Raw genomic sequence first — 72,089 nt, 5'->3', positions numbered from 1 at the left:
ATCAATCAATTTAAGATTTGTCATTTTGTACGCATTTTTTAAATGAGCAAGGAATTCGTATTCCTTTTGTATACATTTGTGTTTTATTAAAGAGATAGTACAGCAGGAAAAGATGGGTAAGATGGAGGCAGGTTTAGTCAAAGAGCAGTGGGACAGATTCCAACCCACACTATCCTTGGGAACATTTGTGCTGGAGTCAGTGTCTGTACCCACTGGACAGGTCGATCACTTTAAAATGTAGGTCTTATGTTGATTGTGTTGTGTAGCTAACAGGATATAAGAGCAATTATATATTTATATACATACAGTTATATATACACATACATATATATACTTCATTTCAAATAATTTCAAAACATAAGTACACTTGAAACATCTCCAACATAAGGTTTAAGGCTCTATAAAGTTATAATATGTTTGTTAACAAATTAATCTCAGCTCTCCAGATCTTTAAAGAAACAACAGTAAGCTTACATATAATACTTTTTCTGTGTATTGAATGTAATATTTATCAATGAATGACTGTACAAATGCATATCATCCATACTTGCTAATACTGTAATTGATGATTTATAGGGACACTTCCAACATATTAGTTATATTTTTTATGCATCATTATCTATAGTGAGGATCACTCTATCTGTCTTATAAAACATTTAATTCACTAATTCCCTGTAATAACTACCCAAAGTCTGGCAATACTGTAAGTAGCTATTATAGTATTTCCTGCAATTACATAAAGGTGCAGTGCCTTGTGATTTAGACAAGCCCATCCTTATGCTTCCAGTAAATTCTCCATTTGTTGCAACTTTATCAGAAGAGGAAGTGGTACACAGACTAACAACTTGCAGTTTGTTTTAATCTCCAATGATTTTGAAAAACAATTGTATGTCCTTGGTTATATTATGTTTAAAAAAGAATGGGTCCATTCAGTAAAGGGACTTATTGATGTCACTGAACCCTCCTTCGTTTCTTTCTCAGTGAACCACTTAAATTGCCAAAAGCCAAAACAATGTTTTCCAGATGGCTTACAGTTTTTAATAATGGGTTCTAGTGCCATGCCTACCTGCACTGCACTGGTGTATTGTGTTTCAAACATGCTTAATGACAGCTGTGACTTTTAGAACGTACCTTGTACTTGAATTGAAAAAGATTGCCTAATGTGGCCTATATCCGGTGTTCATTTCTACTCTTCGATGCATGTTGGCTCTCCCTACACAATAATGGATGTTGCTGGCTGCTTGTGGGCATGTATGTTTCTTCAAAAAAGTTTGTTGTTTTGCTATCACCGAAGGAAGTTAACATTTACTTTTACCTTTTCTTTACACTACACTTTTTTGAGCACAGGGAAGATATGGGATAATTAGCTTCATAAAAAGTAATGAAATTTAAACCCATTTCAAATAGTCTATAGGCAGAAAGAGTAGCACAATAGTTAGTGTGTATTTGATGATTTTATGGTAGTCACATCGAATTTGGAGGAATGGTTTAGGAATTACAGCTCTTTAATATGTAGCCCCTTTCTTTTATAAGGGACCAAAAGTAATTGGACCAATGACTCAAAAGCTGTTTCATGGACTGGTGTGGGCTATTCCTTCATTATTTCTTCATCAATTAAGCAGGTAAAAGGTCTGGAGTTGATTCCAGGTGCGCCTTTGGAAGCTGTCGCTGTGAACCCACAACATGTGGTCTTCAAACAGGCTGCAAAGTTGCAAAGTTAACAGGCAGCAAAAAATAATTCCATCAGAGAGATAGCAGGAACATTAGGAGTGGCTAAATCAACAGTTTGGTACATTCTGAGAAACCAAGAAAAAACTGGTGAGCTCTGCAACACAAAAAGGCCAGGACGTCCACAGAAGACAACAGTGGTGCATGATCATAGGACCCTTTCCATGGTAAAAAATAACCCCTTCCAGCCAAGTGAAGAACACTCTCCAGGAGGTAGGCATATCATTATCTAAGTCTACCATCAAGAGAAGCAAATACAGAGGGTTCACACCCAAGGTTCAAACCATTCATAAGCCTCAAGAATAGAAAGGCCAGATAAGACTTGGCCAAAAACATCTAAAAAAGCCAGCCCAGTTCTGGAACAGCATTCTTTGGACAGATGGAACTAAGATCAACCTGTAGTAGAATGATGGGAAGAAGGCTTGGAACGGCTCATGATACGAAGAATACCACATCATCTGTAAAACACGTTGGAGTGAGTGTGATGGCATGGCCATGCAGGGCATCCAATAGCACAGGGTCACTGATGATGTGATGATGTTATTGATGATGTGACAAAAGGCAGAAGCAGCCAGATGAATTCTGAAGTTTATAGGGATATATTGTCTGCTCAGATTCATACTGTGAAAGTAACCCAGGGTGTTTTTTTGGCAAATAAGTGGAATATTATGCAATTGGCCGAGTCAATCACCAATCATGCATTTCATTTGCTGAAGACAAAAGTTAAGGCAGAAAGATCCACAAACAAACAACAATTGAAGACAGCTGCAATAAAGGCCTGCCAAATCACAAAGGAGGAAACCCAGCATTTGGTAATGTCCATGCGTTCCAGGGCATGGACATCAAACATTTTATTTATGATTGTGTTAATTTGTCCAATTACATTTGAACCCCTGAAATAAGGGGACTGTGTATTAAAATGGTTGCAATTCCTAAAAGTTTCATGAATTTTTTTTTTCTACCCCTTGAAATAAAGCTGAAAGTCTGTACTTCAATTGCATCTCGGTTGTTTCATTTCCAATCCATTGTGGTGGCGTACAGAGCCAAAATTATGAAAATTGTGTCAGTGTCCAAATATTTCCAGACCTTACTGTATGTTTGATTGGTAAAACATTACTACTGTCCCAGCCATTGAACTTTCTTGGAAGTGCTGGGTGGTGTGAACGCTTCCACTTGCTGATTATTGATTCACATATTTTGTTCCTACTCTCACCTATGGTCATGAGCTTTGGGTCATGACCGAAAGGACAAGATCCCGGATACAGGCGGCCGAAATGAGCTTTCTCCGCAGGGTGGCTGGGCGATCCCTTAGAGATAGGGTGAGAAGCTCGGTCACCCGGGAGGAGCTCAGAGTAGAGCCGCTGCTCCTCCACATCGAGAGGGGTCAGCTGAGGTGGCTTGGGCATCTTTTTCGGATGCCTCCGGAACGCCTTCCTGGGATGTCTCCCGGCTGGCCTGGGAACGCCTCGGTGTCCCCCCGGAAGAGCTAGAGGAAGTGTCTGGGGAGAGGGAAGTCTGGGCATCCCTGCTTAGAAGATGGATGGATGGATGGATATTTTGTACCAATTTCCTAAACTATGCATTTGTGTTACAGCTCTTTTGTCTTAATTCTCCTTCAGATTCTTCAGCAGTGTTGGGTATGTTCCTCCTGTCCAACTTAAATTGATTCACAGGTGGTGGCCAATGGTAAATGAATTGTGTAGTTGTTGTGTAAACTGATATTCCACTGCACAGGGGTTGAATATTTATGCAAGCAGCATATTTCCCAACATAAAAGCAATAAAATTGTTATCTTAGCTTTTGATTAGCTTTTGTCCATGCTAATGCTAAAATCAAGACAGATCATGTCAAACCTTTTTTCTCATTTAGTAATATAAGTACCAAATAGATAATGGACATTGCATTAATTGCATAAATGTGCACCCCCCACAACTAATACTTAATGGAAGAACCTTATACTTCGATTACTGCAGCAAGTTTGTTTGGATAGGTCGTAATCAACCTAACACAAATTCAAGAGCTCAAATTCAGTCAAATTCTGAGGGATTTTCTCATATGCCCAACACATTTTATATCAGTTTAGAAGTTTGCTAAATTATTGATGTCTGGCTAGGCCATAGAGTATTACAATTACAGTACAAGTTTAAAAGATAAATGTTCTCCGGAGATTGAAGATGCAGGCAGGTGTAAGGAAAATAGAAAAGACCTTCCCCAAACTCGGCTCTGGTTTATATCCCCAAACTAAAGGAGCTGGGGTCGGTTTACTAACATGAAGATTCCAAGACTAGTCCTGCAGAATAGATCCCTTTATCAACTAAGGACACATTTCAATCTATGCCTCACACCATATTGTAAAACAGAGTGATATACTCATAAGTTCAGCATTGGGGGATTAAGGCATGACCGTAGGTTCTTTAGTCAGACCAGAGTTGTCACATAAACATTCTGATAAAAAGAACATGACCAAACATACAGAGTATAGGCAAGAGAAAACAATTGAGGACAATTATAAATGGTTTATACTAAATGCTGCCGAATCAAGGAATATGTAAATAAAGATAGAGTTGACATTTTTCGGCTCCTTCAGTCTCATCACAACATAACATATTTTCCCACATGATGTTGAGAGATTGAATGTATCTTAAAGAATCTGAATCTTAATGTTCTTTTTACTTAGACTGGAGAATATGTTTAATGGTTTTAGCAGGAAGTGTCCATTTCCTGCCCAACATTCCTGTACAGTGCAGTTGGTCTTGTAGCCTCCCTGATTAACTTTCTCCTTGCCTTGTCATCAATTTTGCAGGGCCATCCTGAGCTTTGCAATGCCCTGGTGGTGTCATCTTACCTCTTTTTTAATTATGGTGTTTACAGTGTTGCATGTTACATGTAATGCCTTCAAAATTATTTCATAACCTCCTCTTGATCCTATAGATCAGAGGTGTCAAACCGGTTCCACGGAGGGCCGAGTGTCTGCAGGTTTTTGCTCTCTCCTTGTACTTGACTGGTTAATTAGGTCACTGATTGGTTAGTTTCTACCCTCACCTGGTTGTGTAGGTATGAACTAGGAACCAATTTATAGGAAAAACCAAAAACCTGCAGACACTCGGCCCTTTGTGGAACCGGTTTGACACCTGTGATAGATACTTGGAATGTGATTACATCTAAACACAGTTACATCCTGCATGTGTACATACATATGCAACAAAGGCATTGACATTTTTATTGACAATTATATACTATTTTTCATATAAATATTGTTTTGCACTTAAAGGAACCGTATGTAGGATTGTGGCCAAAACTGGTACTGCAATCACTTTTAAAATACTGTAGAGCAGTGTATCCCCTCCCCCCTGACTCGTGGTTGCCAGACAAGCTGCAGGATTGGGCAGAAACGTAGGCTGCTTCTACGAGCTTCCAATGGCAAGTGACGACGAGTCGTACACAGTAAGTTTTTTTTCTGTTAATTATGTTTATGCTTAATTAACAGAGAGATATTTTGTGAAGTAATTATGTATTGCAAAAATTTACTAATTGTCATCCATCCATCCATCATCTTCCGCTTATCCGGGGCCGGGTCGCGGGGCAGCAGTCTAAGCAGGGATGCCCAGACTTCCCTCCCCCCAGACACTTCCTCTAGCTCACAGAGGCGTTCCCAGGCCAGCCGGGAGACATAGTCCCTCCAGCGTGTCCTAGATCTTCCCCGGGGTCTCCTCCCGGTGGGACGGGACTGGAACACCTTCCCAGGAAGGCGTTCCAGAGGCATCCGAAAGAGATGCCCAAGCCACCTCAGCTGACCCCTCTCGATGTGGAGGAGCAGCGGCTCTACTCTGAGCTCCTCCCGGGTGACCGAGCTTTTCACCCTATCTCTAAGGGATCGCCCCCGGCCACCCTGCGGAGAAAGCTCATTTCGGCCGCCTGTATCCGGGATCTTGTGTTATGGACATTACAAAAAGTTATTTTACCTTGGAATTGCGCCTAGTGCTTCCAAACCAACACTAACATAGTGCATAGCCCAAAAGGTAGAGAATGTTTATTTTGAGTTAGACTTCTGTCTCAATTACGTTTAAAATTGCCATAATGGGCGTGCTAATGTTGTTTTCCTCAGCGTCTCAGCATAAGGACAGAGAAACGGGCTCTGATAATGCATTGCTAATGTTAGCATACGTCCATATGAGCTAACGTAACGTTACTTTGCACGAACATGCATAACTTTGTTCGACTGTCATGAATATATGAAATGTCCACTGACATCATGTACAAGTTAGTCAAACATAGATGAATCATACCAGTCCAGGAGAAAATTAGCAACGTTGGCGTCTGTCTTCAAATTCTTCTCCGTTTTCAGCCGTCTCCATCTTTCAAAGGCATAAAATATACAAATTCTTGTTTTATTTTGGACTTTGTCACGACGTATTTCAGAATTATAACAAGGTCTTTTAGATTTCGTAACATTAGACATTATTTATCCGACTAGAGTTAGGGTAGGTTAGAGCAGAGCTGGCAACCCGGATCCTGAAACACTACTGACTTTATGATAGGTAGATAGGTGGAGGGTGGCGCATCAGGCCAAAACACAACATGACAACATCAACATCAGTTGAGGGCTGCAACTCTCACTTTTAAATGACAATATCCTGGCCAGAATACTGTTGTCAGTGATATAAGTATTTGAAATGAACATGATTTCTTAATATCTAGTGACACATCAGGGCCATTTTATGATTAATTGAAATATATTTCAAAGGAACATACGGTTCCTTTAAATATTATTGGTTACAAGATTTTATTAGAGGTGAAAAAGGGTCTGACATGATTTATTTACATACAGTGCATTTGAAAAAAATTCAGACCACTTCCCTTTTGCCACATTCTTTTACGTTACATCCTTATTCTGAAATGCATTGAATAGATCTTCTCCTCATCAATCCATACACAATACTGTGTCATTACACATACTGTGTAATGACAAAGGAAAGACAATTTTCTTGAATTCTTTTGAAAAATTATGAAATAAATATTTTTATTAGTGGTCCAAGCAACGAAGTTGCTGGAACCCTCTTATGTTTGTACATCCATCCATCTTCTTCCGCTTATCCGGGGCCGGGTCGCGGGGGCAGCAGTCTAAGCAGGGATGCCCAGACTTCCCTCTCCCCAGACACTTCCTCTAGCTCTTCCGGGGGGACACCGAGGCGTTCCCAGGCCAGCCGGGAGACATAGTCCCTCCAGCGTGTCCTAGGTCTTCCCCGTGGCCTCGGATTTGGAGGTGCTGATTTTCATCCCCACCGCTTCACACTCGGCTGCAAACCGTCCCAGCGAATGCTGAAGGTCCTGGTTAGAAGGGGCCAACACGACAACATCATCTGCAAAGAGCAGAGATGAAATTGTGTGGTCCCCAAACCTGACACCCTCCGGCCCCTGGCTGCGCCTAGAAATTCTGTCCATAAAAATTATGAACAGAACCGGTGACAAAGGGCAGCCCTGCCGGAGTCCAACATGCACTGGGAACAAGTCTGACTTACTGCCGGCAATGCGGACCAAGCTCCTGTTTCGGTTGTACAGGGACCTGACCTGATGTCTGTACATTTCATTAAAAATTCAGCAGTTCATGGTGAAACCCTATTGTGTTTTGAAAAAAAATTATGTATTGGCATTCTTATTTATTCAATATCTTATTAGAAGGGATTTGTACTCTGTTTGTTTGATCAATTACACATTTGCTGAAAAGCTAGTCTCTCTCTCTGTCTCCAACTTAAGGCCAGTGTTCAGAGGCAGTGATGAATGGAATGTCGGCTGAGCAGCTTTAAGCATTAAGAGAAACAGGCCTCTGCCTGTTCTATTAAACCGCCATAAGAAACTGTTCTCTAGGAGGAAGCTCTTGAACAGAAGGGGGTATTTTACTTACATCTTACAGGTGAACAGAGCTCCATTCCTTATTGGGAAGAGCATAGTCAACTTGAGTCCCCATATAGTAACTGTCCAGATTGATATATCTCAGCCTTTGACCAGGCTGTCTGGTCAACCTACATTCTATGATTTTTTGTCTCCTGGAGCCATTTGTGCAACCTCGCATTTTTAGACTACACCGTAGTGGTTACTATGCCTTGTATGTACATTCTGAAAATGCTAATTCAGTCATCTGTACTGTTGGAAGAGAGTATAAGCTTGAAACTTGAAATGCATAATCAGATCAATGTCATGACTTATTCTGTGTTGGTCTCTGTACTTGTACTCTTTTTGTCATGATGGTTGTTCCCGTGGTGCCACGTAATTAAACATGAAATAATCAACTTATACCAGACTCTGAGAAGTTCTTATTTGTATAAATCATTATTATTATTAGGGTTTCAGCAGTTCACTGGCGCCACTATCTGGTCAAAGTTGCGATTTTCTAATACTCATAACTCAGGCACTAATTGCCCTAGAGACATACATCTTGTGTCATATGATGCATGGGCAAGTGCTAAACAACTTTGCCAGAGGCTGTTTTCATTTCCGCCATATTGGATCTTATGCCATTTAGAATTTTCTGAAAATACTTATACATTTTTCACAGGCCACAAATGTTGTGCAGTCTTCCTGAAAAATGGCACAGATGATCTTCAGACCAATCCTAACAAATGTTACGAGATGGATTTTTGATCTGCAAAACCGTTCGTCTGTTATAACCAATCGAATATGGTGATGAGGCAGCCAAACAGGAAGTGAAAGAGTGTCTCAGCAATCGTTTGTCTCATAGTCACAAACCTGGTACACAGGGTCAGAAGGAGTAGCAGAGGAAGCCTGCACTGGTTGGCACTAATCGGCCATGTGGGGGCGCTATACGAGAGTCACTTTAATGGCTCATTACTCCTGAATGCAAACAGATATTTCAACCATACTTGGTCTGTATAGCATGAGTGCATCAGGTTGTTGTACTACAATAAATAGGAAGTTGCAAACCATGTAGTGCAAACCATGTGACCGCCATTGGCAGTCACATGGCAATGAATCAAAGACTTTAAAAATGCTTGATTGCCATTAAACTTGATCAGTATAAGCTCCTATAGGCCCCCAAGAACCACTAAGAATATATAACCACTAAAAAATATAAGCTCGGCCATTGGGGGGCGCTATAGTGAAACATCAAAGTTGAGATTTTCAAATAGCGATATCTCCGTGTTCTTTAGAGCTGTAGTCACGAAACTAATCAGAAATTGTGCTTTATGTTGAGCCAAACAAAATTGTCTCTTGCACCTATGAGCTGCGTCATCTTCATTTCCCAGTATTTTGAATAGATTAAAACAAAACTGAAGTCCTAGGCCGTTCATCCCATTTCCAGGAAACATTACCTATAGCATCTATGGATTCTCCCCATCAATAATTACTAAAAGAAAATTGGAAATTACCAACACAGCAGATGTCATATGTCAACAATGTCCTGTGTCCTACAGTTTCACAGGAATTAAAGTATATCTCCACAAACGTATGTCCGATTCTCACCATATTTGGTACGCATCATTGGTATGACAAGATAACAACACCTGCAGAGTGTGGTGCCAATTGGCCATTGGGGGGCGCTACAGTGTATGGTAAAACTAGAGATTTTCAAATAGCGATTTCTCTGTGCTCCTTATGAACTCACCAAACTCATCTCAAATGGTGCTGATGGTTGAGCCAAACAAAATTGCATCTCGTATCTATGAGTTCGGTCATTTTTTAATTTATCAAATGTTGGACATATCACTTCAATATCACTTCAAGCACAATAACACAAAGAATCAGAAACATATTTATTACCAAGTGGGTTTTCACATACAAGGAACTTGCTTTGGTCTGATGATACATTAGAATAAACCAATAGTGCACAGACAATAACAGGCAAATGTATATGTTCCAAATACAGTACAATTAAGTGATGCATTAATATTAGAAGATATGAAAAAGTGTTTACAGAATAAGAATGAGATTGTTTGGTGTCAGTGGGTTCAGAATTACAGTCAGTGTCAGTGAGGGACACAGGTATTGTTGATGAGGCCAGCTGCAGTCGGGAAGAAAATAGACTTTGTTCCTGATGGACTTCAGCCTCCTGCCGTTGGGCAGTGGTTCAAAGAGTTTATGCCCAGGGTGGGAGGGTTTAGACAGAATCTTCTTTGCCCGCCTCTGGGCCCTGGAGGTGTGTAGGTCTTCAAGGGATGGCAAGTTCCAGCCAATCACTGTCTCAGCAAAGCAAATTATACACTGTAGTATGCCTTTATCCTTGGCAGTGGCAGTAGCAGCATACCAAATTGTGATGGAGGTGTTGAGGATAGATGTGATGTCAGTGTAGAAGTGCACCACCATTAGATTTGGTGGGTTGTAGTTCTTAAGCTGTTGCAGGAAGCTCAAGAACTACAACCTGGTGAGGGAGCTGTTGTTCAACTCACACTTGAGGTCTGGATAGTCAATGCAATGACTTTTATATTTGTCCACTTTTGTGTAAGGTTTTGCAGAAAGAGTTTTGAACATTGAATCATGTGGAAACCGGTGAATAGTGTTTACAGTTATGGGAAAGGTGTGTTTTTTTGGGAATTATGTAATGGTATGTCGTTTTTTGCTACGTGACCCATCTGGATAACAAGTAGTTCGCTATTTATGATAGTTAGCACCGTATTACATTGTTTGCATTATAATAATGATGTAAAAATGTTGTTCTGTTGACATACTTTGGTTTCTTACTGATTTTATAACAAGAAGTGAATACAAACTTCGCTACCAGTCCACTGCTGCCTAGTGGCCGTTCGGTGTGATTACAACCTTGAAATAAGGAAAATATAACAGTATTCATGATAAATTCTTCCATATCAATTTTAATTAAACAACAAGTTTTGAATAAAACATACACATATTTATGAGAAGTCCGGGCCCTATAGGTACATGGGTTTAATTTCCACAAAGTTAGTACCTACAGTCAAAATGACTGGCTTGGTAGTTCTAGTGTACAAACAATGCAGCTATTCCATTATGAAATGGTGTTTCTGCAAGAAAGCAAAGACCCATTATCTTTGGCACCTTGTACTTTACTTCATCTGGGACTAAAACCCTCTAAGGTCTAGAGGTTTTAAGTCCCCCTGTAACTACCTTGGAATTTTTTCATCCTTTATTGTAGAATGAAGTGCTTTTTTGGGGGGGATTTTGCAGACCCTCAGCTACAAGAAGGATGAATAGAAAACACATTTTCTGAGACACTTATATGAGTAATAATGTGAAATAGTGTGAATAAATATAAAAACGCAAGTTCATATGTTGTGTTTTTTATTGAGAAGACAAAGTATAATCCAATAGGTGGGTTGTTTTACAAAATATTTGAATGCCCCCAGGGGTACAGAACAACTACAAGTTGTTCATTGTGTGAAAAAAAAAAAGACATATTTTGAATTTTTTTCTGGCAAGTGTAAAATATCAACCAAAATGTAAATATTGGGTCCCTGTATCAGTGCTGTTGAAAACTATTTACAAAAAGCCACCACTAGATGGCACTCACTCCTTTCTTTTCAACTTTGATAGTGGCTTTGTTATGATTGCCTCTATTTTAGAGGTGCCTTTATTTCCAATGGAAGTCTCTAGGTGTGCCACATCTGAAAGCAGTTCCTTTCCAATTGCTCCAACTGCTCCACAAAGGCCTTGTGGGTGATGACGCTGTTGGTTGGAATGTTCTCTGGAGGTCCTTGTACATTATGTAAGCATTTGTCACAGCAATATCCAAGAAGTGGAAGAATAGGGTCCTGTACCATCTCCTGGTCTTGTGGTGCACAGTGTAGTACTGTATCAGCTGGTCAGATGTTATATTGTTAAATTCAACAATAGTTTTGGGGACTGGTACATTCACTGTCTCCCAGGACCCATCCCTCTTCTTCACTTTCCTTTTCACTGTGTCCCCTTCACAATCAACATGAATGTTGTTACACACTGCCACCTCCCGAATGTCCATCCACCTGGTGAATAAGAGGTTGTCCTCTCTTATCCATCTCACAGGGCCTCTTGGAGATTGTCTGTTGAGTGCATTGATTTTTATTTTAGGGGCCTCCCTCCTTTCCTCACGGTACCACAAGCTCCAAATCGTAAGGAGAGCAGATGCCTGAATATCAATTCAACTACAGAGTCAAAAGAGAGGCCAGAGCCAGAGGCAAACCTGCTCTTACCTGTGTATAGAGTAAACTCACAGGTATAGCCATTGCTGGAATCAGCCAACACAAACAGCTTGAAGCCCCACTTGGTGGGTTTGGCCTTCATATACTGGGTCATTCCAGTTCTGGGCTTGGTAGCAACCATCCTCTCATTGATGGATAAGTTCATTCGAGGATGATCGGCTGATTTACAAGCAGCTTTTATGTTGTCCATAAGCAGCCTCAAGCGGAACAGTGTGTCATAGGCCTCTGGCTTGGTTTGGCTTTTTCTGTCTTTTATGGCATTTTCTGTTGGGTTACTCATGGGAATGTTCCAGGAGATTATACGGTATCTGTCCCGTGTCATTATTGTCCCTGAGAATTTCATAGAAAAAATGCTTTTTACCCTCCAGTAATCGGCCACAGCCGGAAGCTTCAGTATACCCATGTAGAGAACAATTCCCAGGAATTTGAGTAGCTCTGTTACATTTATAGGGGTCCATTTGTATTTTCTCCCTCTGGCAATGCTTCTTTCTGCCAGCAGATGTCCTCAAAACGTCATTGCTAAAAAAATGCTGGAAAAGGTTTAGGGGTGTGTGCTGTACCGTAGTGTCTAACTGCACCCCAGGGTCCCTTCTTGGATGAAACCTCAAAGGAATAGCAGCCACATCCGGATCCTTTTCAGTCTTCCAACTTTGTACGGGCTGGGCAAGTGGTGTTGGACGTCTGGCTGGTGAACGTGATCTTGACTGACCACATCCTTCCATGGAACGGGAAGTAGAGGGCCTCCTTCCCCAACGACGTGACCCCAGAAAATGTGTGTCAGACCATTCTCTTGTGCTGTGTTGAGGAGAAGTTGAGGGGGAGCTGGGTTGGGCAGAGAAGACCGGGATGTGCTGAGTTGGGCGGAGGACCGGGATGTGCTGGGTTGAGGAGAAGACCAGAATGTGCAGGGTTGAGGAGAAGACCGGGATGTGCTGGGTTGAGGAGAAGACCGGGATGTGCTGGGTTGAGGAGAAGACTGGGATGTGCTGTGTTGAGGAGAAGAATGGGTTGTGCTGGGTCAGACAGAATACTAGGATGTGCTGGGTCGAGCAGGAGACCCAGAAGTGCAGGGTCCAGCAGAAGACCTGGATGTTCTTGGACGAGCCAAGGGGGTCTCAGGTTGCAGAAGGGTGATTGGGGAAGCGAAAGAGGTGCTATGTGGAGGAGGGCGTGTGGTGGGGGTGATGGGTGGATCTCCTGCAGCTCTCTGGTGCTCTGGATCATGATGTAAACTGACATATAGATTTAGAAAATAATTTTACATTATAACATTTCAGAAGTTTTACAATCATTCATTACATCATGTACAGTTATTATTGTTGCACAGAGAAATTACTACATGAGTGAAAGAAGTACAAGGGTTGTACATCCCATCTGAATTCTCTCACACCTTTGAAACTAGTCAAGCAATGACCCACAAGTGACTTTATGGAGTTGCAACCCTTCCCCCACTCAACTTCGACTGAAACCTTTCCAAACTTTTGCTGTGAATCTTTGTTTAGCCGTTTATTTTTTCTTCAAAATATATAATTTTACTACTGGAAATAGATGCGTATTCAATGTAATCCTAGTGCAATGTAATTTGGTCCAACTGTACATTGGGACTTACTGCCAGCAATGCAGAGCAAGCTCCTGCTTCGGTCATACAGGGACCTGACAGCCATTAGAAAAGGACCCAGGAACCCATATTCCCGAAGCACCCTCCACAGGATGCCGCGAGGGACACAGTCAAATGCCTTCTCCAAATCCACAAAACACATGTGGACTGGTTGGGCAAACTCCCATGAACCCTCCAGCACCCCGTAGAGGGTATAGAGCTGGTCCAGTGTTCCACGGCCCGGATGAAAACCACATTGTTCCTTCTGAATCCGAGGTTCTACTATCGGCCGTATTCTCCTCTCCAGTACCATGGCATAGACTTTCCCGGGGAGGCTGAGAAGTGTGATCCCCCTGTAGTTGGAACACACCCTCCAGTCCCCCTTCTTAAAAAGAGGGACCACCAACCCAGTCTGCCATCCCAGAGGCACTGTCCCCGACTGCCACGCGATGTTGCACAGGCGTGTCAGCCACAACATCCAGAGACTTGAGGTACTCAGGGCGGATCTCATCCACCCCCGGTGCCTTGCCACCGAGGAGTTTCTTAACCACCTCGGTGACTTCAGCCCGGGTGATGGACGAGTCCACCTCTGAGCCCTCATCCTCTGCTTCCTCAATGGAAGACGTGATCCTCAAAGTACTCCTTCCACCGCCCGACGACATCCCCAGTTGAGGTCAACAGCTGCCCACCTCTACTGTAAACAGCGTTGGTAGGGCACTGTTTCCCTCTCCTGAGGCACCGGATGGTTTGCCAGAATCTCTTCGAGGCCAGGCGATAGTCCTTCTCCATGGCCTCACCGAACTCCTCCCAGGCCCGAGTTTTTGCCTCCACAACCACCCGGGCTGCAGTCTGTAAAGTGCTTTACAGAGACACCCGGCCTTAAACCCCAAGGAGCAAACAACAGTAGTGTTGAATTTCAGTGGCTAGGAAAAACTCCCTAAGAAGGTTGAATTTTAGGAAGAAATCTAGAGAGGACCCAGGCTCAGAGGGGTGACCAGTCCTCTTCTGGCTGTGACGGGTGAGATATTAAGAGTCCAATTGGAATAATAAATACATTTCTCTGGGCTAAATCCAGAGTCTATTTGATTTTAGACTAGGTCAGAAGTATGACCAGGTGGACAAGGACAGGGACAGCAACGTGCCACCCAAACCAGGTAATCCGCAGTTGTGGACCAGGACCTCATCTCCTTCTAAAATTTTAAACTGGAGGAAACTGAGAAAAGTTAGTAGTACATCCCTTATATCCCCCAGCACAATAATATAGCAGCGTAACACCTTGGAACTGAGACGGGAGGGTCCGGTGACACTGTGGCCCTACCCGGGGGAGGCCCCGGACAGGGCCCAACAGGCAGGAAATCAATCCAACCACATTGCCAGGCATCAACCAAAGGGACACCCACCAACCGCATCCCCCCTGAATGAGGGCCGAGTATTTTTTAGCGGCGTACAGCCCAATTGCACAAGTGCGCAACAGAGACTCAACAACAAGCCAGTGACTCTTCCCCCGAAAGGCATTGGAGGGAGGGCATCCCAGTGGCGACGAGAGCCCACCTGACAAGACAGCAAGGGTGGACAGTATCAAGCCAACTGGTCACCTTCACGCCCCCGGGCCAGGCTACACCTAATTATAAACCGTGCTGTAGAGATGAGTTTTTAGTAGACACTTGAAAGTTTGCACTGAATTTGCATTTCTAACCTTAATTGGCAGATCATTCCACAGGAGTGGAGCTCTATGAGAAAAGGCCCTGCCGCCAACTGTTTGTTTAGAAATTTTAGGTACAACTAAAAGGCCTGCATCTTGCGATCTAAGGTTACGTGTAGGTATGTATGGCTGGATCATTTCAGCAAGGTAAGTAGGAGCAAGTCCATGTATTGATTTATAGGTTAAGAGTAAAACCTTAAAATCAGCCCTAACCCTAACAGGCAGCCAATGTAAGGACGCTAGTACAGGAGTAATGTGTTCAAATTTTTTTGTTCTAGTTAGGATTCTAGCAGCCGTGTGCAGCACTAATTGAAGTTTATTTATTAATTTGTCTGGATAACCAGAGAGAAGAGCATTGCAGTAATCTAATCTAGAAGTAACGAAAGCATGGATTAATTTTTCTGCATCAGGTTTTGATAGAACGTTTCTAATTTTTGCGATGTTTTGAAGATGAAAATAAGCAACTCTTCAGACATATTTTATATGTTCTTCAAATGAGAGGTCAGGGTCAAGGGTAACGCCAAGGTTTTTTACAGTTTTTTGGGATACAACCATGCAGCCGTCGAGGTTCACAGTGAGATCTGCTAACAACGCTCTTGGTTTTTTGGGTCCTAAAAGGAGCATTTCTGTTTAATTTGAGTTTAAGAGCAAGAAATTCTCTGTCATCCACTTCCTAATATCTTCCTAAAACACATGCTTGGGTCCCCAGCATGTGTTTTGTCACTTGTTTATGTCATTTCCCGCCAGAAGAAACCTATTGGTCAAATAAAAATTCACAATTACTCAAACTTTGGCATGGGTATGGATACTTTTGGGCTTAACTGTATATGACAAGTTATCGAGTGTCAGAATGTGCTTTGAGCAGGGACTGTTAGCTGCGCTGAAGAAATTGGTTGCTAACTAGCAAGGTATGTATATAAGTTGCACATTTGATGTGTAAAAGCAGCTAGCATCGCTAAAGAAATTTGTTAAGGTACCATACCATTCAAAAGTTTGGGGTCACTTAGAAATATCCTTGTTGAAAGAAAAGCAAACTTTTTATCCATTAAAATCAGAATACAATGTAGACATTGTTAATGTTGTCAGTGACTATTGTAGCTGGAAACAACTGATTTTCAATAAACAATTAACATTTTAAAATGCTAATTTATCATTAGAAAACCCCTTTTTGCACTAATGTTAGTACCACTGAATGCTGTTGTGCAAGAAGCAATAAAAGCAATAAAACTGGCCTAGTTCAGTATCTTCAGCATTTTTGTTTGTGGGTTCAATTACAGGCTCAAAGTGGACAGAACATTTTTTCTTCTGAAAGACATCAGTCTATTCTTGTTCTGAGAAATGAAGGCTATCCATGCAAGAAATTGCCAAGAAACTGAAGATCTCATTCAATGTGTTGTACTCCCTTCACAGAACGGTGCAAACTGGCTCTAACCAGAATAGAAAGAGGAGCGGGAGGCACATATGCTGTAATAAAAGTAACAAGATTCAGGGGACAGGGAGGCCGAACTTTTCTAGGTGTCTATTTACACCATAATACATTTTGCTTGATATTTGGACCCTTTAAACTCAATAGCTCAAACATTAAGCTTTAGACCATGCCTTGTATTCTTCTTGAAGGGAAAAAGTTGTACAATATTCCAGTCCAAGTATTAAAATGGCATGAGACTATGGAGTACAATGCAAGTATTAGTGTGTTATACTTAATCTCATGAATTACAACACAAGTACAACTGTTTTGTAACTGCAACATAAACTTTTTGGTTTATTCTATTGATCTTATTGTTATTTGTGCTTTAAAATTTTACCTAGGGATGAAGAAACATAAAGCGCTTTTGCATCAGAGTAAAACTTGTTTTGGGATAATGGGATCGATTTATAAAATAATTTAAAATAAAAGCATTATAGAAATAGACAGCGATATCACAAGAAGATATTTATTTTCATCATGGTGCCTGAATTCTATGGATCAAATAGATTATAAGAGATTTTGTATGCACCCAAAAACATGAGTCCTAAGTGTGCATGCTGGCAGTTTTATTGAAGTATATGCAATAACATGTGAGTAGTGGTGTGTTTTTCAATATAGCATGGCTAAGGTCTGTTCTTAGGCATGACACAATGAATGGTGCCTGGATACAAAATTTTAGGTGCATACCACAAACAAAGAAGCAGTCTTATTGCGATTTTAAACTTGACAGTAGTATCAGTCAATCAGCATCTACGGCAAAAATGACAGTTTATAGAAAATTATATAACTGTTGTTTTAGAAAGTGTGAAACAATATAAAGGTACCTTCACCAACACCTGTTACATATTTACTGCATTACTAATTCAGATCTTTAATTATTACCACAAATGATTTGTAAATATGCTGTTAATTACTGTATATCAATCTCAAGCAAATCAAAGCTTCCATTCCAGATTTTTGCCTTGGGCTTCTCCCTGCAAATCATCAAAGGACAGATTTTCTTTTTTTTACACAGCAGCTATAGTCAGAAATAACCAGACATCTGACAGAGAAATAGACAATATATTGCAAATACATGTTCCAATGCTTTTAACAAATTTGTCTCACCTTTCATCCACAATATTATTGACCTTTCTCTTCCCAGGGCTTAGTCACCTCAGCCTGTACAGAGATCAATCACATCATGGTTCAATTAAGAAGAATTTCACTTTATTTTAGGAAGATAGGTATATCATTTCTTAGTAAGCCAATTTACCTTCTTGAATGCTGGGCTCTTTGTGTAAAGGTTGAAGAAATGAAACATAAATTGAACAAGACATTAAAATTTGTATTTTCAAAAGGAAATGTTGTTAAAAAGTCAAAGATAAGCATGTTTAATAAACAGCTATTACTTACAAATTTAGTTAACCCATATTCAAGTGAGTTTTTTGCCTAGAGGCAAGACAGACAACATTTAAATTAGTTATGTTAAGCATATATTCTTTAAAAATAATGGAAAAGTAATTTTGTTAACTATAAAGACTGTTAACTATAAATTACCGAGGGATTGTAGGTGACCTTCAGGTAGGGCTGAAATTGATAATAGATTTGACTATTACATTTTTATATGAATTTATTAAAAAAATTCTCTATATTGAATACATCACAACAGTCAAAAAAAAATAAACATAATCCCAATTTCTGTATGTGTCTGTGAATGCAGTCTATGTTAAGATCTGTAACCTGAAATCTGAAATCTGAACAGGGCCATAGATAATATGCCTCTGTTATATAATGCTAATTTGCTTCAGTTAGATCAAGCTGAATTATTGTCTACAAGCAATAAAAGCATTCTACATAACAGAAATTAACACCAGCCTTCATTTTAATTTAAAAAATTTACAGTATACACATTTTAGAGCATGTTGATTTAACATACTAGCAAACCTGTATAATTTGCCGGCCTGTTAAGTTTTGTCAAAATGAGAGAAAATACAGTGGTGCTTTTTCCTTACACTATACTATTATATTCAGTTCAGTAATGTATAATACTGTTATCATTGTGATCTTGCAGACATTGATCTAACATTACAAAACTAGTTCTGTTTCCAGAATAGACAGAGGACTAAGGAAGAAACACTTGTGATCTCCACATCCACAGAAGCCTGAAATGGTGAGAATGTACTAGTCCCTACCATTGGTCGGGGTGGTCCTCTTCCTCCCTGTTTGAAAGTTAAAGAAAGTTATGAGTAGATGTTTGAAACACTTTGACGTCGTTGACTTAGCTAGATGTCTTTTATGATTGGATGTATTTCACACTTAGACGTCGTTTACATCAATTGGTAGCTATAGTTTATATGAGTATATGTTTTACACTTAGTAGCTAGATGTCTTTTACATGAGGAGATGTAATTCAGAGTTAGTAGTTTTATTTGACGAGATGTATTATACATAATGTTTACTAGTAAATTATGTTTTTTGTAAATGAATTACCATGGGCAGCAGAAAAATGTTCTCACCCTAGAAGGGAAAATATTTTAGCAAAATGAACAACAATAAAATACTCTACATAAAGTGTATTAGACTGTAACACTATATTTGTACACAAACCTCCTTCAGGGACAGACCACTGACATTCTGGGAATGACAAAGAAGCACTTTCTTTAAATAGTTATTGGAAACATTTTTGCAACACTCCTTTTTAGTAAAAGTGATGAATGGAAAACCATTTGCTTAAAAATAAAATACAAAATATTACCTTGATGGTCACATTGTCAGCCTGTCAAAAATAACAAGATGAAAACATATATAATCTCTCATTCATCACAAATTCATGAATACAATTTATGATTTATTAGTTTACTGCTATTTTAGCAGTTCAATCATTTGACCTGGGATCAAGTAACTTTGTCCGCAAGCTTTTGTTTACAGCGCAGATGAGCCTGGAACACCATCCAATTTACTAAGTAACAATTTAGTAATCATTTAACTTTCACAAATACCAATACCGCGAGGCAGGATTCCTAATGGAGGCAGGACTCTGGCAGGAATTGGCAGTGATAATTAGCTAAAACTTTCCCAGTGACATTTGAGAGAGAAATAAATATGCCTTACTTTCCAGCTACTTAATTAGCAAGTTACAAATCAGTGATAGCAAGCTAATGGCCTAACCAAGAAGAAAGACCTTCCCCTTAAAAATCTGGTAGATCTCATTATCCAGGAATCTATCCCAATAACATGTGTAAACTCTATATCTTTGTTGGCAAGATGTTGTACAGAAACAATTAAACTAGGGCATTACTATAATGATGTTCCTAAACAAGTCTGCGAAAATGGTAATATGGTTACTTGACTTCAGGAGAAAACTATAGCAAAAATAGGTCAGAAACTGGGCTAAGTCATCACTGTGAATAGCCAAATCACTGCCTTTTGGTTGTTTTACCTAGCTATGTTTTTTTGCTTATAAGTATGATTAAGTCAATACACATTTTGAATAAACTGCTGTAACCTACAGGCTGCATAGAGGGGTATGATTTAGGTAACCCTCCCTAAATCTGTCTCAATCATATTGATGACATTATGATGAAGGCAATGTTGTTTTCTACTTAATATTTAACCATTTCAGCATTGTCGGGGTATTTCCAACCCTAGTGTAATTTAGATTAAACAGTAATTAGCCCTTGTTTAAAGTCATTAGCCAACAAAGTTACAGAGGTGAAATCCATGAATTAGGATAGGAGACAAGCTTTCATAAAAAAAATTGCTGTGTTTCTTTCATTGTTTGGGGATTGGTTGTTTGAATTTGCTGATTGAGTGAATAGCTATTGTGCCACTGATTTCTGATAGTTGTCTTTTAGAATACGCAGGCCCCATCTAAAGCAAGGGCCCACCAGACCTGTCTGGGAACGAGATTAAGGTGCAAGGTTTAAGCGTTTTCCTCTGGAACAGAACAACAGGGGTTTTCACCTTGTTTACTCAGGGATTAGGACCATACTTTGGGTTATTGCCCAATTGAATAATACATATGTCATTATGTATTTCTCTAATAAGAATATTCATGATATACATTCATTTCTAGCGGCCAAAGTAGAAGAAGTAGCTGTACCTGGAAGATGGGGATGAATTCTCTGTTGCCCTGAAACATTATACGTTAAGTATTACAGTGAGTATTGCTGATGGTTACAGTAGATTTATGCCTGGTGATTACTTAAAGAGTATTAATCTACAACTTACCACCATCTCTGGTTGCAATGGTTTTCCTAAAAAGAGTTTGTCATCAAAAGATGTCGCTCCACCACCTGATGATGGGCGAAGGGGATTCCTTTCAGGCTGAGGATTATATTATTTTTGTCATCAATTACACAAATAACCCACCTATCTTTCACTTTAACTTCAAATTGGAGAAGTGGGCATAATCAAGGACGGAATGACAGATTCAGCAACCTTTTTACTGGTCATATGGTCTAACCTTTCGTCTACTTGCAACTACTTTAAAAATAATGACTTATGTTGTCTGCTAGCCTTCCCCAAATGCTTCAGCTGTTTATTGTCATTACTGGCAACAAATCAGGAATATGTTGATTACTTAGCATGCGACCAATACAATATTTGTATTGTATTATTATGTGCAAGATTACAAAACCATGTTCTTACCCATGTTTTAGGGTTTCCCATGTTAGGTCTTCCACGTGGGGGTCCTTCAGGTCTACTCCGCCTGGTCCTTGGCCCGGGAGGGGGCCCCTGGCTGCTTTTTGGCTCTTGAGGGGGCCCCTGGCTGCTCTTTGGCTCTTGAGGGGGCCCTTGGCTGCTCCTTGGCCCTTGAGGTGGCCCGTGGCTGCCCATTGGCCCGGGACGGGGCCCCTGGCCAGGGTACTGTCCAGGTCCATTGGGAAAGAACCCAAAATCAGGTACCTGTGATGTTAGACAAAAACCTTCAATGTAAGTCTAAATTAAACAAACTGGTAAGCATTGTGCTATCCAGGATTGCATACACAGCAGATTGTATGAACTTTGCCTTCATTCTACAATTCATTTATTAAGATAATCATTGAAAGTTGTATAAAATGGAAATAACCGTCCCATTGATCCCCAATTGTTCCCATTGCCTGGTCCTCTTGAGGGTCTGTTTGGAAACCAAGGAGGCATTTGTCCCTGGTTGGGCTGTAAGAATAAAAGAAGTAAAAAGTACTATATCATCAATACCCATTGATAAAGTTAATTAGAAGTTGGTAATATTAATTAATGTCTTAGAAAAAGATGCATACAGTATATCAATAAAATTAGAAGGTCATCTTACCCATCCTGTGTTGCCATTGCCACCCATGTTTGGTCCTGACCACATAGGTCCACCCATCGGCGGAGGGGGTGGACCACCCTGCATGAAGGGTGGTCCTCCAAATGGAGGTGGAGGGGGTGGACCACCCTGCGTGAAGGGATCTCTACTGTTGGGCTTCACAAAGTGAAATACATTTATTAGAGCTTTCCAAAAAGTAAGAAAACATGGGTTATCTCAATGTATCCTACAATGAATTTTTCTTATTTTCTCATTGAATAAATGTAAATGTTGTGTAGGTCAAATTTTCTTTCTCTTACTCCCATAGGCAGTCTGTTTGGTGGTCCGCCAAATGGAGGTGGAGGGGGTGGACCACCCTGCGTGAAGGGATCTCTACTGTTGGGCTTCACAAAGTGAAATACATTTATTAGAGCTTTCCAAAAAGTAAGAAAACATGGGTTATCTCAATGTATCCTACAATGGATTTTTCTTATTTTCTCATTGAATAAATGTAAATGTTGTGTAGGTCAAAATTATTTTCTCTTACTCCCATAGGCGGTCTGTTTGGTGGTCCGCCAAATGGGTTGAATTGATCATTACCCATTTGCCATTGTCTGGGTGGCTGCAGCTTGGGAAGATAAATCACAGTTTATGAAACTGTCATGAACAAACACCAACGCTGGTAATTTTATGCCTTTTACTGATTTGTATTTTCATGATCATTTTCATTCTTTCTTGATCTACAAATTATACTCACCTGTGCAACCGCAGCAGAGAAAAGTAAAGCCACAATACAGAGGTACTCCATTACTTCCTAAATAAGATTGTAAGACAATAATATATTTTGAGCCTGATCATTTATTTAACATAGAAAACAAAGTTGTATAACAGTGATATTGCTTACCACTAAAAAACAAACACAGTTAAACAGGGATATTGTTACAGAAACCACAAAGATGTAACACTGAAAATGTATTTTAATACTAAAAACTGTTTTACATTAAAAAGAAAGTATTGCACGTCCAGTCTAAACCCTTCTGGACCATACATAAATAATTTTGTTTGGACCCAAGGTTTATGACTGTGGTCTGAAATTGCTATCTGCATGTTTTTCACAGGTTTTTTTCACATGCAAGGAACTAACAAAATAATGAATTATTTAATGAATAAAATAATATTGAATACAACCCCAAATTATGGAACATTGCCTATTTGGCACGATTATCCATGATTCTAAGGATCACTTGGGCATATACAGTAACGCATCTGCTAACATCTGTCAGCTAATTAAAATAGTTATAGAAACTGGATATAATACATGTGTATAAACCTACGCAAATGTTTGCAAATTTGGCCCCAATGTGTTTTCCTGGCACTTACCTTCACCTCCGCAGTCATGTTGTGCTCTGAAATTCTACCTGGACTCTTATATCAGAACATAAATGTTATGCAATCTAGATTCAGTTTGGGATGTCAACCCCTGACTCATGCTTTCATGTACGCAATAGTGCAATTATTGCTCAATCGTTATTGCAGTTGTGATGTGTTAATAAACTTGTGTGTCCTTTTGCAATCAGAAAGAGCCCTATGACGGCCATGTTATTCTCTAAAAGCAGTTCACTAAAGTTCATAACGATGAGTATTTATATATATATATGATATTGTTAAGTAATTTACTTACATGATCTGGTATTATTATCTTTCTTGGGGTAAAACTATATATTCATAAAGGCAAAAGTAGGACATTACTTTTGGCAATGTGGGGATTGTGATGTATATTATACTTGATGACTTAATTCATAATCGTATGCTGATTTAATGCTATAAGCCTTTACTCCCCTGTAACATTGAAAAGTGCTGACTGGGCGTTTGTTTGCTTGCAAAACTTTGATCAAATAAAAAAACAAAAAATATGCTGTATGCCACATACTGGATGGGTGAAAATGCCTTGTTGATGCTAGAGGTCAGAGGAGAATGGGCCGACTGATTCAAGCTGATAGAAGAGCAACTTTGACTGAAATAACCACTTGTTACAACCGAGGTATGCAGCAAAGCATTTGTGAAGCCACAACACGCACAACCTTGAGGCGGATGGGCTACAACTTCCCTACAGACTTCCCTCTCCCTAGACACTTCCTCTAGCTCTTCCGGGGGGACACCGAGGCGTTCCCAGGCCAGCCGGAGACATAGTCCCTCCAGCGTGTCCTAGGTCTTCCCCGGGGTCTCCTCCCGGTGGGACGGGCCCGGAACACCTTCCCGGGAAGGCGTTCAGGAGGCATCCGGAACAGATGCCCAAGCCACCTCAGCTGACCCCTCTCGATGTGGAGGAGCAGTGGCTCTACTCTGAGCTCCTCCCAGGTAACCAAGCTTTTCACCCTAAGGGATCGCCCAGCCGGTTGCTTCTTGATCTTAGTGCTGCTTTTGACACTATTGATCACTCCCTTCTCTTAGAGACTGGAAAACCATATTGGGCTATGTGGACATGTTCTAGCCTGGTTTAAATCTTATTTATCTGAAAGATATCAGTTCATATGTGTGGATGGCATATCCTCTGACAAATCAAAAGTACGGCTGCCAGAATCCTAACTAGAACAATTGAACACATTACTCCAGTACTAGCCTCTTTACACTAGCTGCCTGTTAGGGTTAGGGCTGATTTTAAGGTTTTATTTTTAACCAAATATAAATACATGGATTTGCTCCTACTTAGCTTGCTGAAATGATCCAGCCATACATACCTACATGTAACCTTAGATCGCAAGATGCAGGCCTTTTAATTGTACCTAGAATTTCTAAACAAACAGCTGGAGGCAGGGTCTTTTCTCATAGAGCTCCACTACTGTGGAATGATTTGCCAATTAAGGTTTTGTTGGCTTGTTGTTGTCTCTCTGTTGCACACTTGTGCAATTGGGCTGAACTCCGCTGGCAATACTCGGCCGTCATTCAGGGGTGTTGCGGTTGGTGGATGACCCTTGGTTGATGCTTGGCAATGTGGGTGGATTGATATCCTGCCTGTTGGGCCCTGTCCGGGGCCTCCCCCGGATTTTAAAATATATTTGCAGCATTTAAAAATGCAGGAATACTGCTTAAAAATTATGAAAAAATTATTTACTAATTCATTATAAATGCTTTATTATGTGTTATTATAAAGATATACCAATTTTACAAAAAAATTGTTTATTTGGTGACTTTTTCAACATTTCAAAAGAGAATGAAAATAGCTTACAAAACATCTCTATACTTTAGGGTTAAGGCAGGCACTCTAAATAGCAACACTCAGAACTCTGATAGTGCTGTTATTCCTAGTCTGTAAAACATATGTGTTGAAACAGACAGAAATAAATGGTCACAGTCTGTACTTTTATCTCATTCTTTTAATCACATTTTCATGTCTGAAGTATACAGCAAAAATAGCAAATTAGATTTTACTGTCCCAAAACTAATGGAGGACACTGTAAATACTAGGCTAAACACGTGTGTGTTTAGCCTAGTATTATGATTCATTGACAGTTTCAAAACTTAGCCAAAATTGCCTAATGTTGATGAGACATTGTTTTTGTGGGGAATATGGATTTATAGATTTGTGTCCATGCATGTATTCAGATTCCGTGTGTATTTGATTTTAACTAACAATTTTATAGTGCTAGCTCATTGTTACATCACTCTATACCTTTGATGAATTCATATACATTTTAGGAAAAACTATGAGAAGTGTGAATTAAGTGTGACGGATACTGTACATAGCAAAATTAAAAAGTTGTATTTTAGCGATCACATTATTTGAGAAAATGTTGTACAGGACATCATTGTGTCAATTTATTTCATATTATTAATAAAACCTTTTTTGTAAAACAATCAAGATACATTGCTGTGACGTGTTCTTTTATTATACCATCAAACATTGGAATGAATCATTGACAGTTTAAAAACCTCACAACTTAGTCAGTTTCCTAATGCTGATGAGACCTTGTTATTGTGGGGACTATGGATGTAACTACTTTATATATGTAGATATCCATCATAATCCAATTTCATCACATTTTAAATCTTTATGACACAGGTTGTATTATATTAATATTGCTGAAAGCTCATTAGTTGACTAAAAGCTCATTGGTTGTCTGTGAATGGAAATGGTCTATAAAAAACATTTCAGGCTGTCTCAACTTCAGAACAAACATTTCTCCATTTTACATCCCATAACAACAGGTAAGAAGTTCAAGGAATAACCTACAGTGGTATCATATAGGGCCATGTGTTTGCAGTAGCTTTAAATCCAATGCCTTTTTTATTTCTAGAATTCTATGGCGACTATGAAACTTCTCTTCTTAGTGATGTGCCTGATTGGACTATGTTACTCCATTCCTGTAAGTTTTTCTTGAATACTTCTAGTTACATATCAAGAGATCAAGATGTTCCACAGATTGTGTAGAATGAAAAAAACACAAGTGGATGTATTTGTAGTGTAACATCATTCTTAGTGTAATATCATCCAAATTTGATTGTATATTCAGATGTCTGAGAAAGGTGTTCCAGAGGAGCGCATGTCAAGTTCTGAGGTTAGTACAGTTTTTTATAGACTGTCTAACTATCAAAATGCAGTATGTAGTATTAGAACATGATTAGACTCTGTTTCAGTTCATCTACCTTCCTGCAACGCTAAATTGAATCTTTCTTTCAGGAGTACATGCATTTTGGGGGGTTCGAACCTTACCAGCTGCAGCCTCAGTATCCATCATATTTTCCCTATGGCCAGCCATCCCAAGCATATTCCGCTGCAATGTCCCTCCTGCCTTTCCTATTAGCAGGACTTGCTGCTACTCCTGCCCCAGCTCCTGCCCCTTCTCCTGCCCCAGCTCCTGCCCCACCAGCAGCCGCAGGAGGCAAATGAAAGGCTTGCAGGATAAATGAATTACTGTTTAAACTGTAAATTAAATATAAATAAGCAACTTTTTAAGTTAAAATAGTGGGATAAGACAGGGATAAAATCAATAGCAGTTGGACAGATTCTAACCTATACTTTGACCACTCATGCAACTTTATTATATACAGTCCAAAAGTAATTGGACTATGACACATTTTGGGGGTTCTGTATTCCAGTAATTTACATTTTGAAATAAAAATTACTATAACATCCAGACTGTCAGTTTATATTTGAGAGTATGTTCGTCCGTATTGAATGTGACAGGAATGCTCAATTGGATTTGAACTGGGTGATTGACAGTATACATTTTAATCCTAGTCTAAATTGAACCAGACTATAGTCACAGTATACCAGATTATGCTTAATTTTAGTTATGGATTGATAGAGATTAGACTAAAACTGACTGCAGTACACCTTTGGTTTGTACCGATATTCACTGCTTTGACATTTACAGACATTTTTATTTTACTTCACATTATGCGATTGCAACAGTTGGACCATTTTGCAATAAAATGTGATATTTCTTTAAACATCCAAAGGTGGGATTAATTATTATGATACATATAGAAATATAAATAGATGAAAATGGACGGTAGGGGAACTCCTCGGTTGGCCTGACAGCGACACTGAGGAGGAGGAGAACCCCTACCGTCCCCTGCGGCACACCGGGCCAACACAGCGTCCACCCAAGAGGAGACGTCGACAGAGGCGACGGAAGCAAACCTCCGTGTGTCCGCCCCAAGAATTTCTTGGGGGGGTGTTGTGAGTGGAAGGACACGGAGTGGAAGCGGAGTGGAAGGACACGGCCGTGCCACCCATGCTCACGTGTGGGGTGGTCCAGGTGCCCCAGCCCTGCCCGGTGCCAGCTCCTAGGCGTCGGGCAACAACGCCGGTGGGGCCTATAAGGGCTTTCCCAGATGTAGGGAGATGTGAGGACTGGTGGGGCTATAGGGACCCGCCGTACCGGTTCTCGCAGCCAGCGCCCCCCGCTGCCCAGGAGCCACAGCCAGCGCCCCCTGCTGCCCGGGAGCCGCAGCCAGCGCCCCCCGCTGCCTGGGAGCCGCAGCCAGCGCCGCCAGCGCCCCCCGCTGCCTGGGAGCCGCAGCCAGCGCCGCCAGCGCCCCCCGCTGCCTGGGAGCCGCAGCCTGCGCCGCCAGCTCCTGTCCCTCTGCCGGCTCTCCCGTCTCCTGGCCCTCTGCCTCCCCGGCCTGTCCCTGCGGCTCCGCCTCCCCGGCCTGTGCCGCCAGCTCCGGGAGCTGAGCCTCCGCCGGTCCGGGTGTGGTCGTCCCGGTCTTGCGGTCGGGAGCCCGCGCCTTTGGGGGGGGGGGTACTGTCACGTCCTGGCTGTGCCCCTAGCCATCTCTGCGCTGGGCTCGGGGCATAGCCAGGACAGGACAGGAGGTGGCCTTTAGCCACCTCTACTCCTTTTTTTGGTTTCCCCAATTGGAGGCAGGTGTTAGTTATTGCCTCCAATTGGGGACCCTATTTAAGTTTAGTTTGTAGGCCCCAAGGCGTGGTTTATTTTGGTTTTGTTTATCCTGTGTAAGGAATACCCACGTCACTGGTTGCTGCCTTTTGTTTTGTTGGAGTCCTTCTTTCTTTTTTCATTAAACATGGATTACCTTCCCTACCTCTACTCTGCGCCTGTATCCTTTTCATCCCACGATCGTGACAACTTGTTAGCTAGCTAAACAAGGATCATACAGGTAGGTAACTAGCCAGGCAAGTAATACAAACAATGCTATCTGAAACATGAATATCATATAAGACATTTTCTTTTGTTTTCGCTTTGTATATCTTTTTGTAGATTTGTCTTCTCAGTGAGGTTCACATTAACAGTATGCAATACCCTGACAATCAACAGATCTCTCTTCCTCTGTCACGGATAACATGGTTGCTCTTATTGTGAAAACATCCTGGCATTAATACAGAACATACACTCACCTAAAGGATTATTAGGAACACCTGTTCAATTTCTCATTAATGTAATTATCTAATCAACCAATCACATGGCAGTTGCTTCAATGCATTTAGGGGTGTGGTCCTGGTCAAGACAATCTCCTGAACTCTAAACTGAATGTCAGAATGGGAAAGAAAGGTGATTTAAGCAATTTTGAGCATGGCATGGTTGTTGGTGCCAGACTGGCCGGTCTGAGTATTTCACAATCTGCTCAGTTACTGGGATTTTCACGCACAACCATTTCTAGGGTTTACAAAGAATGGTGTGAAAAGGGAAAAACATCCAGTATGCGGCAGTCCTGTGGGCGAAAATGCCTTGTTGATGCTAGAGGTCAGAGGAGAATGGGCCGACTGATTCAAGCTGATAGAAGAGCAACTTTGACTGAAATAACAATTCGTTACAACCGAGGTATGCAGCAAAGCATTTGTGAAGCCACAACACGCACAACCTTAAGGCGGATGGGCTACAACAGCAGAAGACCCCACCGGGTACCACTCATCTCCACTACAAATAGGAAAAAGAGGCTACAATTTGCACAAGCTCACCAAAATTGGACAGTTGAAGACTGGAAGAATGTTGCCTGGTCTGATGAGTCTCGATTTCTGTTGAGACATTAAGATGGTAGATTCAGAATTTGGCGTAAACAGAATTAGAACATGGATCCATCATGCCTTGTTACCACTGTGCAGGCTGGTGGTGTAATGGTGTGGGGAATGTTTTCTTGCCACACTTTAGGCCCCTAAGTGCCAATTGGGCATTGTTTAAATGCCACGGCCTACCTAAGCATTGTTTCTGACCATGTCCATCCCTTTATGACCACCATGTACCCATCCTCTGATGGCTACTTCCAGCAGGATAATGCACCATGTCACAAAGCTCGAATCATTTCAAATTGGTTTCTTGAACATGACAATGAGTTCACTGTACTGAAATGGCCCCCACAGTCACCAGATCTCAACCCAATAGAGCATCTTTGGGATGTGGTGGAACGGGAGCTTCATGCCCTGGATGTGCTTCCCACAAATCTCCATCAACTGCAAGATGCTATCCTATCAATATGGGCCAACATTTCTAAAGAATGCTTCCAGCACCTTGTTGAATCAATGCCACGTAGAATTAAGGCAGTTCTGAAGGCGAAAGGGGGTCAAACACAGTATTAGTATGGTGTTCCTAATAATCCTTTAGGTGAGTGTAGGTACTGTATTAATACAAGAGCTTGTGTTCTCATTAGACACTCATCACAATTGAAAAATCTCCTTCTCATACTCTGGTTAAACTAAGCATTAAACTGATTCCAAAACTCAGTCCACTTCTTCAGGTAAAACTCTCTCAATCAATTTCACCATCAGACTCTGTAATGCGTGCAACACGGCAGATTTTGTCATAGCTTTAATTTTCTTTATCTAGTCTGGTTTGATTTAGTAATACTCAGGACATTTTTGTCATGTTTTGGTCTACGTATCCTTGCTCTGCCCTCCTCACACCTTTAACTTATGAAACTATGGCTAACTAGCTACAGTTTGGAGGGTTTTCTAGGACAGCAGAAAAACATGATGGTGTGAACAGAAGATGACGTGTAGTTTAGTTTTGATGATTGTGGAGGAATGTCTGGGCATGGGGTGATTTCTATATTAATGAATTCTGATGATGACAAGGTTACAGGCAAAAAGTTTGTGAGGGACACAGACCATGAGGTTCAGGTCAGGCATATTAAAAGGCATAATTTGAGATATAAATAAGTGAAGTAGTTGTCATTAGCATTCCTATATATTGCCTTCTGTTGCCCTTTTTCCTTGCGAAGCATTAGTTCTGCTACTTACTGAGTGTTATTCTAAGCCTGTTTTTAGCTTACCTGTATTTTTTTACTTTTCTGCCTGCCTTTCTCGGTTCTACGTTTGCCAGCCTGCCCCTTTAGTTACCTCTGCCACGTTGCTTGACTACAGTACCTGTGTGTTTTGGATACTCTCTGCCTGTATTACTGATGACGTTGTTCTATGCCTCTTGTTCTGTGCCTCATTCTGTACCTTGGATTAAAGTTTTTGTGCTTTGCTCTTGGGTCTACACTGTCTCTGTATTCCATTCATTACAGGTGTTTCCATTTAGTTTCCACAATCCCAAAAATAAGTTATATGAATAACTGATGATTACAAAACTTTTTCCTAGCAGTTTCTCTTAGGTTTCCTAATGCTGATGAAATATCTCTCTTAGTGGGGACTGTGGTTATGTTATAGATATAGAGTTTTATGGTAATCCTGCATAAGCCTATTTCATCATATTTTAAATATTTAGGACACATATCTGAAAATAGCAATATTGCTGAAACTCATTTGTTGACTGAAAGCCTATTGGTTGTCCGTGAACTGAAATGGTCAACAGTATAAAAAGCTGTTCAGTTACAATGCAGCATTACTCTCAACAAACCCATTTCACATCTTCACTTGAACAGTTAAGTGTTTTAAGGAATACTCTATAGTGGTTTAACTGAGGCATGTGTGTCTATAGTAACTTTGAATACACTGTTTTCTTTATTTCAGGATTTCTATGGTGACCATGAAACTACTAGTTCTAGTGATGTGCCTGACTGGATTGTGTTCCTCCCTCCCTGTAAGTTTTCTTGAAATAACAACATTGATCTGTGTATTTACAAATCAAGAAATGTTTTCAGTTTCCAGAGATTTCATAGCTTTCAATATGATGGGCTGATTGTTCTCACTGTAAGTGTTGATACTGCACTGTAATATAATGCATACTGGGATTTGTGTGCAGGTATCTAAGGAACATGTTCGAGAAGAGCGCTCATCAAGTAATGAGGTCAATAAAGTAGGTATATTAGAGAGAGGTTTTCTATATCAGTATCGCAATATATATCCACTATTATAAACTGATGAAACTATGTTTGAGTTCCTTAGTTGTAACTCTGATTATATCATTTTTTCTTTCTCTCAGGGATACATGGATTTTGGGGGATTCTACCCTTATCAGCAGCAGCCTCAGTACCCATCATACTTCCCCTACGCCCAGCCAACCCAAAGTAATTCAGCCCTGATGGCCCTCCTGCCCTTCTTGTTAGCAGGACTTCCTGCCGCTCCTGCCCCACCTGCCGCTCCTGCCCCACCTGCAGCTGGAGGGAAATGAAAATGAGATGGGTGACGCCAGAGGACAAGAGAGGAAACTGACAATCATGTCTCTACCTTGTTAGCAGATGCACTATTTTTTAAATTACCAATAAAATAAACAAATTAAGTCCCGTATTGTTTGTTTTATTGTAAAACAGAAGGCATACTTCCCTGTAGCTATATGGTATATATTTTTGCTTTAATTAATTAATGTTACAGTGGTGATATTTTTTTATTTCCCATTACTATCCAATGGATGGCCATGATATAGGTAGCCATTACCTCCATAAAGGGCTGAATATAACCCAAATCATGCTTGACATATCAACGTTAAAATATTATTGGGAGAACAGACTGTTAAAGGATATGTGAAAATTTTAGTAATGCAACAACAGACTCCAAAATATTGGGGCTATAATCTGGACATGATCTCTCACACTCCATACAAATCTGTTTCAGAACAAGCATTTGTTCTCATACACAGTGGGGAGAACAAGTATATGATATGGCGATTTTGCAGGTTTTCCCACTTACAAAGCATGTAGAAGTTTGTAATTTTTATCATAGGTACTCTTCAACTGTGAGTGACTGAATCTAAAACAAAAATCCAGAAAATCACATTGTATGATTTTAAAGTAATTAATTTGCATTTAATTGCATGACATAAGTATTTGATATATCAGAAAAGCAGAAATTAATATTTGGTACAGAAACCTTTGTTGGCAATTACAGAGATCATACGTTTCCTGTAGTTCTTGACCAGGTTTGCACATACTGCAGCAGGGATTTTGGCCCACTCCTCCATACAGACCTTCTCCAGATCCTTCAGGTTTCTGGGCTGTCGCTGGGCAATACGGACTTTCAGCTCTGTTAGAAATCGGCGGTTTCGTATAGTGTTCAAATAATGTAGAACCCGTATCAAATTGAGGGAGAAGTTCGCTCACGTTTATTGGAAAATTGCAGCACAGATGTCATACGGTGAACAGTCCATTATCTTCTCACTGTAATGTTGGTTAACAGCTAGCCTATACATTAAGGGCGTTTCTAACTAAGACCATGTCTTTAGAAGTCAACCCCCATGCTATATGGCCATCGTAAACATTCCTGTCATTAGAGCACAACCTACAGAGAGATAATCTAAACAGAAAGGTTTCTGTTGTTCTCATTATCTAGGCACATTCACTTCCAATGAAATGTACATTCATATTGTAATTGTTAATGCTCAGATTCCACAGTTCCCCCTATCAAACATTTAAAGAAAAACATTACAATTCAATTCCTAATGAAAAGAAAAGGCCCATACGCATATGTTACAAATGACTAAGACAAAGCAACAAAATGAGTATCTGACCAATCAGGTCTTATTGTTCCTCAAACGAAAATGAATTTAAACAAAACAATTGACACAACCCACTCCGACACAACTGTGATGGCAATTTCTAAAATCCAAAGTTCTATGAAAATGGTAGGTAAGACAGGAGAAATCAATTGCGCAATAAACGGTTTTAATCTTGCTTGCAAGGAGAAAGTATACAGGTTACAAAGTAACGGTGGATAGTTTCTAAATAAAAACATCATTTCGACAGTATTTATTACATAGGAAGAAGGGGTGTGGTAAGATGCTGCCATCTGTTTCATGTCAATCAAACACCTTTCCCTTTGTTCTATCACACACGTCAAATGCAATCTTCCCCCACCTTATCCTTCCTGCCATAATATTTACTGTAGTGTTTACCCAAAGGGGCCAACTGACCTTACTGCCCCCTGTTGTATCTTCTCCTATCCTGTCCTAAAACCCATTGATCTGCATCTGGACAGACAATAGATGTCCCCTATGCAAATACCAGGTCCCACACATTCCTGTACCTATCTTAACAGTGGGACTCAATCCTTTACTCAGAGAGAATACATTGTATATAGAAATTTCCACAACAATCCATCCTCTTGATACCATGTCAAACCTTGGTATCAAACCTTAAACAGTACACTCATTAGGGTGTAGACTGCAACAAAACAGTACTCTAACAACATGACCCAGTCAATATTATTATCCTTAATGATTAGAGAATTGAACAAATCTGAAATGTCTGGATCCTCCCTTACATTCTTCTAGATCATTACCTTCCGTATAAACTCCAAGATCACACATTGTCATCATACAGAATCATAACATAGTACAGCAAAACTTTTTTTTATGTTAAAATCATCATAAACACCTATCACTGAATGCATCCTTCAATTCATCACTGTTACAATGTTCTCTCATGCCAATTGCTCGATTCACTGAAAAGTCCTCTCCATGGTTCCATTTGGATGTCCTTCCAAAGTCATCACAACTGTTCTGCTCCTTCAAACGTCAGACAGTCAGTTATGAACCATTTCTTTGACAGGTCGATGTAACAGAACGAAAAAGTCAGATGTGTATTCCAAGGTGTTGTCCTTCATAGCTCAAATGCAGACACAGCTCTTGTTGTCTCCATTCTAGCTGCTTTATCAGCCAGGCCAGGAGAATCTGTGTTCTCCCTTGTGAACTCCAAGATGACCAGTTTTAGCTAAAGGTTCTAGAGCTAAAGGCCATGTAGAAAGTGACTGGTAACTAGCACCAGAAAATTCACTTTCCCTCAGTGACTTCAATTCACTGCGTCTAACCTTTCACCACTGAAATCCTCGTGTAGCGTGTCGTTGATCCCAGGTTCCTCTCTCAGCTACCTGGACAGCAGATGAGATGTACCTGGTATGGACCCAATCAGCGTAGCATGATGTTGTGCAGTAGATCTTTCCGACGCCTCCCTCCTCTCGGTCGGAGGTTGCCTTCTCCATCACATTGCAGAACCATCAGGACTCGAGTCAGTCCAGCTCACAGGAACTCAGCATCCTGTAGACGTGCAGCACCTAGACATGCAGCGAGCCAGAGTCGACTCCTCTCTCAACTGTAGGACAGTCTGTCTGTGTGTCTGTGAGATCCATCTCACCTCAGCCACCTCACAGTTGTCCTTTTAAGCCAAGCTCAGTCTCTCCCAGGGCTCCAACAAGTCCTCTCTTGTTGAATCGCTTTCAAGTGTTCTGTATCTGAATGTGTGAATTATCCTTGAGAAGATTAGTTCCAACTGCACAGTACATCATCACATATGTCCATCACGTTAGCTTGTTGCATCTCGCTGATACATTAGAACCACACACTATCAAACATACAGGAGCACGCTATACTCCATCACGCAGTCCAACTGCTGCACGGGAATTGGTGTCAGGACATGGAACAAAAACGACATGTTTCTAACTACAGCCGCCCTGACTGCAATACTCAAAAAAAACTTCTAGTCACCATACTTACTCAAATCCATCTATCAATTTCCACAAAACCATCAAATCTGACTTACAAAAACCAACCACATTGTTTACTAAAGCATATGAAAACTGTATTAAGGAACAATCTCACCGGTTGATGCTCCCTCTGGTCCCCTGTCTGACCGTCCGCACCCCTCCCTCAGGCGGTTCAGCGTTCCTGCGTGTTCCCGTTGAATCACTCGCGGCAAGGCCAAAGATATTACGGGTGTGTACACCTGGTGTGTACAACTCCCCACTTTTGGAACTTTTCTTGAAACTCGTAGACATGCTCAACACTTCCAAAGCGGAGCAGAAAACGGCCTCCAGCGGCCCATCACATTTCCACGTTCACAACGAAAAGGTCCACAGAGCTTGGCCACGTTATGACTCCAACGATGCAGTGTCCCGAGCGGGCCTCCAAGGAGACCCACCTATCGGTCCAACTGAACTCCGCGGGGTGGGGTGACGGGCGATCAGAGGAGAACGAGCCATCTAACCTGAGCAAAAAAACTACAACACAGATCAATATACTCCACACTGTCTACTCACCGTAGCCTACGCTTTCCAAACAACTTTTCATACGTTACCACGTCCATCTACCTCCAATCAGCCCGGCAGGCCGCGCATCCATCACCGAATGAAAACGCCAGTCGCCGGAAAACCTAATAACGCTCAAAGAAACATTGTTCACATGTCCAAACACCATATACGTCAGTGATAATTTTTGCCGGTCCAGCGTAAACACGAGAGACCGCCAAAGATTTACTGTCGCACGTCCCCATGTTTCAGATTTACCCAGTAAATCTAATTTATACTCAACCAACCAGAAAGCGAAGTCAAGCTCGTCAGCCCACAAATGAGATTTTAAAAAGGTCCAACCTTTTACTGCAGATTTTAAACTATAAAGTCCAACTTTAAGTTTTTAAACCGAATTGCGTTCTTACCCCCAAATTCAATTTCCGCAGGAAACCTGTACTGATCAAGCACGAGTCACAGCTCCCGTCAGGCACTCTTTCTCAGCCCGTCAAAGGATAAGCCTTTTCTGGACGATACTAGAATTCCAGAGCTTTCTCTGGCCGTGCACGGTTAACCTGTTAGGAAAGGGACTCAAACCGATCAGGATTAGGATCCCGGACGTGCCCCCAAATTGTGATGGCAATTTCTAAAATCCAAAGTTCTATGAAAATGGTAGGTAAGACAGGAGAAATCAATTGCACAATAAACGGTTTTAATCTTGCTTGCAAGGAGAAAGTATACAGGTTACAAAGTAACGGTGGATAGTTTCTAAATAAAAACATCATTTCGACAGTATTTATTACATAGGAAGAAGGGGTGTGGTAAGATGCTGCCATCTGTTTCATGTCAATCAAACACCTTTCCCTTTGTTCTATCACACACGTCAAATGCAATCTTCCCCCACCTTATCCTTCCTGCCATAATATTTACTGTAGTGTTTACCCAAAGGGGCCAACTGACCTTACTGCCCCCTGTTGTATCTTCTCCTATCCTGTCCTAAAACCCATTGATCTGCATCTGGACAGACAATAGATGTCCCCTATGCAAATACCAGGTCCCACACATTCCTGTACCTATCTTAACAGTGGGACTCAATCCTTTACTCAGAGAGAATACATTGTATATAGAAATTTCCACAACAACAACTCAATGTATGACAGTCATCAATCCCGTACCCACCTAAGATTATAAAGTTCTAGAAACATTATGACATCAACAGGTTATTATCAGTGTTAACGGTGTTCAGCGGAAAATCAGACTCAACATGACATCATGATTAAAACATTTCCCCCAAAGTCCATTGAACAATCAAAACCCCCCTTGTCCGTATCATGATCCATGCGACAAAATCATACAAAAGACTTATGCATATCCTGTTGTACCTGTGAAAGATTCTACCTTTAAAATAGGGAAAACATCTACCTTTGACCTGGACCAACTATTATAGGGAACAATTCACTGCCCAAACATACCATGATAGCCGTCATAATGTAGATAATTAAGCATCACCACAAATACATCGAAGTCCAATATTGGGATTGTCATCATACTGAGTTTCCCACCTGTCTTGCGAGAAACAAACCTTTATACATATGAAATCACCATATCAGTTCATTTAGGAAAATCTTAGATTGTAAGGAAAGAAGTTAGTTTCCAGTAAGTGTCCTTTAGTTCTTGTCTTCAGTTTTCTTTGTCTTGTATCAGTGATGAAAGTTCCAAAATCAGTTATTGCAGTCAGTGTGATGTGGACCCAGCAAATTGCCTGGTTGTCCTAACAAGTCAGTGTAGGTGTATAATGGAACAGTGAGTTTCCAACACTTCACTAATTCAAGATTAACACCACAACAGTGTCTTCCACTGTGTTGGGACCATGCGACCTTTCCAGTCAACTGGCCCGTGGTACTCTGACCTGTAGTTTGTGTAGTTCTTCAGGACTCTCCTCTCATCTCGCTGTCGATGATTCATCTAGAAATGGAGTGTGAAGCCAAGTGATCTGACCCTGGCATCTATCTGCCATGTGAGTGGTCAGGAAAATTCGAAACAGATTCAACCAATGTGGTTGTAGAAGTCCTTCTTCAACATGTTGCTGGTACTCACACACTCAGTTGTCTGTGTCCAGTCAGTGACGTGATGTATCATTAGAAAAGGGTTTGTGATGTCCTGACCTGTTGAAAGCATAACTGCAAAACAATGATTAGTGTGGTTCAACAGTCCATCGGACCTTCATCCACTGGGTATGGTTCCGTAAACTCTCAACAATGAAGACAATAGATCAGTCCTAAGATCTCAGAAGTTCCATCTTCAGAGTATTCAGACAAGTTTCCATAAGTCTATGTCAAGGTTCCTTTTCCATCCAGAACTGGCTTGGTCGTTGTTTGACTCCTTTGCTTAGCCAAATCAGAAATGGTTAGATCTATTCCATTTAACCATTAAAATGTTAGACCTTACCTCAAACAAAACAATCTCCAAATAAACCAATTAAAAACATCCTGTAAATGGAAAATGTAAAACATAACAGATGCCAATGCTCTTTTATAACTATGCAAGCAGGAATATTTTTTTTTTTTTTTTAAACTCCTTATAAATACAAATTTGATTTGCCTTGAGCCTTAAGCTCAACTCTTTCCAATCATAATCAATTATCATATCATACATCCCCCCTGCCTTCACTTCATTAAGTCAATGGAAAGTGACACCATGAGTGAATGCAGAACAATGACAAATACAGCCACAGGAGGCGCCGTCCTGAACCTGCACCGGCCATCTTTTCAGGACAGACATGAAAAATAGAGAATTGGTAGTAGGGATGGATCTATAATCCATTCGATAAGGAGTGGCATCCTGTATATTCATCAAAACAAAGTGAACAAGTTAAAAACATGAACATTCCCTAACACCATCAAAGACATCAATATGCAACACAGTTGCTTGTGCGAAGGAATTATAAACCATATAACATTAACAAATTTTACATCATAGCTAAACAGCTCTCAAATTTGACACAGGTCTGTGAAATTGGCTATCATGCATTTATAATATCCTGTTGTTTCTTGGCACATGCCTAACTAAATTGTTTGTCCCCCAGGGGATAAGCTGCGCATTAGCATAGCTACAGCATACAAATTTAGCTTTTTTTTTTTTACAGGCAACGGCCAAACTACCTCATTGCAAACATAAAGTGTCTTGATTAACCTCCTAAAGTTTAGGGAATTCACAAAGTTAGATTAATTTTTATTCCAAATAGTGGCGGTCAGCCAAACCCTAAATCACAACTTTTATGCTTTATCTTTGTTCTATCATCAACAATGGGGGATGACTTTAGGTCTCTACCCTCACTTCAGTTGGTTTCAAAATCATACATTTCAACATTAAAGCTAATGAGAGGAAAATATATTTAGCTTTCACATAATGTTTGTTTATCCCAAAACTGTATATGCTTGTGTTGATAAAATTACCATAGATGAGACCAGACTGAACACTCGAATTTAACCCTTAGTAATAGGCTAATCTGATGTAATGGGAAAGGTTGCTACTCTGAGCTCCACCCATTTATGGTAAGCCATTAAAAAGGCCAAATGTTTGTTTATGGTCCTCAGACTACCCTATCAATTTAGCCGACATCCTTTGTTAACTGGAGATTTTGATTTAGTGTCCAACCCATCTAATGTTTTCGCAGTTTGTAAAAATGTGCTTATCATTATCTATACAACAACTCAACATTAGGGTGGAAATTAAGAAACTCTTAAGAATGGCAATCCAGACAGAAAACAGATGTATGACGTCACTAAAATCAAGGTACAATAAGTAATCCAAAGGAAACTCAATGTAGGCTTGAAACACTGTTACATCAATACCCTATTTGTTCATTAGTCAATTTACCATTTTAAAATGTAAACTCCATTAACGAGTATCAGGCGTTGGTTTTAACCAAACTCAATTCAGCATTTAAAAAATAGGTCATTTAATTTTGTGTGGGGTAAACTCGCTTCAACTGTATTACCCCTTTTTTAAGGCTATGACTATTTTGGATTCAAATTCAGTCCTCATGGGACACAGCGTCTCCTTAATGTTAGACTATCACCATGTGGATTCTTCATTATACCACTTATACAATATATAATGAGAGCGAAAACACAATACGTTAACCTTTTGTTAGACAACCACAAGACTATTTTACCAGATTAGAAAATCATGGTACCAAATTCTAATTCATCACTAGGTTTCAGACGTACTCACTTGTGCTAGCGAACAGCTCAGTAAGCAACAGACAAGTACCACGTGGTGGGCCTTGATTAAGGCCTACCTACATTGTCCTGAGACCCCCCTTGAGGCCTTACGGTTTTAAACATTATCATCAACGCAATAAATACGTTTGACTCAAAATTACATACGTACACATGACAGAGCACAACAAGACAGGTTATTTCTTGAATACCTATTAAAACATGTTCAAGCATGACAGAACAAAACAAGCTTTTTCAAATGCCTTTTAAAACATGCTATATAACATTCAAGTGCTTCTCAAAATTCATGCAATATTTAATTAAATAAGCTTGGCTATTACCGAGGAAGGTGATCAGGTTTCCTTGATAAGTTCCAGCTTCAATTAATGGTTAGGTACAATACATTTTAGAAAATGAACATTTAAGAACTCTGAATCAATCATTATGAAAGCTCATGTCAGTTTCTAGTATCGTCCATGATTCCAGGATCCCATAAGAGAGACTCCATCTTGATACTACTGTCGGTCAGCCAGGTGGTCGAACAGAATGGATCTTTGTCCATTTCGATTGTCTCCATTCCCGCCTTTCGACTGTTGTCCTTTCTCGGCCATCTTAACTTTCCTCTGTCTTCTCTCTTCGTCTGTACCACACTCTCCATCTATCCATATACAACTTCCTCGGAATCCATCTTGTTTAGCCGGAAAATGTTCTTTTTCTTTCTGTCCATTTCGAGTCGTTGTTAATGATCCTTTTCATTCTTGATGGTTTCCTATTCGTGCCACGCTATTTAAATATGAACGCGTCATGCCAGAGGCTGCACTCCTTTTCCTGTCGTATTTGTACAACTGGATGGAATTATATTTTACTTGTACAAGTAACTGTATAATCGCTCAAAGCAATTTGCATTGTCAACGAAATACAGTTTAGTGCTAATCTCCAATTTATCCAACCCTGGAGGTTTTGCACGTTACACAATGTAATTTGTGGCCCAGTCAGGGAGTAACTAGGTCTTCTTTCCAATTTATCCACCCCTAGAGATATTGTACACGATTGCAATTCGTGGTCTAGTCAGGGAGTAACCAGATCTCCTATCACTACCTGTGCTCTTGAATTACTCGATTTGTTCGTTAAATGGTGTGGATTTCAGACTCACCAACCATTCAGCTGTTCGCAAGAAACAGGAACAAAGACAGACTCCGTTGCGTCTCAGGACAACAAAAAACAGTTTTTTGGGGAAAATCTAAATCTCCAACCATCCGGGTCACGGCACCAAAGTGTTAGAAATCAGCGGTTTCATATAGTGGTCAAATAATGTAGAACATGTATCAAATCGAGGGAGAAGTTCGCTCACGTTTATTGGAAAATTGCAGCATAGATGTCTTACGGTGAACGCTCCATTATCTTCTCACTGTAATGTTGGTTAACAGCTAGCCTATACATTAACCATTCTAAGTCGACATCCGCGATACCGCGGACAGTGCTCATTTGCAAAAATATTTCGAAAAATAGATTCGCCATATTGGGAGCCGGCCGGGCTCAGCCCGAACGGGCGACGTGGGGCCGCCCTCCCGTGGGCTCACCACCCACAGGAGGGACCATAAGGGGCCGGTGCGAAGAGGATCGGGCGGCAGTCGAAGGCCGGGGCCTAGACAACCCGATCTCTGTACACGGAAACTGGCTCTAGGGATGTGGAATGTCACCTCGCTGGCGGGGAAGGAGCCTGAGTTAGTGCGTGAGGTTGAGAGGTTCCGATTAGAGGTAGTCGGGATCACCTCTACGCACGGCTTGGGCTCTGGAACCACACTCCTTGAGAGAGGATGGACTCTTCACCACTCTGGAGTTGCCCATGGTGAGAGGCGGCGGGCTGGTGTGGGTTTGCTTATAGCTTCCTTTGCTAAGGGCTGTCAGGTCCCTGTACAACCGAAGCAGGAGCTTGGTCCGCATTGCCGGCAGTAAGTCAGACTTGTTCCCAGTGCATGTTGGACTCCGGCAGGGCTGCCCTTTGTCGCCGATTCTGTTCGTAATTTTTATGGACAGAATTTTTAGGCGCAGCCAGGGGCCGGAGGGTGTCAGGTTTGGGGACCACACAATCTCGTCTCTGCTCTTTGCAGATGATGTTGTCGTGTTGGCCCCTTCTAACCAGGACCTTCAGCATGCACTGGGACGGTTTGCAGCCGAGTGTGAAGCGGTGGGGATGAAAATCAGTACCTCCAAATCCGAGGCCATGGTCCTCAGTCGGAAAAGGGTGGCTTGCCCACTTCAGGTTAGTGGAGAGTGCCTGCCTCAAGTGGAGGAGTTTAAGTATCTAGGGGTCTTGTTCACGAGTGAGGGAAGGATGGAACGGGAGATTGACAGACGGATCGGTGCAGCTTCTGCAGTAATGCAGTCGATGTATCGGTCTGTCGTGGTGAAGAAAGAGCTGAGCCGCAAGGCGAAGCTCTCGATTTACCAGTCAATCTACGTTCCTACTCTCACCTATGGTCATGAGCTATGGGTCATGACCGAAAGGACAAGATCCCGGATACAGGCGGCCGAAATGAGCTTTCTCCGCAGGGTGGCCGGGCGATCCCTTAGAGATAGGGTGAGAAGCTCGGTCACCCGGGAGGAGCTCAGAGAGCTCAGCTCCTCCACATCGAGAGGGGTCAGCTGAGGTGGCTTGGGCATCTTTTTCGGATGCCTCCGGAACGCCTTCCCACCGGGAGGAGACCCCGGGGAAGACCTAGGACACGCTGGAGGGACTATGTCTCCTGGCTGGCCTGGGAACGCCTCGGTGTCCCCCGGAAGAGCTAGAGGAAGTGTCTGGGGAGAGGGAAGTCTGGGCATCCCTGCTTAGACTGCTGCCCCCGCGACCCGGCCCCGGATAAGCGGAAGAAGATGGATGGAGATTCATCATAATCGTCCGATTCCAATGGTATATTATTTGTAGCCACATTCGTGAAGCGTTCCGTGTATAATTGGGGTTGTCCGTGTATAATATGGGTTGTATAGTTGTATAGTTTGGGTTGCTATGAGAACTTTTCACCAGGCAACGACATTGCCAATGCATCTTAGAAAGGCTCATGTGTAGACAAGTATAGAGATTACAAGGGTGTACATCACTATATATGATGTTTTGAACCATAATACATCGTTTGTATTATAAATATGATATACAAATAAATATTTAGTCGAAATAGTATGGGGATGTTCTTGAGTTTTTGGGAAGAAGTTAGTAATTTTTCTGAGTTTATAAAATATATAAGTCCAAACGTAACTAGCGATCTAGTGCTGCCACCTGCTGCCCGTTTTGTGTCATTACACCTAAAAGAACCGTTAGATAGGGTTATAATCTTTCATTTTATAGTGTTTCATTTCTAGGTTGAAGAACCAAATTTTTTGGGGGTGCCTATATTTTCGACCTTCTATTATATAATTATTTCATTATTTTCAACCCAATTACAGTGTAATTTGATAGTAAAGGCATGAAATTATGAGGAAATACCATTGACACAAAATCTCATAATGCTTTAAAAAAAGAATCTTGATGCTGAATGGCAGAAATGTTTTCCGAAAACAATTTTTTGCCTTTCAAACAGATGAGTTTTATAAATAGTGACCCAGAAGTCAGTTTTTATGTGTTTTTATTGTAGCCAGAGGGGTTGATATTAAAAGGATACATCATAATAGGTTGTATCTGTTACAGAAATGAATCTAGGACCCAAAATGTCCCACTAGTGAAATCTGGCCGAAAGCCCCATAGGCTACCAAGGGTTAAGGGCGTTTCTAACTAAGACCATGTTTTTAGAAGTCAACCCCCATGCCATATTGCAATTGTAAACATTCCTCTCATTAGAGCACAACCTACAGAGAGATAATCTAAACAGAAAGGTTTCTGTTGTTCTTATTATCTAGGCACATTCACTTCCAATGAAATGTACATTCATATTGTAATTGTTAATGCTCAGATTCCACAGCTTCCAAAGATTTTCTATTGGGTTCAGGTCTGGAGACTGGTTAGGCCACTCCAGGACCTTGAGATGCTTCTTATGGAGCCACTCCTTAGTTGCCCTGGCTGTGTGTTTCGGGTCGTTGTCATGCTGGAAGACCCAGCCACGACCCATCTTCAATGCTCTTACTGAGGGAAGGAGGTTGTTTGTCAAGATCATGAGATTCATGGCCCCACCATTCCTCCTTTCAATACGGTGCAGTCGTCCTGTCCCCTTTGCAGAAAAGCATCCCCAAAGAATTATGTTTCCACCTCCATACTTCACGCTTGGGATGGTGTTCTTGGGGTTGTACTCCTCCTTCTTCTTCCATCAAACAAGGCGAGTGGAGTTTAGACCAAAAAGCTCTATTTTTGTCTAATCTGACCACATGACCTTCTCCCATTCCTCCTCTGGATCATCCAGATGGTCATTGGCAAACTTCAGACAGGCCTGGACATGCGCTGGCTTGCGGGCGCTGCAGGATTTTAATCCATGACGGCGTAGTGTGTTACTAATGGTTTTCTTTGAGACTGTGGTCCCAGCTCTCTTCAGGTCATTGATCAGGTCCTGCCGTGTAGTTCTGGGCTGATCCGTCATCTTCCTCATGATCATTGATGCCCCACAAGGTGCGATCTTGCATGGAGCCCCAGACCGAGGGAGATTGACCATCATCTTGAACTTCTTCCATTTTCTAATAATTGTGCCAACAGTTGTTGCCTTCTCACCAAGCTGCTTGCCTATTGTCCTGTAGCCCATCCCAGCCTTTTGCAGATCTACAATTTTATCCCTGATGTCCTTACACAGCTCTCTGGTCTTGGCCATTGTGACGAGGTTGGAGTCTGTTTGATTGAGTGTGTGGACAGGTGACTTTCATACAGGTAATGAGTTCAAACAGGTGCAGTTAATACAGGTAATGAGTGGAGAACAGGAGGGCTTCTTAAAGAAAAACTAACAGGTCTGTGAGAGCCGGATTTCTTACTGGTTGGTAGGTGATCAAATACTTATGTCATGTAATAAAAGGCAAATTAGTTATTTAAAAATCATACAGTGTGATTTTCTGGATTTTTGTAGTGTACCTATGATAGAAATTACAGACCTCTACATGCTTTGTAAGTAGGAAAACCTGCAAAATCGCCAGTGTATCAAATACTTGTTCTCCCCACTGTACATATTCAGAAAGGCCATACAGTATTGCATTTTCTTAAATCACAACATCTTATGGAAGAGAAGGTTGTTAGTGAAATCTTAGCCGTTTCTAACATTCCCACTGTGGACCTGTTGGAAGGACAGAGATTGCATCTAACAGAGCTGCAAAATGAGCTAGATCATATGTACAGAATGCGGGCAAAAGGTGCCTTTATTCGATCATGTTTCTAAAATGAATATTAATGGATCTATTACAGATAAATTTGACACAATTTCTAGCGTTTGCTATGATTATTAATCTAATTTATATACTTCTAAATTCAGTGAGCATAATATGACATATTTTTGTAAACAGTTTAAGAATGTAAATACAATTACTGAGGAGGACCAAAAGTTATGTGATTTTCCAATAACTATTACGGAAATTAAGCAAGCTATTGAACGTTTAAAATGTAATAAATCATCCGGTAATGATGGAATTACTACAGAGTTCTATAAGCAGTTTTCTGAAATTCTTGCCCCCTTTCTTTTTGAAGTATACTCTGAAGGCTTAAAGTGCTCACAGCTTCCTACAACTACGATGCAAGGTATAATTTGTTTGATTCCTAAGCCCAAGAAAGTGTAGATATATTGATTGTATAAGTTAGTGAACTGTTGTAAGCAATGAAGCAAAATATTAAGTGTTTGTAACTTGTGTTGAAACTGAAGGTGCAAGTAGGAGAACAGGGAAGCCTGTTCAAGCGGTTGCCGGGGAGAGAAAGATTTAGTATGTCTGTCTTTTGAGAAACAGGAAACAGGTTAGAGGCAAACACACATAGTCTGACAGACAAGACAGAAACCACAAGGGGGCAAGAAGATGTTTGCATTATCCTTATAAGGTATAGAATTGGACCAATGGCACACTTGCTTTGCTAACTTGACGCCTCTATCTTTTGGGCGTAGTTGAAGTATAAAATGCTGTTTTGACTGTTGATCCTTAGACATTGTGCGGCGACACTTGTCTCCAAAAGCTTTTGTAATAAACAGAATATGCGGTACGGTAATTGACCTGACTCCTGGGGCCTCATGTATCAATCTTGCGTACGCACGAAAACACGGCGTACGCCGGCTTTCACGTTCACGGTCAGATGTACTAACAGTGAAATTAACGTAAGAATGTGCGTTCTTCCACGTAAACTTCAGGCCTGGCGTACGTACATTTTTGTGATTTTTGTCCGTTGGCGACTCATAGAGGTAATAAAGTGAAGTGGCAAACATACACTACGAACTGTTCTATCGCACCTGTCAGAAATTGCTTATAATTTGTAATTGATAAATTATTTGCCATATTATTGTCACACGACTCTTATTAAAATATTCTATGAATTATGCAATTAAGTAAGAACATATATAAAGGATGTGAAAATTGATACAACCCGTCTAGCAATGGCAGCTTTGGCTTTATTAGAAGACATTTTCAATGGACAAATGCGGAGAGAACGAGTTTTTAGGGACCACAGTGATTTTCTGGCCCACGATGATGACTGGCTTATCAGCCGTTTCAGATTTCCAAAGGCTATACTCTTGGAGCTCGGCGCTGAGTTGGGTCCGAATTTAGAAAGAGAGACAGTGAGGAGCCACGCATTACCCGTTCCTTTACAGGTGCTTACTACACTTGGTTTCCTAGCAACCGGTTATTTCCAAAGAAAACTGGCAGACCGCTCAGGAATAAGCCAGTCCTGTTTGAGCCGTGCAATGCCACCTGTATGGGACGGCATCATCCGCTTGTCTACCAGGTATATAACGTTCCCATACGATGCAGGTGACCAGCCAAACATCAAAGTGCAATTTGCAGCGATAGCCGGTTTTCCTAATGTAATCGGAGCGATCGACTGCACACATATTGCTATAAAGGCGCCATCTGAAGACGAATTTGCATATGTGAATCGGAAACATTTCCATTCAATAAATGTGCAGATTATATGTGATGCACAAATGCGCCTAACAAATATTGTGGCAAGGTGGCCTGGGTCAACCCATGATTCAAATATCCTTACAAACAGCATGGTTGGGATGAGACTCCAAGCTGGCAGGGTGCACGATGGGTGGCTACTTGGTAAGTTATGCATTTAAATGTATGGTTCTATCTAAAAGTAAAATGTTTGTGTCTGTAATTATTATTACTGCCCATCAGGAGACAGTGGTTATCCACTAAAGACGTGGCTGTTAACCCCCGTCACCAACCCACAAACTGACCGAGAGCGCAGATACAATGATGCCCATTCCCGCACTCGGTCAGTTGTGGAGCGGGCGATTGGGCAGCTGAAATGTCGGTGGCGCTGCCTTGACAGGACCGTGGGGATGCTGTTATACCGCCCTGACAAGGTTTGCCGCATCATACTGGCCTGTGGAGTGCTGCACAATGTCGCGCACAGGCATGGCATACCCCTTGGTGAGGTGGGGGCAACGCCAGATGACCCTGACCCAGGACCAGTATATGTGCAGCACAATCAACAAGCCATTCAGGCCCGTCAACGTGTAATTGCAACAATATAAATGGTACTCAGACACAAAGTTCATTTTTTGACCAATTCTTTTAATGAATGGCTTATTTCTGTGAGTGCGTCAGTGACATTTTTAAGGTGACTGTTCATTTCTTCAATGGCCTTAACAATTTGCTGTTGTGACTCCAGAACAGCATGCGTCAAGACACGGCCAGATGGACGGGCTTCAGCACTGGGGGGAACATTAGAGACACGGGAGACGCTGGACTGAATGGGCTCTGGCTGCTCAGGTGGTGCGGACTCTGAGTGTGCGCCAGTGGACGTTCCTGCGGTTCCTAAGTCCAATTAAACACAGGCACATCTTAACAGTAATTTGAGTCTGTTCCTTATTAATGGGTACACGCATTTGCAATAAAAGCAGTGGATACGTGAAATCTCTGGTGTACCTTTTGCTATATTGCATGCATTTTAAAATTAAACGGTGGCTGGCTATGTATATCAAAGTTAAGGAAATAAATCTGAGTCACCTTGCTGGCAGTCCTGTAGTATATCCGAGTCTCCTACATCAGCGGATACGATTCCAGAGATTAACGTGTCTCCTACAATAGAGGCAACTCTCTGATCAAAGGGTGAAAGTTCATCGGTCCCTGTACCACCGCCTGTTCTGCCCACACTTTGTCGGTGCGCAGCAGTTCTCCGCTTAACTTCCACCTTTATGTCTGACCATTTCTTCTTCAGTTCATTTACGGTGCGACTCTCAGATCCCACCGCGTTGACGGCATCAGACAAACTCGCCCACTCTTTTTTCTTTCTTTTGTTATTAATTCCAGAGGACAGATTTCCAAATAAAATATTTTTTCTTGTTTCTACCTCTGATAGTAGCACCTCTAATTAGTTTTCAGTGAAATTTCGTTTCTTGCTTGCTATAGCCATGTTCTTGCAGGTTTCTTTTGCCAAATTGGACTAATTACCATATTTAAATTGATTTAATTGAGGGAGGAGACAGGGTGTGGTGTGGTGCTCGTGCATGTGTGCTCAATTTCGCGTTAATTGGGATGTATAAAGAGAATGTATGTGGAATGCTGCGTACGCAGTGATTCATACATCAGATTTTTTTGGTGCGTACGCACATTTATGGCTTTGTCCGTACGCAATGTTTTAGTTCGAATTCAACGCAAGTCTTTGTACATGAGGCCCCTGGTGTTTTATTCTCCTTTCCAACAAACCAACTCGGGGAAGTGTTGACTTCAACAATTTTGGGGGCTCGGTCCGGGATTGGAAAAAGGAGAAGGAATTCGACCCGGTCCAGACAACCTACACGAGATTCACAGGTTCCTGAGCCGGCTCATGATAAAGGTAAGCAGAGCCTGTTATATCTAAATCTGCATATTGGCTGTGAACTAAATTGTGAACCTGTGGAGAACGTAGTGGTACTGGTTTAAATTCAGGAGGGCGAGGCGATTGGTATTTGTTCTCGGGTTGACTACCCCAGACCACTTCCCGACGGGGACGGTGGAGATTGTAAGTAAGAAACTTGACAATCAGTCGGGTTAAAGGCCCGAGGACTTAGGGGCACCTCGAAATATTTATTTTGTGTAAAGGTTCACGTTCAGCTGGGTTAGAGGCCCGGGGAGTTTGGAACTCCCCGAATTTTTTATAAGAGAACTGGGTTCAAGTCCCAAAAGTGTTGGGTCAGGGACCCGTTAATCATTTGTTAATCACTCTGGGACCGTCTGGGACTCACAGTAACATAAGTCAGGGAGAAATGGACGGGGAGTTTGAGAGAGAAGTAGATGACGATGGGTGGGGTCCAGGTACGGGAAAGTGGAAACAATTGGGGATACAGGAGGCAAATGTCATGACTGTTGTAGGCAGGATGAACCCAATTCAGAAAGAAAAAGGATGGACCCAATTCAGAAAGTCACAAGCAGGGGAAGCTAGTTGTGCTGGGTTTCAGCTGCCTCTCTTTAGAGTGGGAGGCGGCGAACCGCGATATAAACCATTGGGGCTGGGAGACGTACAGGCACTGGTAGATAAATTACCCCCGATGGGAGAGGGAGGTGGACTATGGTTGTCACAATTTGATAAACTCACAGCCGGTCAAATGTTGGCACTGGGGGACTGGAGGGCAGTAGCCGCCCGAGCCGTGTCCGCCCAGGCTATGACTGAGATAGAAAAAGGGGCCACCACTAGGCGGAGCCCTGACAACACCCCTTTCAGTCAGGTGGTCGGGCGCATAGCCACGGCCCTGAGGGAACGATTTCCCTTGCCCACTGGGGCCCCGATGCCCAAGTTACCTTGGGAAAAAGAGCAACACCATAGACAGTATCTAGAAGCATGTAAAGAAACATGGGCCAAACACACAGGGCACCACCCGGGGAAGGGAGGTCTGCAGCAGGAGTGGTTTAGAAGGGTGGTCTTAGAGGGACTTCCAGAGAAAATAAAAGAGGCAATGATGACAAATGATTGCCGGGTAGTGAATCACACGTATGGGAAAGACATGTAGTGCATCATTTACATAGGGCTAAAGACGAGGAGACAGAGAAAGACAAACAGATACAGGAACTGAAAGAAAAACTGTTGCGCTTACAGCTGGGTGAAGCCAAAGTGAGGTTCAATGAAAGGAAAAAGAAACACAGACAGATGGCAGCCCTAGGCTCGGAAGAACCTGACACACCTGATTTATACCGTTCCCACATGGGCACCCCAACCTCACAGTGGCCGGGGGGCATTCACCGCGCCCTATCGACCAGGGACTCCGAGGGGAGGTTATGGTAGGGGGAGGGGGCGGGGTAGAGGCAGAGGGGCTCCAGGAGCCCAAGTCCCATACGGAGCCTGCTTTACGTGTGGTGACCTGAACCACTGGTCCAGAGAGTGCCCACAGAACACTGCAAGTGGCAGAGGATACCCAAACCAAGGGGCAGCTCCAGTTCCCAACCCACACGCCGTCCCACCACCTAGTGCACCTGTACAATACCCACTCTCTTATGAGGGAGGGTTGGACCAGGAATGACGGTCTACAGGGAGGGGAGGGGACAGCGGGGGAAAGGCAGACCCTATGCTGTCCCTGAATGTCGACGGGAAGGACTTCCCCTTTCTGGTTGACACAGGTGCCACTATCCTCCAAGACTGTGGAAGTTGTGGGGTTTGAAGGAGTGGGACAGACTTTGCCAGTGACATTTCCTCTTAAAACGATACTGGGTAAACAGGCCCTCAGCCATCCGTATGTGGTGTCCACAAACACACCAGTGAACTTATTGGGGAGAGACTTGTTGATAAAACTGGGGGCTAATATCTTATGTTCTCCAGATGGACTAACTGTCACGTTACCAGACGGGACATCGGCGGTGTGCGGACCTGAAACCACATGCAAAGGGCAGTACCTGGTACAACCGGTAAAGGGTGAAATAGCAGAGATATACTGGGGACTATTGACACCGGAAAGGCCGGACAAACGGGGTATTTTGTCCCAGTACTTCAAATGGAGGCCGTGGATCTCCCTCCTCGAGCCATACATTCCTCCGCCAGACCCCCCACATGTAACCCTATTTTATGATCGGCAGGGCGATGAGGTGTTTAGAGAGGGGTTTGGGGATGTAGTGAGTGGGGACACGTGGCAGGTCGGGTCTAAATTCTGTTACGCACGCCTCCCCGAGGAGAGAGCGCAACACCCCGCTACACGTAAAACACCCTATGACTTGACAGAATGGCTATGGGGTCGTGGGTGCAAGAATGGATGACAGAGACAGGATTACCGTTTTCAGGACTATTTAATGAACGTAACGGTAATTCAGGGAAAAGAGGCTGGACGGAACCAAAGCAAAGAACATAAAAGTAAACCCAAACCCTCTAAACCTACCTTACCTGTCAAACCAAGAACTTACGGTTACGTTCTGGCCTCCCCAGGAGGGGAGTGGGAGCCACGCCACTGCACAAGGACGCCCTGCAGCCAGCAAAAGGGTATGGGGTCGTAGTGCGAGTAAGGACACAACACACAGAAGTACCGTACAAAGCAGGCTTTTATTTAGCCACGGAAATAATATCAGGGAGATGAGGAGAACTGGCGGTACCAAATCAAAGAAAGAAACAAACAGCCACCCACCCCCTTACCTGTCCTAACTCCCACCCAAAACACAGAAGCTAATCTGGCACACTATCAAGGTGCCCTACCCAAACTTACAGTAGGTGGCCTGGCCAGGTGTAACTAGTGTGCCTAGACAGGGGAGTTACCCTACGTGCAGGGATGTAGACTCCGGAGCAGGGCTAAACTACTCCTCACTCCCTGTAGAAACAAGAAGAAATAACAATGTTAGGCAATGTACCACTTGTACAAACAAAGTTCAACCACAAACAATTCAACCACACACACAGCTCTCACTCCAATCCACGCAAAATCCACTTAACTACACCCACAACAATCCTAACCACAAAACACTTCACAACAAACCAGAAACCACATACACAACCTTACGCATGGCGAGTGAGAGCGAGAATGACCAAAAACCAGAAGTACATATACTGCTCAGAAATGCATGATGGGACAGATGGAGTGGAAACAGCTGAACCGGGTAACGGGGTAGGCGGAGTCATTGATGAGCTTGATTGAAGAACATTGTCACCTGTACTGAGAACATATACTCTTGCCTAAAGCACAATGGCTTTCCCCTTCCCCCTGGAAACAAATGGAAAAGGTTTAAACACAAACAAATGCCACAACACACAATGCACATAAGGTTTGAACACAGACACTTGCCACAACACTTAATCACAAACGTTCCTTCTACCTTACAGATAGCAACACAGATCAAAAGCAACAGCATGTGTGTCTCTCTGAGACACTAGAACTGTGGCTTATATGCAGGCTAAACCAGCTGTACCCACTGTCGAGCTGGCATAGGGGCTCTCCAATCAGCCCAAATCCGACCAATCAGCTGCAACCGGCGATCAGGAAGCCAATTAGCCTGCAACCACCTCATAGAACACAAAGGGACAAAACCACATACGAACACAGAGCAAAAGAAAGCACTGGGGACGTAACAATTCATATTTGTAGGCCCTGAAGGAGTAGCGGCAGATGTACAGTTGACAGAGGAGCAGGATCAGTGGTACATGATGGCGGAGGAGTCTGTTCCGCATGTGTCACTGGCCCTGCATCCTGAACACCAAGCAAAAGACCTGGGGCCCATGGTTAAAAGGGCGGTCAAATGCACTGATTGGACACTCACTCAGGCGCCAAACGTATGGTACTCACCCAGCTGTAAGACGTATCGGTTAGAGGCACCAGGGACGGATTGGGTATATTTAGAGCGAAGGGAGATAACTCGGGATCATGGGAGGGAAATGATGGATCACCCTGTAGCCACGGCCAGACTTAATGAGTTACCGGACTCACTGTGGTCCAAGGGCCCCACGGACGTGGGGCTCACCGATTGCTCACCGGTCGCCTTTAAAATCGGACCGGGAGAGCCCATATGGCTGCCCTAATACCCACACAAACCAGAGGCAGAGGAAGGGTTGGATGTGACATTGAATGGTTTGTGGCCAACAGGGGTGTTTGAGGGGTCAGGTTCCGCGTGGAACACGCCTATCCTCCTGGTAGAAAAGAAAGGGACAGGGAAATACCGTATGGCCCATGATCTCAGAGCTATTAACAACATTTTACTCACACCCACTATACCGGTACCTAACCCGTATGTAGCACTCACTAATTTGACCCCTGATCAAAAATGGTTCACCTGCATTGACCTGGCTAATGCTTTTTTCTGTCTCCCACTAGCAGAGGAACTTCGTGATGTTTTTTCTTTCACACATAGGTGGTCGACAATGGCGATACATGAGACTACCACAGGGGTTCACGCTTTCCCCTGGTATATTCAACCAGGTACTGAGAGAAGCGCTGCAGGGATGCTGCCTGCCGACAGGGGTAACTTTGGTCCAGTACGTAGACGACCTGCTGCTGGCGGCCCCGACGGTGGCCGCCTGCATCCAAGCTACAATGATGGTCCTCACCAGACTGGCAGAAAAAGGGTTCAAGGTGTCAAAAGAAAAGCTACAGCTGGTAAGGACGCAGGTCTCCTTTCTGGGCAGAGTAATCTCGCAGAAGGGAGCGGGGCTTTCCCCAGCTCACCGCACAACCATCCTCCACCATCCTAAGGGAAATGGGACTTGTCAAGGGAAAGAGAGTAAACATTTACACAGATTCGGCATACGCAGTAGGCGCAGCGCACGTGGAGCTAGGACAGTGGTTAAAAGCTGGGTTTAGAACAGCAGGAGACAAACTGATTAAACACGAGGCAGAGATGAGAGAACTAGCCCAAGCCCTAGACCTGCCCGAAAAGGTAGCCATCATAAAATGTAAAGGACACGATAATTCAAATAATGTAGTAGCTCAGGGAAATCAAGCGGCAGACACAGCAGCAAAACAGGCAGCAGGGTACACTCCGCGAGTGATGGTGGTAAGAGCAGAAGAGGAAGTGGGGTGGGGAGAAGGCCCTGAGAGAGACAAGCTAGTGAGCCATCAAAAGGGGGCTTCCCCACAAGAGAAAACAATTTGGCAACAGAGACGAGTGGGCTATGGAGAGGGCCAGACGGTAGAGTAATACTTCCACCAGCCATGCGGGGAGATAAATTTGCAGAAGCCCACGGGTTGGGCCATGTAGGGCCAGCACAGATGTTGAGGAACTTGTGCCATTGGTGGCACCCGTTTATGGTAGACATGGTACGTAACTACACTAGGACATGCACCATCTGCACTCACCACAATCCAAAACCGACGATCAAACCTGAGAAGGGGGCGTTCCCCATGACGACGAGACCTGGACAAGAGATAGTGATAGACTACACGGACATGGTGGAAACTATACGGGGGTGCCGCTACATGTTAGTGTGTGTGGAAATGTTCACAGGGTGGCCAGAAGCCTGGCCGGCAAGAAGGGAGGACAGTCAGACAGTGATCAAGTGTTTAGTGAACCAGTACATTCCCAGACACGGCTTCCCAGAGAAAATTAGGTCAGACAATGGGACTCACTTTAAGAACAGTGATTTACAGAAGGTAGAGAGCTTATTGGGCCTAAAACATGCTTTTGGCACTGTGTACCATCCACAGTCCCCGGGAAAGGTAGAAAGGATGAACCAAAACTTAAAAAACAAGTTGGCTAAGATATGTGCACAGACTAAATTGAACTGGGTGGATCAATCAATCAATCAAATTTATTTATAAAGCCCTTTTTACAACAGCAGTTGTCACAAAGTGCTTTACAGAGACACCCGGCCTTAAACCCCAAGGAGCAAACAACAGTAGTGTTGAATTTCAGTGGCTAGGAAAAACTCCCTAAGGTCGAATTTTAGGAAGAAACCTAGAGAGGACCCAGGCTCAGAGGCGTGACCAGTCCTTTTCTGGCTGTGCCGGGTGAGATATTATTTCTCTGGGCTAAATCCAGAGTCTATTTGAATTTAGACTAGGTCAGAAGTATGACCAGGTGGACAAGGACAGGGCAGCAACGGGCCTCCCAAACCAGGTAATCCGCAGGTGTGGACCAGGACCTCATCTCCTTCTAAAATTTAAAACTGGAGGAAACTGAGAAAAGTTAGTAGTACATCCCTCATATCCCCCAGCACAATAATATAGCAGCGTAACACCTTGAAACTGAGACGGGGGGGTCCGGTGACACTGTGGCCCTACCCGGGGGAGGCCCCGGACAGGGCCCAACAGGCAGGAAATCAATCCAACCACATTGCCAGGCATCAACCAAAGGGACACCCACCAACCGCAACCCCCCTGAATGAGGGCCGAGTATTGCTAGCGGCGTACAGCCCAATTGCACAAGTGCGCAACAGAGAGTCAACAACAAGCCAGTGACTCTTCCCCCGAAAGGCATTGGAGGGAGGGCATCCCAGTGGCGACGAGAGCCCACCTGGCAAGACAGCAAGGGTGGACAGTATCAAGCCTACTGGTCACCTTCACGCCCCCGGGCCAGGCTACAACTAATTATAAACTGTGCTGTAGAGATGAGTTTTTAGTAGACACTTGAAAGTTTGCACTGAGTTTGCATTTCTAACCTTAATTGGCAGATCATTCCACAGGAGTGGAGCTCTATGAGAAAATGCCCTGCCGCCAACTGTGTGTTTAGAAATTCTAGGTACAATTAAAAGGCCTGCAGCTTGCGATCTAAGGTTACGTGTAGGTATGTATGGCTGGATCATTTCAGCCAGGTAAGTAGGAGCAAGTCCATGTATTGATTTATAGGTTAAGAGTAAAACCTTAAAATCAGCCCTAACCCTAACAGGCAGCCAATGTAAGGATGCCAGGACAGGAGTAATGTGTTCAAATTTTTTTGTTCTAGTTAGGATTCTAGCAGCCGTGTGCAGCACTAATTGAAGTTTATTTATTAATTTGTCTGGATAACCAGAGAGAAGAGCATTGCAGTAATCTAATCTAGAAGTAATGAAAGAGTGGATAAATTTTTCTGCATCAGTTTTTGATAGAAAGTTTCTAATTTTTGCGATGTTTCGAAGATGAAAATAAGCAACTCTTGAGACATATTTTATATGTTCCTCAAAGGAGAGGTCAGGGTCAAGGGTAACGCCAAGGTTTTTTACAGTTTTTTGGGATACGACCATGCAGCCGTCGAGGTTCACAGTGAGATCTGCTAGCAACGCTCTTTGTTTTTTGGGTCCTAAAAGGAGCATTTCTGTTTTATTTGAGTTTAAGAGCAAGACATTCTCTGTCATCCACTTCCTAATATCTGAAACGCATGCTTCCAAAATAGCTAATTTAGGGGCTTCTCCAACAGTGAAAGTTAATATTGTGATTTCGGAGTACATCGCCCAGAGGGAGCATGTATAGTGAGAACAATAATGGGCCCAGAACCGAGCCTTGAGGAACTCCAAAGCATACCTTTGACTTGTCAGAGGATATGCCATCCACACTAACGAACTGATATCTTTCAGATAAATAAGATTTAAACCAGGCTAGAACATGTCCACGTAGCCCAATATTGGTTTCCAGTCTCTCTAAGAGAAGGGAGTGATCAATAGTGTCAAAAGCAGCACTAAGATCAAGAAGCAACAGGACGGATGCAGAACCTTTGTCTGAGGCCATTAGAAGGTCATTTGTTACCTTCACGAGTGCAGTCTCAGTACTATGATGGGATCTAAAACCGGACTGGAATATTTCATAAATGTTTTTTGTCTTTAGGAAGGCATTCAGTTGTTGGGAAACACATTTTTCTAAAATTTTTGAGAGGAACGGGAGGTTCGATATTGGCCTATAATTGTTTAATATGTCTGGATCTAGATTTGATTTTTTTAGAAGAGGCTTAATTTTCGCAATTTTTAGTGAGTTTGGTACGCATCCGGAGGAAAGGGAGCAATTTATTATGTTCAGCATTGGCTGACCTAGCACAGGAAATAACTCCTTAAGTAATTTTGTAGGAATTGGGTCTAGCTGAGAGTTTGTGGGTTTAGAACTCATTACAAATTTTGTAAATGTGTCAAGCGATACGGTATTAAAAAATTCAAGTGTCCCCATTGACACCTGGTCAGGGAGGTTCAGGAAATGTTTTGGACAACTGAGATTTTGAGGACCATAACTATTTAAAGAGTCAGTTATTTGTTTTCTAATGGTGACGATCTTTTCATCAAAGTAGTTCATGTATTCATTACAACTAAAGTGAAGACCCACTTCACTTGCTAAGCTTTGCTTTTTTGTTAACTTTGCAACTGTATCAAAGAGAAATTTTGGATTGTTTTTGTTCGCCTCAATCAGGTTGGAGAAATAAGCTGATCGAGCAGACGTGAGTGATTTTCGGTATTGTAGTGTACTGTCTATCCAGGCTAGTCTAAATACTTCCAACTTGGTGGAGCGCCACTTTCGCTCCAATTTTCTGGAGGCTTGCTTAAGTGCTCTAGTATTGTCGGTGTACCAGGGAGCAAGTTTCTTGTTGCGTATTTCTTTAGTTTTTAGTGGTGCAACTATGTCTAATGTATTTCGCAGTATTGAGTTTAGATCCTCGATTTGATTGTTTACAGATTTATTTACTCTGTCATTAATGAGCGAACTAGTAAGAATATCAAGGAATTTATTTGTAGTCCGAGAATTTATAGTACGGCTTTTGAAACTCATTGTTTGGGGGGCAAGTGGATTTCTTGTTTTAACGGTAAATGTAATAAGACAGTGATCCGATAATCCAGGATTTTGGGGGTGAATTATTAGATCTACAATATCTATTTCTCGTGACAGGACTAAATCTAAGGTATGATTTTGGCAATGTGTTGGACCTGAGACATGTTGGATGAAACCCATTGAGTCAATTATGGCTTCAAAGGCTTTTTGAAGAGGATCATTGGAGTTTTCCATATGAATATTGAAATCGCCAAAAATTAGAATACTATTTGCCATGACTACAAGGTTAGACAAGAATTCTGGAAACTCATTGAGGAACAATGTGTATGGCCCGGGGGGCCTATAAATAGTATCTATGTAAAATGATTTATCGGCCTGGTTAACTTTCATGAGTAAAACTTCGAAAGAATGAAACTCTGTGATATGTTTGAGAGTAAGTTTATATTTACTGTCATAAATATTAGCGACACCCCCTCCTTTTCGGGACGCACGAGGGATATGATCACTAGTATAGCCATGAGGAGAGGCCTCATTTAAGGCAGTGAATTCATTAGGCTTTAGCCACGTTTCACATAAACCAATAGCATCTAGTTTATGATCAGAGATTAATTCATTTACTGCAACTGCCTTTGGAGCAAGAGATCTAATATTTAGGAGTCCCATTTTGAGATGCGAAGTGATACAATTATTTTTATTTTTGACCGAGGTGGAGGAAGGCTTTATCTTAATAAGGTTGTTTTTGTTAGCACTACCTTGTTTAACTTTTCTCAGCCTATAACGAGTCACAGTGGCAATAGGTAAAGCTGTAATAACTACTCTGGCTATGCTATTGACAGACTCCACTATGCTAGCAGGCTGGCTAACAGCCTGCAGCCTGACCTGCACCCTATCTCATGTTAAAGCTATAGGAGTGAGACTCCTGTCAATGTTCCTAGATAAAAGAAGAGCACCACTCCAGCTAGGATGGAGTCCGTCGCTCCTCAGCAGATCAGGCCTGGCCCTATTTCTGGGAGAGTCCCAAAAAGAAGGTCAGTTATCTACAAACTCTACCTCCTGCGACGGGCAGAACTCCGTTTTCAGCCAGCGATTGAGTTGCGCAAGTCTGCTGTAGAGCTCGTCACCACCCCTAGCTGGGAGGGGGCCAGAGACAATTACTCGATGCCGACACATCTTTCTAGCTAATTTACATGCTGATACTATGTTCTGCTTCGTAACCTCTGACTGTTTCATCCTAACATCGTTGGTGCCAACGTGGATAACAATATCTCTGTACTCTCTATACTTGCCAGTTTCAGACTTCGCTAGCACCAACCCCAGATTTGCGGCTATGTCGGTGGCTCTGCCCCCCAGTAAACAATGTACGATCGCCGGCTGATTCTTTAGTCTAATACTGCGTGTAATGGAATCGCCAATGACTAAAGTTTTCAGTTTTTCAAGGCCACCGGTAGAACATGCCTGCCGATCATTCCCCTCCGAAGACGGCTCGGGCCTTGACTCCGACTCCAGTGGGGAAAACCTGTTCAAAGTCTCAGTTGGTTTTAGCAACGATTCAGGTTTAACTGGTCGACGGCATTTCTTCCCAGTGACCAAGAGAAAGTTATTGCCCGGCTGCAGGAGCTGTGCCGGGGGGCTAACAAAACTATCGTTTCTACCTGGTGGCACTGACGCAGATTTTTCTATTTCTACACTAGCATAATCCTTGCCTGGCATTTGTGTCAGAAGCCGAGCATCTAACTCTGCTATCTTTAACTTAAGACGAACATTCTCCTCCGTGTTGTTGCTACAACAATTACAGTGATAAGGCATTGTAATGATACTTAGCCTCAGGTGTTCAGGGGTGAGTAGTTATATTAATTATGTCCAAAAAGAGTCCCGGTGTAGAAAAGTTGGGTAAGAGGTCAACAGATAAATATTGCGTTGGTAAAACTCTAAAATAGAATTTTGACCAATTAGTTTATATCGAGTAAATTCGAAAAAGTTTGGCAGGTAGCCAGGTAGGTAACAGCAAGCAGAGTACAGCACGTCAACAATCCCAGTGGATGCACTGCCACTGGCACTCATGAGGATTTGATGCTCATTAAATCAGACCACTGGGATCACCCCATACGAGCTGCTGACGGGGAGACAGTTTCCAGGACCAGCTGCGGGGCCTGCGATCCCGGAAGGGGAAAAGTGGCCCAAAGATCACAGAGTGTATTTTGATGAATTGCGAGCTCTCGTTTCAGAATTCTTTAATAGAGTCGGAGAATGGAGGGACCTGCACCCGCTGGACCAGAACCTGCCTCAGGCGCAGTGGGTGCTGCTGAAGGTCATCAAGCGAAAGTGGTCGGAGCCAAGGTGGACGGGTCCTCATCAGGTGGTGGAGAGAACGAGCCATGCGGTCCGCCTGAGGGACAAAGGAGAGACGTGGTACCATTGGAGCCAGTGTACACCAGCGCAGGAGCCAGGGAGGTCGCTGACGGACCTCATCCAAACCGGGAAGGAGGAGCTTTCCCCAGTGTGGACTGAAGGAGGACCAGCACCAGCCGGACCGGTGCCAGTAGCAGACCCCAGGGCACCGCGGGACTACGAGCGAGTGAAGGAGACAAAGGACGGCGCCAGGGGAATAGACTCTTAAGGGAAGGAACTGAAGAATACTGTAACAAAAGGGGGTATAGGACACCGAGTGGCTCCTACCACTCGTACCAAGACAGGGTCACAGAGAAAGGTCTGGGGAAATGATAGTAGAATGAAATGGTATATGGGCATTGGTGGAATAATGATATGTGTGTTGTATGTTGCTACAGGTTTCCCTGGTTGGCGTCGAGTCTCCATTTCCACAGCGAGAAGGCAGGTGACACAAAACAAGGACGCCTGCCTGAAGGAGGGTCACATACTGCTTTCATGTTTGACTTATGCTTGGTCATAGCTTGCGGGAGATATAAAGGCTCGTGGAGGGATTACAACCTGTATGTGTGTCACACTCCATTTGTAGATGTGATGTGTGCCGGATGGGGACGTCCGCCGGTTGAGGGGTGGTGCCCGGGATGGGACGAGGTCCGAGTGTATACGCTTGCTACATTTGGTGCTATAATGGTTACTTGTGGGTGTTGTTGTATCCCCTGCATAAGAGGGCTCGCCATGAGAGTGATCTCTACAGCCATTGAGAAGGCTCCAGGACCGCCACCAGGGATGCTGATGCCTCTACTGGAGCAGCATGACCCGGGAGAACTGGAGCTTGGCGAATAGGGGTGATCTCTCTGGGGAGAGATCAAAAGGGGGAATTGTAGATATATTGATTGTCTAAGTTAGTGAACTGTTGTAAGCTGTTGTAAGCAATGAAGCAAAATATTAAGTGTTTGTAACATAAGCTGAAACTGAAGGTGCAAGTAGGAGAACAGGAAACCCTGTTCAAGCGGTTGCCGGGGAGAGAAAGATTTAGTATGTCTGTCTTTTGAGAAACAGGACACAGGTTAGAGACACACACACATAGTCTGACAGACAAGACAGAAACCAGAAGGGGGCAATAAGATGTTTGCATTATCCTTATAAGGTATAGAATTGGAATTGGACCAATGACACACTTGCTTTGCTAACTTAACGCCTCTATCTTTTGGGCGTAGTTGAAGTATAAAATGCTGTTTTGACTAATGATCCTTAGACATTGTGCGGCGACACTTGTCTCCAAAAGCTTTTGTAATAAACGGAATATGCGGTACGGTAATTGACCTGACTCCTGGTGTTTTATTCTCCTTTCCAACAAACCAACTCGGGAAAGTGTTGACTTCAACAATAGACTTTGAGGAAAACTAATGAGAAATGCGTTAGTCATGGCAATGAGCAATTTCAAGTTTCCAATTATATTTTATTTCTATGCTAGGCCACGTATTCTAATATTCAGTTTATGTTATGTATAAGCAATTGACCACTCTTGCCCAAGGTCTGACAATATTCTCAAGTAAAAACCGATATCCTAACCAGCACATTCCAAAAAATACAGTATTTTCGCTTGAGACATATGGTAGAAAGATTTTATTCTTGGTCACAATCAAGGACAGGTGTGAGGTAGGCTTATAGAGAGGTCATATGGATGACTTGCAGCTGTGACACCAGCGCTACTGTCCGGCGACTGTAGGGTCTGGTCCCTATACTAGAAGCGCCGGAAAGGGGTACATTTGATCCAGAGGTACCTAAAAAAATAGAAATCTGCAGCACTCGATAAACTTTCAGGAAGCTCCTTTTAGGAATACTCCTAGATATGCATGCTTAATCCCCCAGTATTTTTAAAATGTAAACATAACCACTGGAAAAGTGAATTTAACGCTATTTTGCCCGAATATCTGCCAGACACGCCTTTCGCCATTTTATTATTTTTTTTTAAAGCTATAAGACTCCTACTTTGTCACCTGGTGGCGCTAAGAAATTGCTTATTTACCACAGGATGCGCAATGTTTTTGTAATATTGCTTCATCTGAATGCGTGTGTGCATGTGTGTGTGTGTCAGGGTTTACGTTAGCCGGCAAATGACATCGGTACTATGTGTAGTTGTCTGGCAAATGAAAATATCAACGGCCAAAATGTCCGGTGGGAAATATGCCAAATAAATAAATAGATTAAAAGGATATTAAATAGCCTAATATTATGTGACCTATATGGTATGTTGCCAAGTAAAGGTTTTTCATCGTTTAATATGCAATGGGACAACATATATATCCATACATTTTAATGGGCATTATCTAATTAGAAAATTTGGTTGGAAATGACTAAGTTCGAATAACACATGCTTGGGTGATTTTCTTTTGTCGATCAGAATTGATGCCACAAATATAAGCGACTGAAATGTGTTTGTCTAATAATAATGTTGCGAAATTAGGCTTCATTAAGGTGCATTGCTAAACAATTCTAAACTGTTTTTAAACATACTGAAATTTAGAACCACGACTTTCAGTAACCCAGATAACAATGAGTTGGGGGACCAGCAGCGTTCCTCAAGAGACAGTAGAAGCGTCAGTATGTCGTAATCGCAAACACGTTTGCCGGCTCACCGCCAGCGGCAAGCGCTTTTTAAAAGCGGTAGCCTCCTTCCTAACCCTAACCCGGCCCGCGGGCCAACCGTCGCTCAGCTGCCGTTATACTGAAGACGGACTTTCCGCGGCAAACGCTATTTTCGAGCGATCTGCCGCTTCTATATATATATATATATATATATATATATATATATATATATATATATATATAATATTTCTAGCATGCAGTTTATCAAGAATAATGATTGATTAAAACCAGAAAAATTTCCATTTGGCGTTTTAATTCCACATTTCAGTACAGTACAGTTTAATTCCGTCACAGTGCTTAACTATTCTATTGTTAAATATACCTTGTAAATCTTTGTGCCACAGGTCAGCATTGCAATTATAATGGTCTGTTCTATTACTGTTTTTACCTCAGTATTTTTATATATATATATATATATGTCAAGTTTTGTTTATCACAGATACAAGAGACACAGATCTTATTGCAGCCACCTCAGCTGCCCCCTCTCGATTTGGTTAGGGTTAGGGTTAGTACACTTGAAACAGGCTGGCAGTGGAGTGAGAGACATATCTGAACCCGCTAGCCAGCACTTAAGTCTATGGGAGATGGTGGGTTGAGAGGAGAGAGTAGTTATACCTATAACTCCCTGAGAAAACTCACTACCCTGTACATTGATAACACAGCTCTTACCACTATACTGAAAGGGAAAGGGAACAGAGCGAAAACCTGCAGGCTACAGTGCGAGAGTGAGGGAGAAGCCGCTCACTTGCGCCACTGCTCATATCTAACGGAGCAGGCATATAGAGACCGAGAGAGCGCTCGCTGAGTTTCTAATAACCACCGATGGAGGCAAACTAGGGCATGCAAAAGGTACACCGCCTGAGCCTGTAAAAAAGCACAACTTACAGCAAAGCACTATTCAGGCTTTTTTTTTAAAGGAAAAGGTTTGGTGGGCCGTATCTGCGAAGCCACCCAAAGCCCGCTCCACGCCTAGTCAGGATGGGGGCGTACTGCCTGCACCGAACGACAGGAGGAGCAGGAGCCACGGCAGCTGGAGGAGGGGGAGGAGGGGCCGGGGCAGCGGTTGAGGCGGCAGCAGAAGCTTGGCGGCCCTGTTGTCTTTTAGCAGAGGAGCCCGGGCGATGTGCAGTGGAAGAAGGTTGTGAAGCTGAAGAAGACACACAGCCAGCCAGAGGGAGGTGACGAGAGAGGTCTATCCATCCCTCGTTTGTCTTCTTACAAAATGCGATGGCAGTGTGGACGGCATCACCAAATAAAGCCTCCTGGGACAACGGTGCGTTGAGGAGGGGTGTGCGATCAGAATCATGCAGGGAAGACAGAGACAGTCAAAGGTGTCAATGTCCGAACAAGATGTAGCCACTGATCGCCCGGCGCAAACTGCCTGCGCCTGGTTCAGGTGGAGGATAGCCTTAAGATATCCAACGACCTCCCCAACTTCACTTGCCGACGGAGTAGGTGAACGGTCTAAAATATGGGAGGCCGCTGACGTGAGGACAGCAACGTTGTTCGCCGCGGCCAGGGCCTGTGATCCTAAGATATAAGTCTTGTCCCATAGCTGCCCCACGTAGCGGTCCTTGGTGGATGGTAAGGCAGGCTTCTTCAGAGGGGTGACCAGTCCTCTTCTGGCTGTGCCGGGTGAGATATTAAGAGTCCAATTGGAATAAATCCAGAGTCTATTTGATTCTAGACTAGGTCAAAAGTATGACCAGGTGGACAAGGATAGGGACAGCAACAGGCCCCCCAAACCAGGTACTCCGCAGGTGTGGACCAGGACCTCATCTCCTCCTAAATTTTTAAACTGGAGGAGACTGAGAAAAAGTGAAAAAGAAAGTGCATTCCTCATATCCCCCAGCACAATAATATAGCAGCGTAACACCTTGGAACTGAAACGGGGGGTCCGGCAACACTGTGGGGCACCACCCACATTGCCAGGCATCAACCAAAGGGACACCCACCAACCACAACCCCCCTGAATGAGGGCCGAGTATTGCCAGCAGCGTACAGCCCAATTGCACAAGTGCGCAAATGAGAGTCAAAAACAAGCCAGAGACTCTTCCCCCAAAAGGCATTGGAGGGAGGGCATCCAAGTGGCGACGAAAGCCCACCTGGCAAGACAGCAAGAGTGGACAGTATCAAGCCTACTGGTCACCTTCACGCCCCCGGGCCAGCCTTCTTCTCCGACCAGCCTAATGACGGCAGGAAATGTGCAGCCAACTTGGGCTCCAGATGAGGGACGGCCGAGCTAATGGGGGTCTGTCTACCTTCAAACCTGGTAGATGTAGCATAGGATTTAACCGGAGCTCTGGCAGAAGCTGGAGTGGACCAGGAACCCTCTCCGAATGCCTTAAAACCTCAGACTTCTTGTCCCCTCCACTAGAGTCTAGCACGGCGGAGATGTCGATTTCCTCCTCAAAGATGTTTGCCCTCTCTACACTTGTAGAGAGGGACAATGCGGCGCAGCAAGAGCAAGTAGGGGGGTTGCTAAGACCTTGTGAGCGTGGGGTGGTTCCAGACAAGAAAAACACAACCTGTGCAAGTCCTGTTCTGGCACCAGGTCAGCTTAACGGCAGGTAGCAGTTGAACATTTCTTGAAGATGGAGAAATTGGGCTGAAGAATGCCGATGACAAGGCTGAAGAGAGTAATAAGTAGTAACTCAGCAAGGCTGAATAAAAAGGGAGGGTGTTCTCTGGGCTCATGGGTCTTATATAAGGTAAACACAACAGTTAACACCTAGGGCAGGAAGGATAAGGTGGGGGGACACCCCGCCCTTTGGGTAAAACCTGTGTGACATAAGACAGCTGGGCAGCATCTTACCACATCCCTTTTAACTGTAATAAATACTGACATTTGCAACCAAGCTTTTACTTCCTGACTGATGATTTTGGGATGTTGCTTCAATATATCCACATTCTTTCCTAATGAAGCCATTTATTTTGTGAATTACACCCGTCTGTCCAACAGCAAAGCACCCCCACAACATGATGCTGCTACCCCTGTGCTTCCTTGTTGTGGTGGTGTTCTTCGGCATGCAAGCCTCCCCATTTTCTTTCAAACATAACAATGGTCATTATGGCCAAACAGTTACATTTTTGTTTCATCAGATCAGAGGACATTTCTCCAAAAAGTTGTACATCATATGCCTGTTTCTTTTCTGGCCGTTTTGGAGCAGTGGCTTCTTCCTTACTGAACAACCTTTCAGGTAATTTGGATATAGGGCTTGTTTAGCTGTGGATACATTTGTACCTGTTTCCTCCAGCATCCTCACAAGGTCCTTTGCTGTTGTTCTGGGATTGATTTGCACTTTTCGCACCAAAGTACGTTCATCTCTAGGAGACAGAATGCATCTCTTTCCTGAGTGGTATGACAGCTGCGTGGTCCCATGGTGTTTATGGTGTTTCTTTTGTTTTTCCCATGTCAAGAAAAGAGGCACTGAGTTTGATGGTAGGCATTGAAATCCATCGACAGATATACCTCCAATTGACTCAAGTTATGTTAATATCCTATAAGAAACCTCTAAAACTATGACATCATTTTCACGACAATTTTCATTTAAGATCAGTCTTTACTTAATGTACACTGATCAAGAAAATCAAGGGAACACTTAAATCACACATTGGGTCTTGATGAAGGAAATATATTAACCCTAAGATCAAAATCTTTACTGTACATTTTGTAGTTTGTTGAGAACAAATTCACATAACAACGGTCAATGGAAACCAGAATCACCAAATGATTGAAGTACACAATTGAAATCACAGGCAGTTCCAATGTGAATTTCATCACGGCAACTCATAATATGACTTAGTAGTGTGTATGTCCCCCAAATGCCTGTATGCACTCCTGACAACATCTGGGCATGCTCCTGATGAGACGGCGGATGGTGTCCTGGGCATCTCTTCCCAGACCTGGATAAGGGCATCACTGAGCTCCTGGACAGTCGGTGAAGCTACCTGGTGATACCAGTCAATGGTATCAATGCCTTCGTCACCCAGGAACTGCCTACACACTATGGCCACATAAGGCTGGGTATTGTCCTGCACCAGGAGGAGCCCAGGGCCTGCTGCACCTGCGTAAGGTCTGACGAGGTGTCTGAGGATTTCATTTCGGTGCTTTACAGCAGTCAGGGTACCGATGGCTAGCATGTGGAGGTCTGTGCAACCCTTCAAGGATATGCCACCCCAGACCATCACTTTCCCACCGCCAATCTGGTCATGCTGGATGATGTTCCAGGCAGTACAATGTTGACCACGGCATCTCCAGACTCTTTCACCTCTGTCATATGCACTGAGTGTTAATCTGCTCTCATCTAGCTAGTTAGTTAGGTAGCATTTTAGTTAGTTAGTACTACTAGCATGCTAGCTAGCTAATGCAGCTAATGTAGCTAGCCAACATCTACAAGTCAATCATTCAGAGGAGTGAACTAATGTTGACCAAGCAAGCAATTAGTGAACTAAAATCCAGCGCAGGTATCTTGTGCGTGTGTAGCATTTTTTTGGATAAAACCACTTCTTAAACTATGTTATGACGAAAAATTGGATTTGTAAATCGCTTCTAAATTAGACAGTGGTACTATAAGTATTTTACTGGCGAAGATAATTATTATGAAATGTAGCTAGATAAACGCAGCTTACTTAAAAATCATACAATGTGATTTTCTGGATTTTTGTATTAGATTCCGTCACTCACAGTTGAAGAGTACCTATGATAAAAATTACAGACTTGTGGGAAAACCTGCAAAATCAGCAGTGTATCAAATACTTGTTCTCCCCACTGTATATCAAGTGACATGGTGTTGTTGAAATGGAAAAGTAGAAGATGTCATCACTTTGTGCTTAGGTGATTGGCTGTCACCAAGATATACTACTACTACATAAGATGTCGACGAGTGGTCTTATACATTTGTGGATCATTGACGTGTGACCCTAACCTTAACCCTGAACTTGGAACGTAACTGCCAGAATTCTGTGCACAAATGAGAACCGATCCATGCACACAACTTTATCCACAAAAGCATACTTGACACTTCTAACATGAACTGACAAATATGGTTGCATTCATACAAATGCTATTTTAGAAATATGCGTCTGGACATTTTTGTTTGTAGATAGTGACCTATATTTGTGTATTTTTTTTATGTTTCCAACTACGCATTTGTGAGTTAAATGCTGTGTATATCTGAATCATGGTTTACAATCATGGATTCGCTGCTGTGTATTTCCGGATCAAGGTTTACATGTGTGGATTGTATGCGGTGTATTTCTGGATCACGGTTAACATGTGTGGATTGTATGCTGTGTATTTACGGATCACGGTTTACATTTGTGAGTTGTATGCTGTGACAAACATTTTGGCAGTACTCTATCTCCATAGGTGTGGCTTCATCCTCACCATCATCCTTGCTATAAAAGTTTGTGATAAACACATACAATTAATTTGAGCAATAAAAATATTTCAACATTTCTGTCTTCAAACTAACAGTATGTGTCACCTGCAAGATTGACCACAAATGTTGTTTAGCACTGAGATGAATGCAGCAAATACACAGTAAATTCTCCAGTTTTGATTTAGGTGTTAGTTTTTCTCAATTGCTTTGGCACATTTCACAAATGATAATGAATATTCTCCAAACAACATATGTGCAAACCTCCAAACCACTGGGAACTTTTTCACAACAGATTTGAATTTCTCATTCTTTTTAAAAAAATTGCAAATGTTTTAGCACATCTATGCAAATGAGTAAGTACAATTGTCTATTCGCAAAATGACCAATTTAATATATTTTGCTAATCAAAACTGATTATGTTCCTCCTCAGTTGAAAACGTGTACTCTCAAAAACATTTCTTTCATTGTTTAAGTCATCACATGCACAATAGTCCATTCTATTGTCAAACTCTGTCAGGCATATATACCATGAATATCATAAAAGTAATATGGATTTCTCGTAACATCTGCTAAATAGGTAAATAGAAAACTTGAACTTCACTAACAAATGTGGAGTATATATGTGTGTCTGTGTTTGTAAGACTGTATGTATCGTTGTGTGATTCTTTTCTACATGGAGATGGATGATGTATGATCATTGGTCTCAAGACCAATGTGTTTGCTTTCTGCAATGGATGTTGGTTGTGAGGACATCACAGCACATCATTGCAGGGGATGGTTGCGGCATGCAAGCAGATTTTTCCCCCTTGCATCACAAGGGATAATATCAGGTGTGTGATGTCAATGAAAATATGTAGCCAGCCAGACAGGAGCCACAGGACATCTAGGGAGGTTAGAGTGCTTAGTTTAGCACTCCAACTTTACTGTGTTACAGTGTTAGGCTATACATTATTTACCTTTTTTTATATTGATGTATTTTTGAATTATATTGTGTTCGGTTAGTTTACAGTGTTGTTGGTTACTTTAGGTGAATAAAAATACAGTTAATATGTCCATGGACATATCTGGGTGCAATGTAAAAACTTGTAGTGTTGGTATTGGCATCTAATTAGTATTCAGTTTGAATCTCAATAGCATTCAGTTAGCTAGCCAAAAATAATATTCTAGTACAGTAAGCATTCAGTATCAATGGATCAAGGACAAGACTGAAATATAAGGAACATTTCCAATGTCCACTGCCATACTGACAAAACATCTAAACATTTTGATGACATTTTTCTGGTGAGCTATGGTGCTGTGCTGTACCATAAAAGCTATTTTGACAAATGCACCTAGAACTTTGAGAATGATAGCACTGTTTCAAGAAATGAACCAAAGCAATTGAGAAAAAAAAAAAAAGCACTCCAACTTTACTGTGTTACAGTGTTAGGCTATACAGTGTTAGGCTATACATTAGGCAACAGAACGTTCAACAGGTGATTTTTTTAATAATGTATTGGCAATTTGTATTGGCAAATTAGAATTTGTGACACGGGTGAGTGTTCGTTGAGTCTTCTCTTATTCTAACAAGCGACAATTTCTCTCAAGTTTGAGTTCATTTACAGTTTTTCTCAATTGCTTTGGCTCATTTCTTGAAACAGTGTTAAATTATTATAATATGCAAATGTGTATGTTTGTTTTGATGTGTAAATTTAAAGGAATATTTTTATTGTTGTTTATTACTTACATTATTGCTGAAAGGCTTGATATATTTCATATATACAGTACATACTTTTCATGATATCAATGGAATGGAAACCATACATTATTAGACTAACAGTCCTGTTTGCCCTAACATCCTGTAGATGGCAGCAAGTTTTTGTATGAAGGAATTGTGTCTGTAGATCAGCACATCTGTAATAAAAAGAGGCAGTTTGTAAAATGTATTTGAGGTTAAAGATTCCATTTTTAATTGTTATCTCTGTGTCAGAACAAGATAGCTTTTTTTAACAGTGGCAAAATCATGCATCAGCATACTTTAAATGGATATACAAAGTAGAAATAACAGGTAAAGTAAAACTAAATGCAGCAGGCCTTCTACAGTCAAGGTTAAATAAAGCCTAGATGCATTTTACAGTGGAGATGAAGGTAATCTATTGCCCTGGCTGCACTGATGTTGCGGTGATTCCTCAGAAATGTAAACAAACATTATTTTGATATTTTGCATTATAGGATTACTTCTGGCAAAATTCATTTAGTTGCAGTTTAGTAGTCGCCCGTTTTAACCAATCACAATGCGTAATTTTGTCAGTACATATTTGAAATGCCTATAGATGCTCATTAACTCAAAACCAGGAGATGAAATGGGCGAGTTAGTTAATGCTCAGGCAACAGAATAAAAAGTTAATGGTTAGGAAATATCAATTATTTTTTCATATACACAGTATAACACCAGGTCAATTTAACTTCAGGGTTATCAATCTGTCCAGTTAGGAAGTATAAGCGATTGTGAATCACAGTCACCTGTGCCTGCCACATCCTCCAGCATAACCAGTTTGGTGCTGGGTAAGTGATGGTCTGGGGAGGGAGATCCTTGGAGGGTGGTACAGACCTCCACCTGCTAGCCAATGGTACCCTGCAGTTATTAGGTACTGGAATGAAATCCTTTGCCCCATCATTGGATGTTACTCTGGTGCAGTGGATGCTGGGTTCCTTCTCGTGAAGGACAACATCCAGCCTCATGTGGCCAGAGTGTGTAGGCAGTTCCTGGATGACGAAGGCATTGATGCCATTGACTGGTCCTCACGATCCCCAGACCTGTATCGGAGCATCCATCATCTGAGGAATCTCTGAAGTAGATACATGAACAGTCCGTATTTATTACAGTTAAAAGCGGTGTGGTAAGTTGCTGCACAGCTGACCTAACTTAATAGAACACATTCTCTTTGTTCTATTACTACCTAGGCTTCACACAAGGGGCAGGCTGTCCTTCCCCACATGGGTAACTTCTTCAACTCTAAGAGGTCTAACAGCCTCCAGACAGACAATAGATGCCCTGATGAGTTATACAGAGGGCATATAGATGAGTAACCCTATAATCTGCCGATACCAGTCAATGATGCCCCCTAGGCAAATACCCGATCCCCCTCTCCTACATTCCTAAGGAACAAAGGACAGAAACCCTTATTGGTCTAGGCAGAAGAACAGATGGTCAGAGTACCTAGTGATGCTCTAATATTATACAGGAATGTGTGTCACAATCAAAGATCAGAGTTACATACCAGTTAATAGAAAGGCAGACATTTCTTAGATGTACATTAGTTCAAGAACTTCCATAACAGCAGTAAAGATTTTGATCTTTAATCAATTTTGTTCATCGAGACCGAAGTGTGGTTTCAGTCTTCCCTTACATTTTTTGAGCAGTGTATATAGAATACTCTAAAAAATAAAGAATTACAGAATTTGTTTTAAATTATTAATTAATCTGAAAAATACAAGAATGTTTGTATTGAAGGTCGTATCATATGAATAAAAAACTATTAAGAAAACAATACAAAGAACAATTATTTCTAAGAACACAGGCTATTGTATTTTCATTCATTTTTTAGGCCCTACAAATGTACAAAAGGAAAACACTTAAATTATTCAAAGATAAATCCTTTACATTTTTGTTTTCATTTTGATCTCATTTTGATGATGTACAAGGTAAAATAAGAGACATTATCAACCAGTTTATGACGATTAAAGGATATATGCACGAATAGCCATCCATAGGCCTTAAGCACGGTTGTTTGATAAACACGTTACATTTCAAATAATGAATAACACAGGCTACAGCCTATTCTTAGAAATAAAATGTATGGATCCGTGGATATGTAGCCTCATGCATTGTTCTACAAAGGCATTGCCTCGAGTGTATGAAAACACAGCCTTCTTTTCAAGTAAAAACATTGCAGTGTAATATTCAATTAATTGTATTTGTACATTTGGTTAGCAGAGTAAC

At 42.2% G+C, this 72,089-nt stretch overlaps 1 protein-coding gene, 2 long non-coding RNA genes and 1 other non-coding gene across 6 annotated transcripts in view; 3 read left to right on the top strand and 1 right to left on the bottom strand.

Annotated features, from left to right (window-relative positions):
- The window catches only part of LOC106024953, an 845-nt gene extending 826 nt beyond the window's left edge, over positions 1 to 19 (top strand). Inside the window, exon 4 of the long non-coding RNA XR_001198635.3 lies at positions 1 to 19. This exon is cut by the window's left edge and continues 199 nt beyond it. This is a non-coding gene — a long non-coding RNA (uncharacterized LOC106024953).
- Positions 20 to 17,111: 17,092 nt separating this feature from the next.
- Positions 17,112 to 23,332, bottom strand: LOC105005880 (basic salivary proline-rich protein 3). 3 transcript variants are annotated; one of them, XM_010864104.4, is made up of 18 exons: positions 23,293 to 23,332; positions 22,670 to 22,726; positions 22,460 to 22,534; positions 22,233 to 22,316; positions 21,937 to 22,089; positions 21,720 to 21,800; positions 21,294 to 21,551; positions 20,874 to 20,969; positions 20,746 to 20,775; positions 19,399 to 19,419; positions 19,251 to 19,277; positions 19,134 to 19,160; positions 18,836 to 18,862; positions 18,201 to 18,230; positions 18,057 to 18,092; positions 17,917 to 17,934; positions 17,769 to 17,822; positions 17,112 to 17,635 (listed from the first exon to the last, which is right to left on the bottom strand). In XM_010864104.4, the coding sequence occupies exons 1-17, from the start codon at positions 23,308 to 23,310 to the stop codon at positions 17,784 to 17,786; spliced, it is 1,077 nt and encodes a 358-aa protein (XP_010862406.2). In that variant the 5' UTR covers positions 23,311 to 23,332; the 3' UTR covers positions 17,112 to 17,635; positions 17,769 to 17,783. The 3 variants fall into 3 exon arrangements, with proteins under 3 accessions (XP_010862406.2, XP_010862405.2, XP_010862407.2); XM_010864103.3 differs by having other exon boundaries at positions 22,460 to 22,540; positions 23,293 to 23,325; XM_010864105.3 differs by lacking the exon at positions 18,057 to 18,092 and having other exon boundaries at positions 17,917 to 17,932; positions 22,460 to 22,540; positions 23,293 to 23,325.
- A 2,757-nt stretch (positions 23,333 to 26,089) lies between these two features.
- On the top strand, positions 26,090 to 26,820 carry LOC105005879. Its single transcript, XR_003778127.2, has 4 exons — positions 26,090 to 26,118; positions 26,208 to 26,276; positions 26,424 to 26,468; positions 26,591 to 26,820. It is a non-coding gene; the product is annotated as an uncharacterized LOC105005879 (transcript).
- Positions 26,821 to 31,205: 4,385 nt separating this feature from the next.
- LOC114830695 lies at positions 31,206 to 32,037 on the top strand. The gene is made up of 4 exons (XR_003778129.2): positions 31,206 to 31,238; positions 31,328 to 31,397; positions 31,560 to 31,613; positions 31,740 to 32,037. It is a non-coding gene; the product is annotated as an uncharacterized LOC114830695 (long non-coding RNA).
- The last annotated feature ends 40,052 nt before the right edge of the window (positions 32,038 to 72,089 follow it).

This window comes from Esox lucius, chromosome 25 (genome assembly GCF_011004845.1).
Source record: "Esox lucius isolate fEsoLuc1 chromosome 25, fEsoLuc1.pri, whole genome shotgun sequence".
Classification (NCBI taxonomy): Eukaryota; Metazoa; Chordata; class Actinopteri; order Esociformes; family Esocidae; genus Esox; species Esox lucius.
This window is presented reverse-complemented; position numbering and strand designations above follow the sequence as displayed.

What these genes read in the sequence shown, in the direction of transcription:
- LOC105005880 (XM_010864103.3), bottom strand. An exon ending in CAAACAGACTGCCTATGGGA is followed by an intron (nt 22,090 to 22,232) that starts GTAAGAGAAAGA and finishes CACTTTGTGAAG; the next exon opens with CCCAACAGTAGAGATCCCTT. An exon ending in AATTCATCCCCATCTTCCAG is followed by an intron (nt 19,420 to 20,745) that starts GTACAGCTACTT and finishes TATTTTTGACAG; the next exon opens with GCTGACAATGTGACCATCAA.